The 72,089-nt window shown below is 38.8% G+C and overlaps 4 protein-coding genes across 5 annotated transcripts; 3 read left to right on the top strand and 1 right to left on the bottom strand.

Annotated features, from left to right (window-relative positions):
- Positions 1 to 2,298: 2,298 nt before the first annotated feature.
- LOC149842014 (putative clathrin assembly protein At5g35200) lies at positions 2,299 to 17,146 on the top strand. The gene is made up of 15 exons (XM_089998834.1): positions 2,299 to 2,562; positions 2,655 to 2,724; positions 2,842 to 2,939; positions 4,657 to 4,798; positions 4,879 to 4,979; positions 6,094 to 6,177; positions 6,314 to 6,364; positions 6,579 to 6,644; positions 6,718 to 6,783; positions 6,869 to 6,949; positions 7,083 to 7,163; positions 8,504 to 8,668; positions 8,768 to 8,843; positions 8,926 to 9,032; positions 16,455 to 17,146. Exons 1-15 carry the CDS (start codon positions 2,464 to 2,466, stop codon positions 16,860 to 16,862), a joined length of 1,695 nt encoding a protein of 564 aa, XP_089854960.1. The 5' UTR covers positions 2,299 to 2,463; the 3' UTR covers positions 16,863 to 17,146.
- A 10,180-nt stretch (positions 17,147 to 27,326) lies between these two features.
- LOC149842013 (uncharacterized) lies at positions 27,327 to 29,560 on the top strand. Its single transcript, XM_090000572.1, has 3 exons — positions 27,327 to 27,543; positions 28,621 to 28,805; positions 29,132 to 29,560. The coding sequence occupies exons 1-3, from the start codon at positions 27,327 to 27,329 to the stop codon at positions 29,558 to 29,560; spliced, it is 831 nt and encodes a 276-aa protein (XP_089856698.1).
- Positions 29,561 to 31,918: 2,358 nt separating this feature from the next.
- Positions 31,919 to 46,513, bottom strand: LOC149842012 (uncharacterized). 2 transcript variants are annotated; one of them, XM_089998833.1, is made up of 11 exons: positions 45,086 to 46,513; positions 44,090 to 44,563; positions 43,621 to 43,922; positions 42,714 to 43,445; positions 42,346 to 42,624; positions 42,051 to 42,212; positions 40,966 to 41,898; positions 40,654 to 40,869; positions 35,760 to 36,020; positions 32,292 to 32,644; positions 31,919 to 31,939 (listed from the first exon to the last, which is right to left on the bottom strand). In XM_089998833.1, exons 1-10 carry the CDS (start codon positions 46,365 to 46,367, stop codon positions 32,315 to 32,317), a joined length of 4,971 nt encoding a protein of 1,656 aa, XP_089854959.1. In that variant the 5' UTR covers positions 46,368 to 46,513; the 3' UTR covers positions 31,919 to 31,939; positions 32,292 to 32,314. The 2 variants fall into 2 exon arrangements, with proteins under 2 accessions (XP_089854959.1, XP_089854958.1); XM_089998832.1 differs by lacking the exon at positions 31,919 to 31,939 and having other exon boundaries at positions 32,072 to 32,644.
- Positions 46,514 to 67,439: 20,926 nt separating this feature from the next.
- Positions 67,440 to 67,941, top strand: LOC149842011 (arginine decarboxylase-like). Its single transcript, XM_090000571.1, has 2 exons — positions 67,440 to 67,532; positions 67,618 to 67,941. The coding sequence occupies exons 1-2, from the start codon at positions 67,440 to 67,442 to the stop codon at positions 67,939 to 67,941; spliced, it is 417 nt and encodes a 138-aa protein (XP_089856697.1).
- Positions 67,942 to 72,089: the final 4,148 nt, after the last annotated feature.

The raw sequence follows: 72,089 nt of genomic DNA, 5'->3' as shown, positions 1-72,089 counted from the left end.
AGGCACTGCTTTGGGTCAGACATCCAACAGACCCAAACCCATTCAATGGAGCTTGGTAAGGCCTTCTTGATCTGATTGGACTCTGTTTGAGAGCCTGAGATGAGACGGAGAAGGAAATGGAGTTGGGGGCGGAGACAATGCATTTAAGCCGCATCTGATTGTGTAGGATCCAGTAATGTTTACTTTGGACCTGGATCCAACTCATTTGCTTTCCTCTCTTGAACTTTACTTTCTTATTTTTTTGTAATTGAGCTCATAAAAGTTAGGGATGTCAATGAATCTGATTTTATGTTGTTCATTTAGTTACATTTGGTAAGCCAAAACCATCTCCCATTATAATCATATGTGGATATGGTCTTGAGTTTTTGCTACCGAATTTGATGGACATCCTAATCCATTTACTTGTAAAAAAGGGATCTGGTATAAGCTTGTCACCATCTGAATCTGAATATGAATTTGAATCCGTTTAGCAACATCATCATCCGATCCGAACCGTTTACATATGAGATGACTGATCGTCCATCACTTTTCCTTTTCTTTATATTTATTTTTTGTTCTTTTTTCTTTTCTTGGTCTTGTCCGGGCATATGTAAAATGTATGTGATGGTTGACCCGGTGGAAACTAAGTCTGGGAACCGATCCGAGTCCGGGGTCCACGAAGAATCCTCATCGTCAACTGTGCCCACCGTCTCTGACAATTTGCCAAGCTGAGCTGTCACACACCATGACAATTGACAAGAGCGTCGGCGCGCCAGCTCACCGTGGGGCCCACAATCTAATAATGCCTGTCGAGCCACGTGGACAGAAAATGGACACAATTCACAAAGGAAGAATTTGTGGGAAGTCTACAGTAAAACTCCAAAAATGCCCCTCCTGTTGTTCTCTGCTCATGCTCCATTAAGCTGACGCAATGACAAAAATGCCCCTCATGTCGGTGGATCCAGCTTCGGGTCGGTCTGATGAAATATCCGACCCGGTTGTGGGACGGGACTTGTACCGAGTCGGGCAGGTGGGTGTTTAGTGGAGCCCATTGGATCCAGGCTTTCTGATGTTTGGTTCATGAGAATTGATTGGGAGTCTCTGTTGCATTTCTATGTTCTTTTTTTTTTTACTTTCTTGCTAAATATGCGTTTATATCATTTCTGATGTTGTACCTATTTGGATCCAACTCCCTGTAAACGTTTATCAGATTATCTGTTTTAAGCTAATCGGATCCATATTTGGTTACATCTTTCTCAATCCAACTCCATATCTCGTTTTAAATTCCATTGGTTATACGCGATCACAAATTGGGTTCTGTAATACCTACATCCAAACCAACTCTGACTCATCTATATGAGAGTCTGCATTATTAGGTTCAGTGATGATGGTGGTAACTAATGAATATTACCCAATCCAGTTTCCAAATTAATCGGCAAGGCTAAGTTTGGGCCTGAACAAGATTAGAAACTCTTTCGGATCCGAATAAAATGGATCCTAGACCGATGCGGAGGACATGTAGGTCATTTAAGGCAAAAGACGCTGACCTTCTAGTGAACATGGCGACTTCCAAACCCTCGTACGCACTGCAAGGACATTTCCCGTCACGCAGAGAACGTCTACGTTTCGGTTTCTCATTTGATGATGAAGAAAAAGCCAACGGAGTGTGGGGGGACTGCACTGTACACCACGCCCGCAACCAAGGAAAAGGAGAAAACAAATGATACCGACACGGATACGATCCGGACACGAAACATGAATGAATACGTGATCTTTTTTTTTTATATGAGAAAACACATTTTTTGAATTTTAATACATAGAGATATAATTTCTGAATTATCAATAATCAATTATGTGTGTAATAAATATGATTGTTTATACAATCTAGAAGGAAACACTACATTTTACAAAAAAAAATTTTGATTTTTTTTTTGTGTGGATCTGACACTATAAATGTGGTTTACATGATTTGTTAACTAGAACACGAGTATTGGGTCATAAAATCACAATTTTAAAAATCAAAAGCTCACGAAGTATTAAAATTTTATAATTTAAAAAAATATAGTTTTAGGTGTGAAAAAATATTTTAAGGTATGCTTACACAGTCCGTTTGTTCAAGATATATATACGAGAATCAAATATAATATAAAAAATAAATAAATTAAAATAGAAAAAACTACTGAAAATGAGATTGGTGTTCTATTTCTACATCATGTCGTGTCGCGTCCCTTAGACACGAGACCCCCCTGCCCCAATTGTCGTCGTCCGTAGATTTTGAACGTTAATTTAATTGATTTGGACCAGCCAACCAACCACTCCACACCCCAAATCAACGCCACTAAAAGGGAGGAGGAGGCCGGCGTCGACCATCACCACTCTAACGAACAGTGGAACGCCGGAAGTTTGCCGGAGGAGTTTTCCGTCGAGTCGAGGGATCGTTCCGAGTGGTTTACGGCGGAAGGAGTCGACCAGAGGAGGGAAGGGATGTCGGTCGGCGGGACACAGCAGAGCCTGAGGAAGGCCCTCGGCGCCCTCAAGGACTCCACCACCGTCAACCTTGCCAAGGTCAACAGCGCCTTCGTGGTTAGGGTTTCTCTTTCTCAGTTGATTTCTATCACTGATTCCTTTTCTTTACTTCTTGTTTTTGGGATTTGATTTTGTGGTTTTGTTAAAAGGATCTGGACGTTGCGATCGTGAAGGCGACGAATCACGTGGAGCGGCCGGCCAAAGAGAAGCACATTCAGGGTTAGGAGATTCCCCTTTCTTTCTTTTTTTTAGTTTTAAGAATTGATTGTTAGGTTTTGGTTATGGGTTTCTTGTTTTTTGGAGTTTGATTGTGGATTTTGTTTCCGTTTCCGGCAGCTATATTCTCGGCGATCTCTGCTTCGAAACCTAGGGCGGACGTCGCTTACTGCATTCACGCTCTTGCACGGCGGCTCGCTAAGACGCATAATTGGGCGGTATGCTGTCATGCATTCTCAATCCCGCGTTAGTTCTGTTGAATTGTGCAGTAGTTATTTCTGCGTAGTGCTTTTCGTGTGGAGAACCGGTTGGTTGGCTGTTTATTTATTTCTCTACCTGCCAATTGTTGCCACTGATGGATAAAAATGGTGAACTGGACCTGAGATCTCCGATGCTAAGATCGATCAATTGAACCAAACAGTTGGCCGTCCTATCGGTAGATCTCTGACAGCTTATTTCAATTCAATTTTTGGTCACTGCATTTTTTTCTGAAAATGCTGTGTTAATCGACGACCAGACCTTTGGTCATCCTGTCAATGGATCTCGGACTGCTTAATTTAATTCAATTTTTGGTCACTGCATTTTGTTCAGAAAATGCAATTTGTTATGTTAATTCGCTAATTGACTGCTTTTTGCAAAACTGAATTCTACTTGGTGTTTCACTCACCGATAGTGATGAATTCTGTTCTGATATATATACGATTGGATCTACGTCTATCAAGGCCCAGATTTTGCAAAAGTAAGCAAGATATGACAGAGATGAGATGTGGTTTGTTGATTCCGTAGAAGTTGGGGATAATGGTGATGATAAAGTTGGTGCCTACGAAGATGTATACTTCAGACTTCGGAGAGCAATTGTGGAACATGTCCTTAAACAAAACTCCTGAAACTAGAATGCTTAGTAAAAAATGGGCCTCTACATTTTACATATAGAAAGATGATCTGGCACCCCAAATGTCTTTTTTGTTGGCATCCTATTTCTGATTGAATTGTAGGATTCAGATGACATGCATTTGAATGATATACTTTTTTGGCGATTGTGATCTTATCGTACCCTGCCAATATTGTCATTGTCATTTTATTGGTTCAACCACTTGCAGTTTTGGACAAGACAGCTAAATTGATAGATGTCCAATTCTTTTTTGATGGTTTAGTGTTGACATGAAATGGAACTCAGGATCCTAGTAACAAGCAGCAGAGGGTTCTTCAATGCTGCTGACGTGCTCCCCACTGTCAAACACGCTTATGGAAAAATGTTTCATCCATTGAGTTCCTTTTCTGGAAATAAGGGAACTTAAGAGGAAAGGATTCCTGTTAGCCTGAACGGTTTGGCCCAGATTTTACGAGTTTACACCATTTTTGTTATGCATGTTTAGAGCTTCTTAAATTAATTGTGGCTATTATTTTTCTCAAAGTAGACATCTGAACTCTGATGTAGCAGACTAATTGATCAACTGATTTAATGTCCAATATGTTTTTTGTGAAACATAACTGATCAACGGAGTTGCTTCTATCTGAAAAGGCCACTATTAATGTTGATCTCAAAATTGAATGAGAATCTACTCTCGTAAGAAAAAAAAAGTGTTTTATTCTGTTTCATAAGTTTGATCCCACGTGTTAAACCTGATTGCGTATCTGATGTCTTCACAAATTTTAGGAAAATTTTCAAATAACCTCTAAAGTTTTTGGTCTAATTGATTTTGCACAACAGTAGTTTAAAAAATTTTGCTTGGGTTAAGCAAATGACACCCAGGTCAATTACGTCTAAGAACTTCTGTAGAATGATCGTTTTACCCATACACCTTCCCTAAATTAAAGGACCTGGTTATTTCGAAACTTGCACTGCCCTTATCAGTACCTCTCTCTTTCTGGTCATGATTTTAAATTATCTGGGAACCAGCATCGCTATTGAAGTAATGTGTGTTTGTGCCTCAGGTTGCACTGAAGACCCTTATTGTAATTCATCGTGCTTTGAGGGAAGTAGATCCCACATTTCGTGAAGAGCTTATAAATTACAGCAGAAATAGGGGTCATATGCTCAATTTGTCTCATTTTAAGGATGATTCAAGTCCAAATGGTAATCTACGCTCTGAACAGTTCTCTGATTCCAATATTTAAGGCTTATTTTGACTTTTCCTTTTGTCATCTTATGATTAGCATGGGACTGCTCAGCATGGGTGAGGGTTTATGCATTGTTTCTAGAAGAGAGATTGGAATGCTTCCGTGTTCTCAAATATGACATTGAGACAGACCGACCGGTACACATTTTCATATAACTTTTTTCTTTCCAGTTTCTTCATGCCATATGGTCTTTTCAAACTGCCTTGTTTATGGAAACTAATACAGATAGCTGCAGCATAAAGAGCCATACGGTCTTTTCAAACTGCCTTGATTTTTCGGGCATAATTTCAATTAATGACAATTTTATATTTGGCATTCTTAGGCTATTTTTTGTACCTGATCTATTGATTTATATGTTGTGGGCATTCAAGTTTTGTCACTCATGTTGCATTATTTTTTTAATTTCATATGGTAATAATCAATATCTCCATATATTTTGCTTCATGTTCAAATCTCTATCTGATTCTCTTTATTAGGACTTATCTTGAGATGTGGATGCTCTTGGACCTTGGAGTAAATTGGGTTGCTTCTTGATAAAAGGACATTATTAGGCTAACTAACACAATTCGCCACTATGGTATTTTAAGAATCGTTAGGGGTAGAAAAACTTGGTGAACATCTCTCTCTCTCTCTCCACATGCACATATGCAGACACAGACGTGCATGCACACACACATTGCTTGACTGGTGTACTTGGCTCTCTATGCGCTTCGAGTCCCAGAATGCACTTCCCAGCTATATGTGACACACTTTTGGTCCCATCTCCACTCTATTAACAGCTGGCATTGCTGATCTTCTTAAGTGCTTAGTCTTTTCTCAGGAAAAGCAACCTTATGTGAATGCTTTATGAATTTATTCTATTTCTAGTCATTCATGTTATTAATGCTATTCTTTTGTTTAAGATTTCATTTCAATGGCATTCTGATCTCTTAATGAAACTAAATCTTTTGGCTGTCGATATCACATTTCTCTGTTTAAGGGAAATCGATCATTGATTAGGCAGAAAAGTGGGTTTAATTTATGAATTTTTCTTTTGTCAAATTTGTCCATTTCCACTCCAACTTCAGTCAATAAACTTGAAGTTACTTCTTGTACTGTTCAAATAATTTATGTTAAACATAGGAACCTGAAGGTTTGAGCTGCTGTTTATGTCTACATCCTTTTTGTTGCTTTGATTTATGTTGTTCAATGAAGCTTTGTTACATTAACCCAATAGACAACAATACATATGAACTGGAATTTTATTGGCAGAGAACAAGGGACTTGGACACAGTTGATTTACTTGATCAATTGCCTGCAATGCAACAGCTCCTTTTCCGACTTCTTGCTTGCCAGGTAAGAGTTTCACTAAATTTATTACTGCTTCACTTGGCTTTCTTACTCTGAGAACATGTTTCGATAAAGCAAATAGGATTAGTAGGCTTTGGTGTCGCTTTGACTGAAGAATGTTTTTTATTTGATGTTTCTGCAGCCACAAGGGTCAGCTGTATATAATTTTGTCATCCAGTTAACCCTTTCAATGGTAAATAACAGCTGAATTATTTGGTACCTTAATGCTGTCCTTTTGTTGTATATTATGTTACATCTGCAACCATGCATGTATTTTTATGAAATTGTGAAAAATAAAAAAGGATTTATGCCAAGGGCAATAGTGATTGATGATGGATCTCTTCCTTGGCGATACTATTTAATTATCTCATGTCTCCTCATGTTCTTGATGACATAATGTGGCTTAGGTTGCTCGAGAAAGCATAAAGATTTATAATGCCATTAGTGATGGCACTATCAATTTGGTTGATAAGGTAAATTTTGTGCCTGTAATTTACTTGTCTTGTGGTTACTTGAAGGATACCTTGACATCTGATACTCTTTCAGTTCTTTGAGATGCAACGCCATGATGCTGTCAGAGCTCTTGATATTTACCGAAGAGCAGGTCAGCAGGTACTCTTATCAGCATTATTTTTCTAAATCATTACTTGTGTGAATTCATAAATCTCTCTCTCAACCTTTGTTTTATTAATTTCAGGCTGAAGGTTTGTCAAAATTTTATGAAGTATGTAAGGCCCTTGATGTTGGACGTGGAGAAAAGTTTATCAAGATTGAACAGGTCCTTTGTGTTCTTCTCTAGCCCTTTCTTTTGATACATGAATTGTTGTTGTTAAGACAAATCCATCTTTTGGGCTTTCATTTGTTCAAGTCACAACCGATAGTTGACATTTAATTCCTGGTTATTAATGCAGCCACCTGCATCATTCCTCACGGCAATGGAGGAGTATGTGAAGGAAGCTCCACGCGCTTCATCAGTCCACCGCAGAGATCTGGTATAGACTTAATTTCTCTTGAATCTATATATGCATCTGCATTTCTGATGTGGGGATCATGATGCTGCATTATGCTTTCAAGTAGTGGATATTGATGCTTGCTTAGATGCAAGTATTTAATGAACTGCCTTTTGGTGGTAGGAAAACCAGTTGTATGGTTAGGTATCCAGCCTGGCCTAGGCCTGGCACAATTTGTTTGGGCATGGGTGCAAGCTTCTTTTCATTGTGGCCTGGCCTGATCTTGCCTAGTCTGATTTGCATGCTACTTATAACTGATTAGCACCAGCCATGGTCTTGAGCCAATAAAATCCACTCCTGTTCTAACATTGGGCTGTTTTTTCCCAAAGGTTGATAGTTGATACTCTCAAAATATTCCCACATAAAATTTCTTCTAGAGAAAGATTAAATAAAATAAGCAAGGGTATGAATAAGAGGTGCATTGAAGAATTTTTTAAAAAATGATAAACATTGTTAGCATGTATATTTTTCTAATCATTCAAAAAGCTTAAGGGCATTACTTTTTAGGCTTTTCCTCTATGGATAGACCCTTTAAGTCATAGTTGCATGACCATACAATCAACAATTCTGAATATGGGTTTGTTTCTTAGGCAGTTTCTTCTTGCTTGATCCACAGTGGAAAGAGAACCCTTGATAGCTGGAGAAAAACCTGGAAAACTTACCTAGTGTGGCTTTCTGATTTTCTTTTTTTATATAAGGATTTCTTTGTTTAGTACATTTTCTGAAGGAATGCCCCCTTAATTGGTCTGGTACTGATACCTAGTGCTGCTGTGTAAGATATAGCAGACTTAAAGCACTAAATGAGTAGTTACGTAAGTGTGATCCCAGCCTAACCATAATCTCATGAGAATAATACACTGAAAAAACAAGATACAGGTTAGAAGACATCCTGGAAACCAGCTTTCTGGCTTATTAAGGAATTATGTGCAGTCTTTTCCCAAAATCTGCAAATAAACTTTCGCTAGAATATCAAGTTTTCATGTCAAATTTGTGGACTCTCACAAAAACAATAACTAAAAAATGGTTTGTGATTGTGTTTATAATAACTGCACTGTAGATTTGTTAAATTTCAGAATTCACTGATTGCCATAAAGCTGGTTTCCTGGTTATGGTCATCTACTGCAATATCTCGTCATAATCTAGTACCAGGATATAAAGCTTATGCCTGTTGAGCTGCATTCTTCAACCATTTTCAGATTTGTGTGGAAAGCTTCATGAAGTGTTGAATTTGTTTTTAATGTTTCCTCATAGCCACTCATGTACCTCATGCTAAAGTCAGTTTAATCATGATGCAAGTCTTTTTCCCTTTTTTGGAATCACAGGCAAGTGATGGAAAGGATACTCCCAAAGTTGTTCTGGCTCTGGAGTATAAGAAGTTGCCAGAGGCAGAGGAGGTACAGGTGCAAGAGGCACCTGTTCCATCCCCACAACCAGTGCAAGAGCCAGTGAAAACAGAGACTCCTAAATCTGAACCAGTTGATTTGTTGGTAATGTTTCTTTTGTCAATGTAACATTGTAAGATTGATATTCACTTTTCTCTTTAGATGGAAGAATTCTAATCTCTCGTTTAATTAAATGGTTTCTAGGGATTGAATGACTCCAAACCTGACACATCAGCTCTTGATGAGAAAAATGCTTTAGCACTCGCAATTGTTCCTGCTGGTTAGTTATTCAGTGGACCTAGAGAAATTTATGATCGCTTTAAGCAAATAGGGGTTAACATGCTTTTGTTTCCTGTCAACAGACATGAAACCAACTGGTCCTGATTTGGCAACCACAACCACTGGCTGGGAGTTGGCACTTGTGACTACTCCAAGTTCCAATGATGGTGCTTTAGTAGAAAGCAAGCTGGTAATGATCCCTACTTTCTTCGCATTTGTGGCAATCTATAAAGGGCATAACAGAATATGCCGTTAATCATCCAAAATGAAGAAAGAAAAGAACTTAAAACAGTTTTTTTTAACAATTTTAATTTTAAAAGAAATTGGATTAGAGTTAGGCTGGTCTTTGCTTTAAGTTGATCCTAAACGGCCACACATCATCATTTCAATTGCTGGAGCACATTTTCAGTTGTTCATTCATTAGTTCTGGACGTACAAATGCCAATTTTTTTTCAGCGTATTGATTTGACTTTTTGAAAACTTTGATCAAATACACTGATAATTTCCAAGTAAATCTACAGTATCAATAATCCTATACAACAACAACAACAACGCCTTCATCCCAAACAATTGGGGTTGGCGATATGAACCAAAAAGAAAATCATTTTGGGTCCTCCACATGAATCCTTCTCCTCCAATCATTTCTATCCAATGTCATGTCCTCAGTGAGGTTCAAAGCATTCATATCCTTTCTTATCATCTCCATCCAAGTCTTCTTAGGCCTACCCCGACCTCTTTTAGCTAATAGATTTTCCCATTTCTCCATCCTTCTAACCGGAGCATCATTAGGCCTTCGCCGAATATGCCCAAACCATCGTAAACGATTCTCACTCATCTTATTTTCAATGGATGGAACGCCTACCTTCTTATGTATTTCCTCATTCCGAATCTTATCTTTTAGTGTATTTTCACACATCCATCGAAGCATACGCATCTCAGTTACACTCATTTTTTGCAAATGATGTCTCTTGGCAGCTCAACATTTCGTACCATATAGTAAAGCGGGTTTAATTGTCATCCTATAAAACTTTCCCTTCAACCGCAATGACATTCTACGATCGCACAACACTCCAGTTGCACTTTTCCATTTCATCCACCCAACCTTAATCCTATGATTTAAATTACCATCAATTTCTCCATTCTTTTGAATGATAGATCCCAAATATTTGAAACAATCATCCACCGCTATTTGTTGCTCACCAAGCTTCACTACACTCTCATCACTACTTCGTTGCTTACTAAACCGACATTTCATATATTCTGTCTTACTTTTACTCAACGTAAAACCTCTTGCTTCCAAAGTCTGTCTCCATAATTCTAACTTAGCATTAACCCCAGCTCTAGACTCATCAATCAAAACAATATCATCAGCAAACAACATACACCACGACACATTTTCTTGAATTGATCTTGTAAGTTCATCTATCACTATAGCAAAAAGGAAAGGGCTTAATGCAGATCCTTGATGTAACCCAACCATTATAGGAAAGTTGGTTGTCACCCTTCCACAAGTGCGGACATTGGTTATTACTCCTTGTCAAACAGTTTATATGGAATAATCATGTCAAACAGTTTAATCATGTCATAAAATAATCATGTCAAACTGTATCAATAATCCTATATCATAAAATAATCATGTCAAACAGTTTAATCTTGAGGTTAGAACTACTATGTGCATCCTAGTTGCCGTCACAATTCTGGAAAGTTCATAAGCATCAGTCCTCTCCAGTGTACTTAGGCTTAGTCTTTGTTGTGTTTGTAGTGGCTTCTTAATGTTATTTTTGGCATTGTGTAAAGCTTTAAGGGAATTATAGTGTTTTCAATTACCTAGGGTGTAACTTCTGTGATATCACAGAAGAATGAAGCGCACTTTGTTTGCTTTTGAATTGTGTGGGCTATCTTGATTGATTTAGGTGGTGGTTGGATGTATTTATTTTGAGCACTTGTTCATGTTCATTTTAAACAACCAAACATTATGTAAGCCACTGATATCCTTTTCTATAAAAACATTGTAGAACTGTAAAAGCAATGCTGGGAGATTGTTGCACCAAATGAAAGACAACATTAATATCACTAAAAGAGTTCAGTCACCTGTAATATTGTGGGGCTCTATGCAAAGATATTGTTTGATAAAAGCTCTATAAAAAGAGATTTGTTCAAATCTTTTAAATTGATTGTTCAATCCAGGAAACTTATATCCAGTGCTATAACTTCCTGATACTCTGCCAGTGTGTTTTAGAAAAGAAGATAATTTCTAAGTTACAAATAATTTTATATCCTTTCAAGTTCCTGTTTTATTTTAGCTTTTAGGAGTGAAAGTTCCTTGTGAAAATTTTCCATAGGATGTCAATGTACATTATAGGTATGTGTAGGAGAAAGATTGATATTTTATGTCTACAATAGACCAAATGGGTAGGTGAGAAAGCAAAAGTGATAGAACCTTGGGGATATAAGATTTGGTATACAGGAATAAATAGCAATAGGAATGGAGTAGGGATTGTTATGAGTCGTGAGTTTATAGATAATATTGTTGAGGTCCGTAGGAAGGGTGATAGGATTTTACTTATTAAATTAGTATTAGGTATGGATATTATTAATATTATTAATGTTTATGCACCTCAAGTAAGTTTAGATGATTTCATTAAGCGTCAATTTTGGTAAGATTTAGAGGGAGTAGTACAAGGAATATCTTATGGAGAAAAGCTTTTCATCAGTGACCTTAATGGACATGTAGGCATTAGTAGGGATGGATTTAAGAGTATCCATGGAGTCTATGGTATAGGAGAAAGAAACGAAAGTGGAGAAAGGATTTTAGATTTTGGTTTGTCCTATGATATGATCTTAGCAAACACTTGGTTTAGGAAGAGGGAGTCTCACCTAGTAACATTTAAAAATGGGGTTAATACGAGTCAAATAAATTCTTTCCTACTTAGAAAGAGAGATAGGGGTTGTTGCATCGATTGTAAGGTTATATCGGAAGAAAGTGTAGCTACACAACATAGAGTTTTAATTTTAGATCTTAGAATTAGACAATGCCGTAAAAGGGATAGACATAGGATAAATCCTAGAATTAAGTGGTGGGCACTGAAAGGAGCTAAACAAGAAATGTTTGTAAAGCAGGTAGTTAAGGAAATTGATTGGTGTCTTGAGAAGGATTCAGAATCAATGTAGAATAACATAGCGAGTGGCATGAGAAAGATGGCTAAGAAGGTATGGGGTGAGTCTAAAGGCGGTGCACCGCTAGGTAAGGATACATCATGGTGGAACGAGGATGTCAAATTAGAGTGTTATAGAAATCTAAGAGTCGTGATAATGAGAATTTGGAGAAGTATATTATAGCAAAGAAGGAAGCTAAAAAAGTAGTTCGAAACGCGAGGGATAAGGTATATAAGGAGGTTTATGACAAGTTGGATACCAAAGAGGGCGAGAAGGATATTTATAGGCTTGCAAAGATGAGATAGGAAATCGAGGGATCTGGGTATGGTTAGATGTATCAAAGATGAAACACAAAGGGTTTTAGTCAAAGATGAGGAGATTAAGGAGAGATGGAAAGATTATTTTGATAAGCTATTTAATGAAAGTCATGCTCAGGATCTTGGAGACTTCTCAATTCCTTTTCATGAGATGAATCGTGACTTCATGCTCAAGATTCAAAAGAAAGAAATTGCAGAGTCTTTGAAGAAAATGAAATCAAGAAGGGCAGTTGGCCCAGATGGTATACCTATCGAGGCTTGAAAATGCTTGGGAGAGAAAGGTTTAGAATGGTTGACAAATTTTTTTAACGGCGGACAAATACGATGCCTAATGAGTGGAGGAAGAGTACTTTGGTGCCTCTATATAAGAATAAGGGTGATATACAAGATTGCACAAACTATCGTGATATAAAACTCATGAGTCATACTATGAAACTTTGGGAGAGCGTGATTGAGTCTAGGTTGAGGAAGGTTGTCATGATATCGGAGAATCAATTTGGTTTTATGCCTGGAAGATCAACTATGGAAGTTATATATCTTCTTAGACAACTTATTGAGAGATATAGAGAGAGGAACAAAGATTTGCATATGGTTTTTATTGATTTGAGGAAGGCATACGATAAAATACCTAGGGACGTTCTCTGGTAGACAATGATGAAGAAAGGTGTTTCTCTCAAGTATATTAGTATAATTAAAGATATGTATGAAGGAGCAGTAACCAATGTCCGCACTTGTGGAGGGGTGACAACCAATTTTCCTATAACGGTTGGGTTACATCAAGGATCTGCATTAAGCCCTTTCCTTTTTGCTATAGTGATGGATGAGTTTACGAGATCAATTCAAGAAAATGTGTCGTGATGTATGTTGTTTGCTGATGATATTGTTTTGATTGATGAGTCTAGAGCTGGGGTTAATGCTAAGTTAGAATTATGGAGACAGACATTGGAAGCAAGAGGTTTTAAGTTGAGTAAGAGTAAGACAAAATATATGGAATGTCGGTTTAGTAAGCAACGAAGTAGTGATGGGAGTGTAGTGAAGCTTGGTGAGCAACAAATAGCGGTGGATGATTGTTTCAAATATTTGGGATCTATCATTCAAAAGAATGGAGAAATTGATGGTAATTTAAATCATAGGATTAAGGTTGGGTGGATGAAATGGAAAAGTGCAACTGGAGTGTTGTGCGATCGTAGAATGTCATTGCGGTTGAAGGAAATGTTTTATAGGACGACTATTAGGCCCGCTTTACTATATGGTACGGAATGTTGGGCTGACAAGAGACATCATATTCAAAAAATGAGTGTAGCTGAGATGCGTATGCTTAGATGGATGTGTGGAAATACAATAAAAGATAAGATTCAGAATGAGGAGATACGTAAGAAGGGCGTTGCACCCATTGAAAATAAGATGAGAGAGAATCGTTTACAGTGGTTTGGACATATCGGCGAAGGCCTAATGATGCTCCAGTTAGAAGGATGAAGAAATGGGAAAATATATTAGTTAAAAGAGGTCGGGGTAGGACTAGGAAGACTTGGATGGAGATGATAGGAAAGGATATGAATGCTTTGAACCTCACCGAGGACATGGCATTGGATAGAAATGATTGGAGGAGAAGGATTCATGTGGAAGACCTAGAGTGATTTTCTTTTTTGGTTCATATCGCCGACCCCAATTGTTTTGGGATGAAGGCGTAGTTGTTGCTGTATGGGTATAGGTGACGGTTCATGAATTTGGAGATATTTATTAAATCTAGATGAGTTTGATCTATAGATCTTGCCACTGTGTTTTTTTTTTTTTTGATAAGATGCTATTGAAAATTAGAGTGCCTAAACTTCGTCAGAATGTGTGCTTATATTTCTCTATGAATCTGCGCCAAAACTGGTAAAAATTTTGGTGCAGGTTTCCTTACACATTTATTTGTGCATACATGTTTGATAGATGGCAAAGAATTTGTTTAGCTAGTGGTGAAATTTACATGTTTTAACATGGGCACAGAAGCTAAAATGTAGTGTCCTGTTAGCAGAAGTGTCAACCTTAGATTTGTTGCATGTGCACTTGCGAAAATCATTTTAGCTTTAAATCTTTAAAAACAAATATATGACAGATTTTGGGATGTCCAAACACCTTAGGTAACAGCGCTGCAACATCTAGCTATGAAACTGTTGCCTTTGGTGTTCCAGAGACCTCTTGTAGAAAATGAAGGTGCAAAACATGGTATGTAAGGGACTGAATAAATCTAGTGAAATATGTTGTTACAACCAAGGTTATAAGTATCGTATCGTTACGGGCCCAAAGTAATACCATATCATAAAATATTGTAAATTTTTAATAAAAAATTTTCAAAATATCCAAAAAAATTAAAAAAAAATCGGAAAAATTAGGGGAAAATATAAAAAAAAAAATCATAACACATGAAACAATGATGAATTGCACAAAAGACAACCATAAAATCACATATGAAGCATTTGATTTATGTCTCCATGATCTACTATGAATGGCATGCATATCTCATAAGAAAAAAGTGAATTGTAAAATAATAAACAACAACACTAAGCTAACAAGTCATAAGAATTATAACAGTGCATGTTTACATGAACAAAAACAAAATTCCCAAGTGTTTCTCAATACTTAAAAATTTTACATAACTAATTTTTTTTAAGTTCAAACAAAAATGGGGACTTCCTCTTCTTGCAAGAAATCAAGCCCTAAATCACTCTCAAGTTCTTTAGGAGTTAACACAAACTCACCTTAACTTCTTATATATTTCAAAAACAAGAAGAAAGAAAAAATGAATTGAGTGCAACATAAAATGCACTAATTGTGTATCGTAAGATACACCTTGTATCATGGTGTATCGTGAGGGGGTGTATCGTATCGATTAGGCCCAAAGTAACGATTATATATATATATATATATATATATATATATATATATATATATATATATATATATATATATATATATATATATATATATATATATATATATATATATATATATATATCGGCTATAATACTTACGACACTGTTAACAACTATGATCACTTCCTCATGTCATGGGGTGGCATGCTTTCAAGGACATGGGAATCATGTTTTTAAACATCAAAGACATAGTTTCATTAAAAGGCAATAGACTTGTATTACTGAAAAATTATGACTCCTATTGGAAGAAATCTGTAGTTATAGAATTCAACAATATTCTACTGAAAAGAATAACTCAGGCAAAAATGCTCAATTTTTTTTGCTTATTATAAGAACATTTCCCCCCTTGTGTACTTGTGCATATTATTCATAGACTTTTATGCTAAAATTTATATATTCTTTGCTACTTATTATTGTATTAGCCACTTGATTTTTTTGTATTTAAGACATTAATACCAGTTTTCTTGTTTGTATTCAATGAATGTATAGTAGTCTAATTTTTTAATCACATATTTGAAAATAAGAAAATTATTTTAGATATCATGAATTTTTTAATATTAAAAATTTAGTTAACCTTGGATAATGGCAATACCATATGACATGATAAATTTGGCCTTGTTTACTTTTGAACGCACAAAAACTTTCTAATTCACCTTTCAAATGCTTAGCTTTCCACTTTGCATGGACCTATAAAAGTCCTTCCTTCTCACTTCCTCTCCCGTGTCTATCAACTTCTATGTAAACTTGGATTACTTCTGAAAGGCTGCCACAAAGGTACTGGTACTGGTATTGGTACTTCAGTGGGTACGAGTCAAACAAGTTTTGGGTTTGACCCAATCCAGACCTGAATCTTTTACTTGTTTTCGTCCATATTGAGGTGCATAAAGGCTTAACATCAAAATCGAGTTTAGTGGTTGCTGTTAGCTTAAATTACCCTGAGAGTAATGGAAAAAAAGGTGTTGCATAGAGAAATATAAAACGATAAACAAGTCTCTCCAACAAAACCTCTGCATGTTCCACACACTGACACACATCCACACTTGTTCTGTGCCTCTTTTTGTACCAGTTCTTTTTACTAACTTCCCTGAAAAGTTCCACACTGGAGATATATTTTTACTTCAGCAGCCCCATTTTTTTTTCCTGCTTTTGGTCTTTAAATTCATCATCCACTTCTAGACCAATTCCTGTGGCATGATCATAATGCTCTTTACTTGCAAGTAGGCTGGAGGATTGGACAAGCTTACGTTGGATAGCTTATATGATGATGCCATTACCAGAAGAGTAAACCAAAATGGGAGCTACCAGCCATGGCAGGAGGCTTCAAATCCCTTTGAGATGCAGCGTACTGCTCATGATCCATTTTATCCATCGAACATGGTTGCTCCACCTCAAGCTGTTCAGATGGCAGCTTTGGCGCAGCAGCAGCAGGCCCTCATGTTTCAGCAGCAGCAGCAGACGATGCTTGGCCAACAGCAGCAGGCCCTCATGTTTCAGCAGCAGCAGACGATGCTTGGCCAACAGCAGCAGCCTCTCAATCCATTTGGTAATCCATATGGTGGCATTTCTGTTCACCCCTATGGCTCAGCCATGCATGTTCCAGCTTATAATTCATATGGTACCCTGATTTAGTCGACTCAGGGAGATTTAGAGAGAGAAATAGCAGGATTACAGGATGCAATTACAAGATGGGGATAATGTGGTTCTGAGAGAGAGAGAGAGGTGTATAATATCATTGTCAGTTGTACGAACGCCTGTAGTGAGAGGGCATTGATTTGTTGTGGAGAGAACTCTTTGAATTTGAATGAACGTGTGAATAGGGGGATGCCCGTTACCAATTGTATTCATCCCCAATGGTAATATTTGTACTCTATGTTCCTTCCGTTGGGTAAATTATATGCCATCTGTATTTGATTTCTCTTACTTTATATATATATATATATATAATAGAAAATGCCTAGTTCACACTCCAGTTCTTATTTTTCAACTAGTTCCAAGGCTACTAGAATATGTTAATTAAAAATATGTGAACTGGACTGCAAGATTTTTATGGTTTGTTTTTGGTTTGTTACTTAAATTTTACTGCACGGATGTGTTCTGTATGCTTGGATTTATAGAAACAGGTTATTGGTTTACAAGCAATAATCTCTAAGGATTGAAAATCAACTTAGAATTTTTGTAAATATTAAATCATTCAAAAATGTTTTTTTTTTTAAACAAGATTTAAGTCTTCCTAAAAATGGACCACGTCAAACACAACTGCAGGGTCGGATTTGCAAAAAATGTATCAGAAATACTTAGTTGACACTCCAGTTCACATATTTCCAAATCCCATTTTCTTATATATATATATATATATATATATATATATATATATATATATATATATATATATATATATTTGATTGTATTTACAATTGACTTTTTTTTGGGATCACATCTAATATTATAGATATGATGTACATGTTTTTCTAGTAGGGGCTGGTTTTGGATTGTTGAAATCTGACTGTGTATAGGTTTTTCCAGCGATACAAAATTGACAGCTACAAATCCATCGATTTTTTCTGACTAAAAATAACATTTTTCATGAAAAAATATTATCCGGGTCGATGCCAATTAATTAGACCATGCTGAATGCATGTATGAGGTTAGATTGAGTCAAAACAACTTGCATCATGAGATTCCAATTAGGTTTAGGTACCTTAATATTGCTAGTTGTAAGCCTGGATAAAAGAGGGCTGATGTTACTGGCAACTCTAGCTACATCCCATGATCACGAGTCTTAGCAAAGAAGGAATGAAGAAATTGCACTTGTAAAAACCGGCCCTATTTTGTTAGAAAAAGGATTAATTATGACGATGATATATAAATATGTGTCATCGAGTACCTAATCCACAATAGGCTCAGCCCCGACCCGACCCAAACAGTTAATCAAGTTGGGCTCCACGCTGTTAGTGCATGTCACCATGTGTTGGGATGTTGCAAGTTCAAAACCCAATGGTATGTTGTGTAACTGGTGGGGTCTGCCTAACCCCTGATTGCCTGTAAAAAAAAGTGTGGATTGCACCCTAACATAATTTAGAAGGGTTTTAGCATGCAAATTATTGGATGTAGTATAAGATTTGTAATAAATGGACTATGATAAACTGTTATAAACACAGCCGTATCTACTGAAAAATGCATGAATAGGTTAAGGTTGGTCTTTTTAAAAGGCTACTTAAGCCAAACCTACCCAGCCTAGTTTTATTAGTTAGGCCGACTCAAACTTGGGTTCTCTAGTGCACACCCAACTCAAACTTAAGCTCGTCCCAGTCGGCTAACTGGAAACTCATAGGGTACTTGATATTTATTTGTATTTACAGAGAAACCACTCTCTTGAATAGAGACCTAATGGTGTTGACACAGCTTGCCTTACGGTCAATGTCCTGGAAGCGTAAAACAAGCGCGGATCATATCAAACAGTGGGTGACATTAGCAATGACAATCGCAGCTAGAATGCAACACGCGTTCTAGTTGACCCTACCAAAAACCCAGAGGTTAACCATGCCCTCCTCGTTTTCTCTTTTTTTTTTTTTCATTGCTAATGTCACCCACCATTTGATTTGATCCCCTCTCGCGTAAAACTCCACTTGCCCTTAGAAATACTTGACATAATATCTACTTGTATTGAAAAAGTTACAATTGTGTGTTGCCATAATCAACCTCAAAAGCTCCTCAGATTGCTCCGGCTACTTTGCCACTTAAACACCCTTGGGTCAACCGATTGGTGGCTGCGCGTGGGGAGAAAGTTGCTGCCTCTTTTGTCCCAAGTTCGACTCCCATTGGGTGTGTGTATGCCTTTCCTTGGTAGGCTCCTTGAGAGCTTGGTTATGGGTGACCTCACCCTTAAGGGTGAAGAATTTGGTCATCACACAAAAAGAAATGTGTGTTGCCACATCAATTTTGTTTTTGATAGTCAAGACAGATAAACTTTTTGGAATGTGAACCGTTTGTGGTGTGAGTATGACCCCGTCCAACTCACCAAAGTTTAACTATAGCCTCAAAAAGTTTTGTATTCACATGATTTAGATTGAAAGTTTAGTGGGTATTTGAAAATTTATCTTATTATAAGATAATATGTGAAATATGTTTAAAAAGGCAGCTAATTGCAATAACTGAAAACTTGAACGGTTTTTTGTAATTTAATCTTTAAAATAGATTTTCAATTGAAACTTTGTACTTAACAACATAAGTAAATCCCATTAGAAGTCTAACCCACAACAAAAACTAAAACGAAAAAAAAAAAGCCAGTCGAAACTCGAAAGAAGCAAAAAGCAGAGAACCGAACAAAAAGAAAAGAAGTTGCATCACAGTACAACTCTACCACATGGTGGGTGGGAGCTTCACGTAACGTACTTGTAATGTTATCAACTCCCGTCAACAAAGCAACAGATGTTGGCATTTTCTGTAAAACAAACACGAAAAGCGTACCTGTATTCGTCATAGAGCACGTGCAGGGAATTCGGTATTCTCCTCAGTCGATCGATGCCCACAATGAGCCCAGGCCTTAGGTCGACGGTGAGCAAGACCCTATACCACGTAAACTGGATGTGGATTTGGGTAGGATTACAGCTACGAATCTCTCATCATCTTCGTAGCATCCTACCCCCTTATATAATGGGAGAAATAGGCAGTTACATGAATGTGGACTCTGCACATTCACGTAACTTTCACCCACTAACCCCATTATGTGGCCACTAATGTGACCCACTAATGGCTGTCAAACCGGGTCACCCTGTGGGTTGAACCCAGACTCATTATGTCCAACATTCTCTCACTTGACCCATTGACACCAAAAGTGTACTAAATCGAGGTGTATACCGTTATCTCAATTTAATTCTTTATGTGAGTTCGCATGTCATTCTTTATCACAAGGATGAATCATATGAGTCATGGATATGGACACTCCTTTATGAAATGTCATATTCTTATGTACTACACTATAATTCACCTTCAGTGCTTAGGCATGTAGAAAATTACATTTATGAATAGGTTGGTCTCTCACCTATTCTATTGGTCTTTTAATATTGTTATTATGTTATTATCTCTAACCCATATGAGAGATCCTTTATATAAAATCAACAATATACAAAGCCATAGAGAATCAAATTCATATACACAAATGTGATCATTTAATGTATTGTCATATATCAGAAGGAATAAAAAAAAGACTCATCCCCTTTACATGTTGGGAATACAATCCCGGTGCTAACCCTTTAGTAAGGGGATCCGCAATCATTTCCTTTGTCCCAATTGTATCAATACATACCAGATGATTCTCAGTCCTTTCTTTAACAACAAAATATTTTAACTCTATGTGTTGATACGTTGTTGAGCTCTTGTTGTTATTTGAAAAGGACATAACTGCTTCATTATCACAAAGGATCTGTAGTGGTCTCTCAATAGAGTCCACAATACCAAGACCTATAATGAAGTTTCTTATCCAAGTGATCTGTGACAAAGTCTCGTATAGAGCAATAAATTCAGCCTCTATGGTATGAGCAGCAGTGGTAGACTGTTTTTCACTTCTCCATGAGACAACAACACCCGCTAGTAGGAAAATGTATCCAGTAGTTAATTTTCTACTGTCAATACACCCACCTAAGTCTGCATCAGAGTATCCAACGACCTCTAGGTGGTCAACTTTCTTGTAGGTCAACATAAAGTCTTTTGTTCATTGTAAATAGTGCATGACCTTCTTCGTTGCCTTCCAGTGCGCAATGCCTGGATTTGACTGATATCTACCAAGCATTCTCACAACAAATGCTATATCAGGTCGAGTGCAGGTCTGTGCGTACTGCAAACTTCCAACTGCTGAAGCATATAGAACAACATCCATCTGAGCCTTCGCTATATCATCTTGAGGACAGTTCTTTAAGCTCAATTTATCCCCTTTCACTATAGGTGCCGAACTAGGAGAACCATTCTCCATCACATATTTTTTAAGAACCTTAATGATATAGGATTTCTGAGAGAGACCAAGGACACCCTTAGTTTTGTTGCGACGGATATCGATTCCAAGGATATAAGTGGCCTCACCCATGTCCTTCATATCAAAATGAGAGAAAAGGAAATCTTTTGTTTCATGTAATAGACTCAAATCATTAGTTGCAAGAAGAATGTCGTCAACATATAAAACCAAAATTATGAACTTACTCCCACTAGTCTTAATGTAAATACATTGATCAACAATGTTTTCAGTGAATCCAAAGTTCATAATTACTTGATTGAACTTCTTACACCACTAACGGGAGACCTGTTTAAGTCCATAAATTGACTTATTAAATTTACAAACTAACTTATTCAAGTCATCTATACTGAAACTAGGAGGTTGTTGCATATATACCTCCTCATCCAGATCCCTATTCAGGAAGGCAGTTTTCGCATCCATCTGATGTAGCTCTAAATCAAAATAAGCTACGAGGACCATGATTATCCTCAATGATTCCTTAGTTGAGACAAGAGAAAAAGTCTCATTATAATCAATGCACTCTATCTGTGTGAAACCTTTTGGAACAAGCCTAGCCTTGTACCTCTCCACATGACCTTTAGAGTCAATTTTGGTCTTATAAGCTCATTTACAACTAACAGGTTTAACTCCATCAGGTCGAGGTACAAGATCTCACACTTAGTTCTTTGTCATAGAGTCAAGCTCTTCTTTCATGACATTGATCCAATGCGTTGATCTTTCACTTTTAATGGCTTCTACAAATGTGAAGGGATCTTCATCAATGTTTATGAAATCATTTGACTCTTATAAATACACCACATAGTCAGGATGAATAGCAGATTTCTAGATTCTGGTGGACCTCCATACAGGTGCTATAGGTGGTTCAAAATGAGCCTTTGTATCCTTTTGTTGTTGTTGTTGTTTCTTCATCAACAACCGGATCTAGTTGGGATTGATGTTCATTGATGGGACTTTCTCTTACATTACCCGAAGGGACAATGATAGAAAAAATCAGGTCTTTATCCTTAGCAGGTGTGAAACCTGAATCCTGCATTTTCTCAAAATCATTATTTTGAGACGCATTTATCCCAATAGAACCATTTTTAAGAAATCTTGCTTTAGTTGTTTCTACTATCTATGGTGTATGAGATGGACAATAAAACCTAAAGTCTTTTGACCTTTCTGGATAACCAATGAAGAAACCACTAGTTGTCCTAGGATAAAAAACTTTTATATGTGAGTTATACAATTTAGCTTCTGTTGGACATCCCCACATGCACATATATGACAAAGAAGGTTTTCTACATGTCCATAACTCATAAGGAGTCTTTTGAACAGCCTTCGTAAGAACCTTATTCAAAATATGCATTGTTGTCATAAGAGCTTCACCCCACAAGGTCAAAGGAAGATTTGAGTGATTCAACATCGCTCAAACCATTTCTTTAAGCATACGGTTTCTCCTTTCAGCTACACCATTCTAATAAGCACTATCAGGCATGGTATAGTGAGGTACAATGCCTTCATCTTTTAGAAACTGCGCTAATGGACCTTCATTTTGTCTCATCTCAGTGAAACGACCATAATATTCATCACCTTTATCAGACCTGACAACCTTAATAACTTCACCGGTTTGTTTTTATACTTCTTTCTTGAAGTCCTTAAAAACCTGAAAGACCTCTGATTTTTCAGATAATAAGTAGAGATACATATATCATGAGTAATCGTTTATAAAGGTGACAAAATACTTTTCACCCGTATAACACGGTGAAAAAGGGTCACACACATTCGTATGCACTATCTTCAACCTTTCATTATTGCATTTGGCATCTTTCTTATACGTGTTAGACTGCTTAGCCTTTATGCAGTCAACACATGACTCTATATTCGTAAAATCAAGGGATCCGATGATTCCCTCTTTCACGAGTCTTTGGACTCTCTCTTTTGAGATATGTCCTAACCTCTGATGCCAAAGGAGATAGGATTGATCATCCTTTAGGCCACGTTTATTGTCAATCATTGTGTTCTCAATGGAGTGAGATTCTTAAATTTGGAATTTGGTTTTTAATCGATACAAATCATCACACATATATGCATAACCTATATTCATTGAATTTTTCATAATAATAAGTTTGGAATTTTCAAATTTAAATACAAAGCCAAACTTATCAAGTTTTGAAATTGAAATCAAGTTTCGACTATAGGATGAAACATATAACCTATCGATCAAATCCAATATGAATCCTGACTCCAACATAATTTTGCAGGTCCCAACATTCTTGACATGCGAACACATCATATTTCTAAAAAAGATGCTTTTTTCATGCTCTATTGGTTTCCTCTTGTTCAGAAATGCCTACAAAGAGTTGGTAATGTGTATCGTGGCACCAGAATCAATCCACCAACTATGCAATGAAACATGAATTAAATTGCACTCATAAGAAACAAATGACTTATTACCTTTATTTTTGAGCCACTTCTTGTACTTCAAACAGTCCACCTTCTTATGCCTCTTCTTCTTGTAGAAGAAATACTTTATAGAAGATCCTCTTGAGTGGGATTTAGCTTTCGCAGGAGAGTTTAAACTCTCCCCAGTGGCTTTCTTGTGATTCATCTTTTTGAAGAAGCTTTTCTTTGGCCTCGACCTCTGTTTATTCTTATGAGAGACCATATGTGCACTTGTCACCCTTTCACCCTTCAATCTCTCATTTTCTTCAACACACTTGGCCAAGAGGTCAGTAAAAAACCACTCATCATTATGTGTGTTGTAGGAGATTTTGAAGGGTCCATACTTAATAGGTAATGAGATTAAGATCAGATGGACCAAGGAGTCAGATATGACGAACTTCATGTCATTCAATTGAGTCGCAATATTCCTCATTTTCAAAATGTGTTGTTGGATGTGACTGTCACCAGCATATTTCATAGACACCAATTTGGACATGAGTGTATTGGTCTTTACCTTATTAGAAGTGACAAATTGAGCCTCAATGGCTCCCAGAAATTCCTTCACTGTCCTGCAGTGAGAAATGGCACCTCGAATATTCTTAGCCACCCGAGATTGCAAAAGCAACAAGCTAAGTCTGTTCGAGCGCTCTCACTTCTCAGAGGCAGTCTTCTAATCAGTTGTACTCTGTTCTGTAAGAGTGGGAGGTTCGTCAATTCTAAGGGTCAGATGTAAATCCATATAACCCAAAGTGAATAACATGATTTTTTTCCAATTCGAAAAGTTAGATCTGTCTAAAAAGAGAATATTACTAGAACCATCGATAAGAAAAGAACCTGATAAAACAAGGAACAAAAATGGAAAGACATCACTATTATTGCTCAGACGAGACTCATGTTGAAAAGGTAAAAGTGAGACCCTTTATTTTCACCTTTTCTGAGACAAGCATAGTTGAGCCATTATCGTTCCACTTTGGTGAAAACGACAATACTCATAGTTGCTCCGTCTCTTCAATTCTCAAGGAATTGACTTCAGTTGGTGAAACTAGCAGATTATGTATCCAGAGACAATTCAGCATTGTACCTTTGGGTACGAACATACTTTATGGGCTGGAATACACATCTACTATCACATCCTGTGTAAATTTGGAATACAACGACCTACCTTTGAGTAGAATCGATGTTTTATAAATTCACACACAATCATAATAACAAATCTTAATACGATCCAAAGAATCTTTAATCAACACGACTCGGATCACTTTGGTAATTACATGAATTGGTCAATCAAGATCTTTTACCGAAAACCTATTCGTATTATGGAGCACACATTTTAATGCATATATATTCATGACATAATACAAGTTCATGCTTCAACTAATATACATAAACTAACTGTCATGAATTTAGTTATAATTCATACTCAAAATCATCATGCACAACTTAACCAATACAAAATACATGAATTAACATACATAAGTCATGCATTATTTAAAATAAATACTTTATAAAGCATGAAAAATAACAAAAGCATGCTCATATGGGTAAAACCCAGGGTTCTCAAGTAGGAACTGGTCTGAAAATACTCTGAACCGGTCTGAAACGGTCCTAAACCGGTCATCTAAGGGTCTGAACCTTAGGAATCGGTACCAAATATGAACAAAAGTTCATAAAACCCTATAATCGTATGCCAAAATTCTTGTACTTCCTTATATTCATGCAGGGTCTTAGCATCTCGAAACCAGTGAAAAATGGGAAGAAACTGATCAAAAATGGCTCTGAATCGGTCCCGAAAAGGGCCGAATCAGTACATGATCCCGTTCAGGCCAAATAGTTCCTAGATCCTGCAAAAGTATAGATCCAATCTTGTCCAAATAGGGTCCGGGTCTAACTCGGTCCGAACAAGGACCCAGGTTGGACCCAGTGGACCCGATCCAAAATAGACCCGGTCCAAAGTGAACCCGGGTTGGACCCGATTCAAAAATGGGCACGGGTCTGACCTGATCCGAAAAGGAACCCAGGTCAAACAGGGACCCAGGTCTGACCCGGTGGACCCGGGTCGAACAGGAACCTGGGTCTGCCCTGGTCCAAAGTGGACCCGGGTTGGACTCGGTCCGAACAAGGACCCAGGTCCGGCCTGGATCAGACCCAGACCCGACCCGACCCGACCCTAACATTATTAAAACGAAAATAGAAACCCTAGGTTTCTGTTTGCGTTTTACTGAGAAACCGAAGGGTTTCTCCTCTTCGTCGTCCCACAGCGACCCACGTTGTCGTACAACGACCGACGTCGGTGCCCAGCCGGCGATGGTCACCTCCCCCGGTGATGCATCTACGACGATGCAACCTCGGCGACACCCCGACGACAGGTAAGGGTTATAGTTTTGATCTATAGTCGGAACAGTCGATAAATCGGCGATGTCGTCGGGCTGCCAGCGACACCGACAAGGCCGCCACTGCCCCAGCACATCCCTGGCAAAAAAAAAACACCGACCGAAGTCCCCAACCTGACGGCTGAAGGGTTTGAGAAAGAGAGTTTTGGTGAAAAGGGGGTCCCTGCTTTTTTCTGACGAGCGACACAACAGGTAAGGAGTTTGCCGCACTCCATCGGCAATCCAGCGGTCCGGCAAAAACCCCCTCGCCTAGAGACATCCCTCGACGATCCCAACGCCGACAGACTACCCTGTTACCCAACGGTGCAGGGTAAGCCCTCGACCCTCTGCATTATATATATATATATATATATATATATATATATATATATATATATATATATATATATAGAGAGAGAGAGAGAGAGAGAGAGAGAGAGAGAGAGGGTCGCCTGGGCCAATAACTGTCGGGAATGGCTGTCGCCCCACGGCGACAGTTGTCGTCGTCTGGCAACCAATGTTGCCCCATGACGATGGGCGGTCACCTACTAGAATGACACTGTCGTCGGTGAAGGTTGTCGCCCCAAGAGGACAGTGGCAGCAAAACATTAGAAGGCCCTACAGGCACCCACGCGCAGGGGAAGCGTGGAATGCCCATAACCCAATGTTGGCATTTTTTGTAAAACAAACACAGAAAGTGTACCTGTATTCGTCATAGAGCGTGTGCAGAGAATTTGGAGTTTTTCTCAGCCGATCGACACCCGCAATGAGCCCAGGCCTTAGGTCGACGGTGAGCAAGACCCTATACCACCTAAACTGGATGTGGATTTGGGTAGGATTACAGCTACGAATCTTTCATCATCTCAGTAACATCCTATCCCCTTATATAATGAGAGAAATAAGCAGTTTAGTGAATGTGGTCTGTGGTCTTTGCACATTCACGTAACTTTCACCGCACTAACCCAACCGGGTTACCCCGTGGGACCTAGACTCATTACGTCCAACAGCAGAGGACAGAGGATTCTCCCTTCTTCTGCTGCACCAACTCTTCCACAGTGATCACCTGAACCACCCTCTTCCCACAATGGCCTGGCTTCTGAAATCCTAAGCCGACTCTGTCACACTCAATCTTCAGGAGGAAGAACAAGAAGAAAAGGAAGATGGGTATGAGAAAAATCTTTCATAGAGCAGTGATTGCGTGGCAAGGGTGTGAAAGAAGACCTCAGAGACTTCACTGGCAACAAACTATGGGGCGTCGCTCGCTTCTTAGAATCGGAGGAGGATGGAAATCAGATGGCGGGTGTTCGTGAAAATCTCTCGGAACTTGGGGAGAAGCTCTTCTCCGGCATCTCCTGGTTGGCGTCGAGCCTTTCGACGACGCCAGAAGCCCGCGAGGAAGAGGGAGAAGCAGAGAGGGAGGATTTAATCTCAGAGGAGGTTTTGGAGTTTACCCGCATTGTTTCTGTGCACCCCGAGGCATGGTTGGAGTCCCCATTGCTGCCCAAAGAAAGTGAATTCTGAAGGCAAGTTGGTTTCTTCACCGCCCTTTTGTCTGTCTTTTTAGTCATAGAGTGAATTGCAGATACACCAATTGTGAGGTGTTCTATTGTTGGTAAATTGTAGATGGGCATAATATTAATGTTCGAGCGCCCAACGTGGTAGAATATGGGACTCTTTGCACGTTTACCCTTCCGAAACTCTTGCTTGTTGTTAGTTACTTAAGATGTGAAGACTATTATAGCTTTTAGTAATTGTTTGATGGGACTCTGCAATTCCTTTGACATAAATTTTGTATGTGCAAATAGTTAACCATGATGATCAGATTCTCTTATTCATCCTATATATGGCATGTTGGTATGTTGGTATTAAGTGAACAGCTCGTTATGGGCACCTCTGTCTGTTTCTTTGTGAGTCAGGGACTGTCAGTAGAATGTTTAATTTATGAAATTGATCATGGGTCCATAATAGTAACTATATGATTTATGCATCTTCAGCTGTAACTGGATTGTTGGACTAGCACTATGCCTTGATCTAGGGGTCTCATGTTCGAATTCTATCAAGTAAAAGTTCACAGATCTTCCAAGAAGGCATATATATTACTGTTAAAAGGAAGAATTCATAAATCTCGGAAGTTTTAATTTCGTTCAGTCTCTGGACTTTTACAGAATCAACATATCATTGTGGGAATTAAATTAAACATCTAATTTTTAAGAAAACGACCTATATCATCATTATCTTTGACCTAAGAAGTCTTGATGTGTAGACAGGTTAAAGGAATCTAAAAAGCAACAGCCTACTATGCACCAAATTTTTACAACAGAAAAAAAAAACAAATTCTGCATAAAAAACCATTAATCGAAGGCATGCTTCTTACTAAACAAACCACGGTAAGCACATCTACATGGTCTGATTAGTAAATAATACCTGCAACCCTGACTTTCTACTTGCGAGTGCATTATCCTTAAGAAATATAAACTCCGAGGAGAATATTGAAACATCAACTTTGAATATATGTTTCTGCAGTGACTATTTACTGTTGGGTATTTGACATAATTTCTCGCCTAATGTTAATAAACTACCTTGGCAGAATTCATAATGACAGTTGCACATCAGAAGCATGTTGCCTCTATTGAACGGTTTGTTCCAAAGCTATTAGCTATGAGGCTGGAGTTATGTCCGCAGCATATGAATGAGGCATGCTTTTGGAAAATATATTTTGTCCTGCATTCTAGATTGGATAATCATGCAGCTGAAGTTCTATCAACATCACAGGTGAGCTTCTTCACATCTTTATAATTGGTTTGTTGTCTTGATTTACCACTTATATAGTCATCCTGTAAAGGATTGGTCTACTTGATGCACTACATTATCTACCTAGTTGCAAGTAATAGTTGCATGATATAAGATGTTACCTGTGTGTGTGTGTGTGTGTGTTCATACACTGTGCTGGATATTGCACCATGACCATATAGTCCTATATAATGTCAACTTGCCTGATTCAAAGGGTGAATTTTGGCACTGTTATTCTATGCCTGAAACACAATGCAGTGCCTTCATTAGTTCACTATTTAGAGTAAGGTTAAATTTTCCATTTGCAGATACTGGAAGTTAGAGGCCTGTTACAACAGTTGCAAAAGAACGAGACTGGCTCACAAGTTTCAGGCAGTCGGCTGTTAAATGTGGAAGGAATCAATAAATGCAGTAGCACCGATGAGCGGCCAACTGAAGTTCATGAAAAGGAGGTTTGGAACAGCACCGTTGTGGTTACCTCAAATTGGGAGAATGAAGATGAATCAAGCCAAAAGTCCGAGGAAGATGAACCAACTTCTCAGTGTGTTAGTTTGCAGAATGAAATGGGATCTGATGTTTCCTTCAGTGATCTTGAGGACTTTGATCATGATAGTTTAAAGGAGATTTTCCTTAACCTATTTAATTCATATGATCCACGGCGGGAACTAGTCCACCTTGCTGGATTCGCTGCTGTTGATGCTCAAAGAGGTACAAACCTGAGCTGGGAAGATATTTAGAGAAATTCAGTCATCGAAGGGTTAGATGACTGGGTTTGTATTGATGACTTTGATTGGCACACTATACACTCGTAGGCTACCACTTATTTCAGGATATGTAAATTCACTTGCCATCTTTTCTTTCTTGCCTTGTAAATTTTCTCTAGTCTAGTTAGTTTCTACTGCCACAAGCATGGTGAAGTAGACTGAATCTAATTTATATTGATCTTTCATATTATGGCATGTGATTCCCAAGCTTTTCTTCATGCTAGATTATTGGACACAACAACAATATTGAGATGCTAATTTTAACTTGAAGACTTGACAAAAAGCCTTTGCAAATGTTTTTGCCCATCTCCTTTTCCTTTTTGGATGTTGATAAGGCTGAAATGGGCATGGTTTCCACCCAAGATTCACATAAACTTCAACACAACGAGGAAAACACCACATTCATGCATTCTCAGAAGGATTGGACATGTAGATCCTTTTGGTATTATTCAATTTTCGCAAACTTGTTTCTGATTGGATGATTTTGATGTCAAAACAGCTTCCCATGGAATTTTTTGGTGTAAATTGCACGATGTAATGTCAAGAAATAGATTTTTAAGTGCTTGATCCAAAAGAATATGCAGGCTAATTGGCTCAACCCCTTACAATTTGTACATCTCACAGACAAATTATCTGGATCTTAATTGGACCTACTGGTTCATAAACGCCTAACAGGTAGGGGTGGCAATTTCTGACACGACCCGCCAACCCCCAACCCGCCTCTTAGGCGGGTTCGGGTTGGGCTTAATCCAACCCGTTTAATAAACGGGTCGACCCGCGTAACCCGTTTATTAAACAGGTCGGGTTCGGGTTGGGGGTATGCCAACCCGGCTGACCCGTTTAATAAACGGGTTAGGCGGGTGGGTCAACCCGCCAACCCGTCTGCCCGACCCGTCAACCCGCCAACCCGACCCGTCAACCCGACCCGCCAACCTGCCTACCTGCCAACCCGATCCGTCAACCAGCCAACCCGACCCGCCAACCTGAAAACCCGTTTACCCGACCCAACCCATTTATTAAATGGGTTGGCGGGTCGTGTCGGGTTACCCGTTTATTAAATGGGTCGGGTTCGTGTTTGCCACAGCCGACCCGTCGGGTTGAGGTATGCTGACACGCCAACCCGACCCGATTGCCACCCCTACTAACAGGTTGCACATGATCCGTTAGCTTCTTGGATCTACTTTACAGGTTCATGCCTGATTGTGTATTAAGATGATCACAGGATTTCCCAGAGCTATTATTGGATCTATATCCAACATCAGATGAGCCATGGCAAACACATCCACACATTCTGAGTGCTCAAGCAACCAAGGCTACACGTATAGTTGCCTACTATGGCCTGTCTTTAAAGGTTAGGTTCATATTTTTGGCTGCACAATCCCACGGTGAATGGCAGTTCATACAACTATTCTTCTTGCAGGCAATTGGTGCACGCTGCATGGCTTGGCAATGTTGCGGGGTCTGGATCTACCTTGGAGCAGCCCACTACCAAGATGACTTAAAGCGACCAACCAGGACTTATCACTGAGATCTTGGTCGTGCAGAACGAGCTCAGGTGCTACATGGTTGACGTGTATGTGTAGATTCACAATACCCTGTTGGCCTGCATTGTCAATGTGGTTGATGCGTCATTTTGTTGATGTCATTTTAACTGTGATTCTGAATCAGATTTTTCTTCTTTCCTTTTCTTTGAATCAGCAAAAACAGTATATCTGTCAAATTGATTCTCAAAAAGCGCCTTTACCGCCTCGGGATAAATGGAAATAGGTGGATCCAATGTCCAACCAGGTTTGATTCATTGACATTCCAGTTTCATAGGTGCCCGTTTGGTTCAGAGATGGGAAAATAAATGGTTTCATACAAAAGGCCCGAACCTGCGCACTTTAGAAAAAAATAGAAAAGGGGGTAATGAAGAACAGGTTTTCACAGGAAACCCATAAATCACAGAGTACCAAGGTGAGCGAGCCACCAGAGTGATCAGTTTGAATCTTTGCCAACTTGCTGAATCTTCACTGTATGACATTTTGTCGGAAGGGTAATAGGCACGAACCATGTGCCCACAGCTGAGTCAGCCTGCTCTTGGAAGCCACCCAGCTGTTCCTGGAAAACAATCTCTGTCTGAGCTGATGGTTCGCGCATGGAGGGAAATACACGAATTAAATCTACAAGGAATCGGATGAGGCTGTCAGAAATGAAGGTGATGAACGGACCAATGGTCCAATTCCCTGGAGACTCCCACGTACTTTGGGCAGACGCACACCCTAGAACACCAAGTCATTTTCAACTTACCAGCTTGGTCAATCCAAAAGCATCTGAACCACACACATCTCTGACCACCTTTCCCAATCTCAACTAGCGACATACAGAAAGAAGACAGGACAACCATCTTGTTTAGTGATAAACATTACGGCACTGTTGTTTTAACTTGAAAAATGCACACAAGGATGATCCGTTAGCTCAATGGGAAAAGCAGCACTGAATTTCTTTCCTTTCAATCATTTATACTTAAATGTTTCCTTTCCTTTATTTATTTGACAGCCCTCAACTGTATGATAGTCAAAGCTGGGACCAACAGTTCTACCAGATATCAATAATCCCATAACACGATCAATTATATGAATCTGGTAGGGGTCTGTTTAACCACAGCTTGCCTTTCAAAAAAAAAAACAGAGGCCAGACAAATGAGAAAAAAGCAGCCACTTACATGGAGATGCACAACAATGCTGTTTACGTGGAGGGAAACCATGGGCTTACACCATTTACATGCCCGTTGCTGTGGATTCCAGCTCCATTGGGTAGTAGTGAAGGTGGTCCAACAGCCATGGGTGGAGCAGTTCCATATAGACCTAGGGGAGGAGGGAGAGAATGGCTGGTTGCGAGAGGACTGATGCCTCCCTTACGCTGGTGAATCGCATGTACCTGCCGGAGTCCTTCCTCATGGATGCGTGATAATGTCTCCAGCTCTTGCATTGAAAGAGCTTCCAAGCCAGCACCATAAAGAGGGGCATGGCGAGACATTTCTTCCTGCAATGAGGCTTCAAGAGTATGGATATATTGCTGCAGGGAGCAAATCAGGCAGTTAACACAGCAGTCACGACAGAAAACGGTAAAGAAAATAGAAGACTTCCAGAGAGGCCTCATTTTTCTTTACAATTAAATGACGCTTTCTTAAACTATTTCATAAATGGATCTTCCCCTCCACGGTTATATCCAGAATCATATACTATCAAGACCCAATGGAAGTTCATGATATGGCAACCAAACAATTAAGATGACAAAGACAGTATCAAATAAAAATAACACTACCAGTAAGTTATTGATCGAACCATCTTTGCAAGTTGCAATGAGTAAGGTGAAAAGCAACATCACAAAATTATCCACACCATATATCAGAGAAACATTCAAATAACTTTGGTTTAATGAATACTAAAAAAAAATCAAAAAATGAATGAGGCAATGTTACAATTTTCCATTCAGTCCATATCCCAAAACTTTCTCTTCACCTCTAGCATATGCTGGCGTGCTTGGCTAGTTACCATACAACCATTTCCTAGTCTCCAACATGGATGTCTGTACAATAAAATCTCGTACCCTACAACAACCTTATCTTCACCTGTCGCATAAGCTGGCATGATTAGCTTGTCACCATACAACCATTTCCTATAGTCTCCAACATGGATATCTGCTATGATCAAATCCTATATCCTTGCCAATGTCTAGACCATACCTTCTCAATCCTCAAAAATAATAATGACATAAAATGGTAGTGGGCATTCTAAAATACATAGTTACCAATCTTCAATATATGACCTTCATAAAGCTGAAATCACCAGTTCTGCTAATGAAGACCGTCAAGTTTTGCATGATCCAAGGAGAAAATATATTGAAGCCACAAAAAGATTCTTCAATACATCAAGGGGAACATTTTCTTTTTCCTTTCTAAATGTGGTTTGGGATTGGAGATCCTACCAAGATGATCCACCACCTAATCTTAGCTCTTGGCATATGAGGGACAGGACCTTTCAATTTTGAGGTCAAACATAGAACTATGCAGCCAGCAAAGTTGAATGCTACATGGATTAGGAATATGTTTTCATGACAAAAAATGTGCAACTTACAAGAGTTTGTTGAATGACTATAGTATAGCCCTCGATAATATGAGAAAGCATGACGCAAATAGATCATTGCCTCATTCATGGGAAACATGAACATCGAGAAATTGAAGTTTGTTGAAAAAGTCAAGCTGCCAATATTTTGACCAGCCTCATTCATGGGAAAGGATTAATATAGGTGGCTCAGAAGTGAGATGCCAACCTGTAAGGGGCTATCAAGAAAGAGAAATCAGCCAATAGAACTTTGACAAATCAGCACAGAAATATCCTTGTGACACCAATTCACTATCATTACCCGTGTCATCATCACAGGTTCCAAAAGTGGTCATTCATGTGTTATTGTCTTGAACTGTATTTCTTACTTTTTATCGGTCTCTGTAAACTCAAATATCTATCTGATGTTGTAAATGTTCCCCTTGAATGAAAACTATTGCAACTTTCTCTTATCTTTTTCCCATTTCATTCCTCTCAATTGAAAGATTTAGTGTCATCCTCTATTAGAGCCATCCACAGAGAGAGAGAGAGAGAGGCTTGCATGTGTTGAGAAGTGTAATAAGTTAATGTATCATTTTAATTTGTATTACTACTTGTATGTGGTTATTTGTGCTACCTTCTCAATGTTGTACATGTATTATTTAATGAGGGGTATTTTTGTATTTGTGTAGGAGGTTAGAGGGTCAACAGATTTTGTCTTGTAATGTAACCAAAAAGGGGGTTGTCCCTTTTATGTAGAAGAGCTCTTTGTTCTCAAAACAATGAAGTTTCTTTGTTCTCTCCTATTCTTCTCTAAGTTCTCTTCTTTCATGGTGTATGCCCCATCATATTGAATTTGTATAGCATGAACTGGCCTAGCCTATATAAACAAGGGTAGAAAATTAGAAATCATAGCCACAAATCTCATTCTATGGATAATATCAGTGACAGAAAATCTCGTGATATTGTGAAAAGATAAGTTTTTACTTGGGAAAATCTTTGAGAAAATCTTTGAGAAAATCAGTATATGCATAAATAGAATATATAATATATAAAATTAAAACTAAAAACATAAATAAAAGAACTAGGCAAAAGGTGCTTTCAACATGTTAAAATCAATTTAAAAATGCAATAGTTTTAAAATTAGGCGATATTTTGAAAATATCCCTTTTGTTTGGAATAATATTGTCCCTTGAAAATCATAATATTCAAAATATCAATGATAGCTGTGATTATGGCACAAATCATTGTTCTTATATGGCACATTGAAGAAGGCACTGAAAATGCAATAGTTTTCATATCAACCATATTGTGCCATTATGCAATACAGCTAATGGATTTTGAGGATCAAGTACAAAAAGACTGAACTCAAGTGCACATCAAATAATACACCGTAGATAGTAAGAAGTGGCCCTTTGGAGCATGCTAATAGTAAAAATCTATTTGGAGTTACATAAATTATTATTTTTTGGAGCACTACGTTAATCTTAAAAATGTTGATGCTGGCAGTATGCAAAACACACAAGTTATTAAATCATGGTCATAGAAAAAGGTTTAAAAGATGTACGATATTATGAAACTTATTACACACTAAATGCTTATAATAATGGAACATTAAGTAGTTTGTGCAAGAAGCAACTTAGATCCTTTAAAAACGGCTTGCTGTTTCCTCTATCATAAGAACGCAAATATTGATGACACACCACAACCACAACAATATTTTTCTTCCACAGATATTAACTAACTGTTATTACCAGTTTGACCTGGCTGTAAAATCTCAAGCTAAGTTATACTACTAACTACTTCTAGCCTTTGCAAGAGATGGGCGCTATATAGAAGAAAGACAAAAAGAACTAACTTGATCCTTATTTTAGGTCAAAAGCTGGAAACTGTTCTGATACCATACTGCAAGAAGGATTAACCAAGATATTTAAATTTTTAATCAACAAAAGCCTTGCACCAATGAGGATTCCCCCTACCCTAACTCAGAAACCAAGACCATCTATGAAATTATAATAGTTACCTTAGATAATATAGTCAATCAATTATATTGTCACCTGAGAGAAAGAGAGAGAGAGAGAGCAAACCTGGCAGGCATTCAATTGTGATTCCAGTCCATCAATGTAGGCTTCACATCTGGCAACCTGCTCTTCCTTTTCCCTCTTTTCGCCCTCAGTTTGTCCAACAGTTTGTGTCAACCTCCGGACTTCATCTTCAAGTGACCGCCTTACTTCCTCACGTGTGATTGTCTCTGTAGCAAAGCGCTTCAACTCCTCATCAAACCTTTTTCGTGCCGCTTCTGCAATATTCAGTCGTTCGGCCAGTGCATTCTTTTCCTTCACTACTCTCTGAATCATAAAACTCAGTTTTAGTGAAAACTAAAACATTAACTAATCATGCAAGACGGAAGATGTGATTAATAACAAAGATTAAATACTATGTCACATGGGTGCAGGTGCAGGTGCAGGTGCAGGTGCGGGTGTGGCACTTTCAAAAAACTTGGGTGTGGGGGTGCGGCAAATATATATATATATATATATATATATATATATATATATATATATATATATATATATTATAATTTTTAAGTTTTAACAGTTAACAACATTAACACTAATGAATGTTCATCTTGGGCATGACCGAGTCGAGCTAGGTTAATTCAGGTTGGGTCAGGTCTACCCAACCCCACTTTCATCCCTTCACTGCAGGGCGTAAAACATAAATGGACATGATATTTTACCAGTCAAAGCAATTAACTTTTCTAATGCATTTATTGATTACTTATATATATATATATAGAGAGAGAGAGAGTAATTAATGGGAACTGAGCAGTCTGTTCCTTTGTTAAATCCCCACCCCTCGGCTGTTACGTCTTTGCTAGCCTCTAAGAAGTTTCTTCCCAAGATAAAAGTAACTAAAAATCATGTAAATTAATTCTTCTTTCATTTTCCATGAAACCCCTTTAAGTAACCATTAGTGGTAACGTCCTTATTTTTTCCATCATGCCTAGGAACATGTATCGGCTAGTATTTACCAACCAAACACAAGTTACAAGAAGCAAACAAATACTCCATCAATCAGCCATTTTTTGGTCCAAAAATTGGATACAAATGACCCTGGGTGCGTTGACCACACCCAGGGTCCGGTTGACCGCACCGGGTGCCGCACCCGCATCGTGTTGAGGCGGGTGCGGCACCCGGTTGGCCGAATCCCTGTGACATAGATTAAATATGTGGAGCCCCAAACAGTGGTTAAATGAACAAGCACCATAAAAGCACAACTAAGAAATTTGAAGAAAAAGGGTTAGATTTTTTTTATGAGATTATAAATTTAACTTACTAAGAGCTACAAATCTAGCCAACAACATAGAAAAAATCATGCAAGACGGAAGATGTGATTAAGAACAAAGATTAAATATGTGGAGCCCCAAACGATGGTTACATGAACAAGCACCATAAAAGCACAACTTAGAAATTTGAAGAAAAAAGGGGTTATATTTTTTTATGAGATAATAAACTTTTAACTTACTAAGAGCTACAAATCTAGCCAAAACATAGAAAAAATCCATCTCAGTTTGAACAAGGCTACAAATGGCAAGCTCTCAAGTTTCATCCATCAAATTTCACTAATTTTGAACTGGATAACAAATCAGCTTCCATGATTGCTAAGACAGAGCAGTCTTCGCTTCAACAATCTTAGGAATATGTTTACATCACTAAAAGATTAGGACTTCAGCAAACACACAACCATGAAGGAATTGTTTTCATGCTCCCTTCCAAAGGCCAAGCAACATCAATACCACTCTTCTGCAGTAATATACATAGAATGCTTAGTTAATGATGAAGGAAACCAGATCTATAACCCTGTTGACATGGATAAAACCAGAGGAAATGCACTTGTCCTCAAAGGAACTGAGAACAATAGCCTCGGCTGACCCTTCAACGAGATTCCCTTTAATGGACACTGGACAGTCAAAAACCAAAATTTCCCGCAAAAATGGAAATTTTAAGTCCAATAGAATCTCCAAGAATAAGATATATCCGTTTCGCATAAAAGGCAGGATAATTTTTGCCCCGAGGTATCAAAATGCACAAAGCTATAAAACAAATAAAAGCACTCAAAGAGTGATAAAATGAAAATTTTGTAAAATTAAAACTTCAGAATAACAAGTCCAAAAAGAAAATAGCAACAAAATGTTACAATACAAGGACTGGTTATTTATGAAAAATATGAAAACAGATTATTTTACAAAAAATATACAAAGTTTTTATTTATGAAAAGATTAAAAAGAAGAAAATTCTGAAGTGTAACCAAGTCTTTGATCACAGCATTCAGGATTACTTTTTAACACCTTACTGAAGTTTCAATACCGATATTAACCAAAAATAATTTTGTTATGTCAACAGTTATTTGTCAAAGAATACATACTTTTGCAAGTTTTTTCACATTAAGCTTCATGGTCTTCTAGTGTTATTAGCCCCAAATGGTGCATATGCATATTTGTAAGGAATTACAAAATTTCCATACCAAAAATAATAAAATTGTAATCTGCATTTCATACATTTTTATGTAAAGGTGATGCAATTGAATTTAACATATATAACTTGGGAAAATTGCAACTTCTCAATAATTTGCATAACCCCAGACCATTCCCATTTTCAGCAGCCTAGCGTATACAATTTCAGGAATTTATTGAGTTCCAATCGTCTTCAATTTTCATCATCTTCACTTTGTTGCCCAGTTCTGAAACTTATCGAAAGTTTTTCATAAGTGTCAAAAAGGAAGAGAACCCTTGTTCTTTCAGATGATCTAGCAAAGTTATTGCAAATGCCCAGGCATGCAAACAAAAAAAAATCTTATAAATAAATGAAATTAGATGAAATAGCAGTCAAGAAAGACAAAATAGGAAAGGTTGCTTCTAGCATCCTCCACTTCCAAGCTAATGTGATCAATTCTGCTGCATCACATCTGGAGATAAAGGAAAACATGGCCTTTTTCTGAATCCATTTATGAATGATCGTAGCAGCTATTAAGACTACACAATTACACAGAGCTCACACAATGAATAATAATCCGACCTTACTGAAAATAAACCATTCCATGCATAAATCCATTTAACGTTGTCAGGTTCTTCCCTAGTGCAATATCTTTCAAGAGTACTCAGCAACCTACTCAATTTAGCAAACTTAAAATCTGCAAAATTTCTTCTAAACTTGATGTCTTAGATACCGAATACTTAAGTAGCAATCTGAGATCATCATATTCTCATATTGGAGAAATGTTGAACAATGAAGAAAAAGTTGCCGAAAAAGGAATATGGGCTAACCAGGAGTCCATCCAGAATTTGACAATAAAGCCTTTACCCACCACAATCTGAACGCTTTCTTTAAACCTATCGAGATCATCTAACCACTCTTCCAAAGTCCAGAACCATTTCTCCAGGCACAAAGTTCCAATTGCGCAGAAGACCATTAATTCATACTTTGCCTTATTGCAGTCCACCAAGTGTATAGCTGCCACCAGCACTTAAAGAGAAAAGTCTCATTTATCAATTTCAATATATTATGCCTAGTTCTCTAAACTCTAAAGGCACTGAGGACCGTGGCCAAAAATACAAGATATAACCATGTGTACCAGATGAACACTCCATGGCAATTTGCTGAAATTTTGGGTTAATCTTTTCTCTACCTTCACTTCAATTTCAAGATATAAGCCATCTCTTCATCTCAAAAATGAATGCTGAAATCTCGAATAAATAAATGAATCTATTTCAAGCCTATCATTCTTGGTTGTCAAAGGTGGCACCTACGTGACCTAGGCGCATCCCTATGCCTGGACGATAGGGTTTAAGCGGTAGGACCCTATTTTAGCGCCTGGGCATCGCCTAACCTGCCTAGGCGTGGACAGACTAGGCTGAAAAGCCTATTTTGGTCTTTTTTTAAGTACGTTGACCGCAGGGTTATAAAAAGGGAAAGGGCACGCCCCTTCCCCTTTTCGTTGTCTCCCTCTCTCGCCCATTTTCCCCTCTAGCCTATTTCCCTCTCTCGGCGGTGAACAAGAAGAAGACAAAAGGTCTCTCTCTCTCTCTCTCTCTCTCTCTCTCTCTCTCTCTCTCTCTCTCTCTCTCTCTCTCTCTCTCTCTCTCTCTCTCTCTCTCTCGGGCGACCCGAGTTGGGTCTCTCTCCCTCTCTCGGTTCTGTCCTTCTACCTCTAATCTGTTTTTGTGTGTGTGTGTGTGTGTAATTTATACACACATACACATTCTATATGTGTATGCATGTATAATTTGTTTGACTGTTTCTGGGTTATGTACTTATGTTTCTAAGTTATATTTCAGGTTGACACTGTTTAAGAGTTATTTAATTGTTCATTTATTTTTAATTTTTTTGAGCAGGTTATCAGTTGCATGGTTTGTTTATTCAATTGTTCATTTCTTCTTCTAATTTGTCTATTGCTTATATTATGTCTATTGTTGTTAATTTTTTTTGTATACATGATTTTATTTTTTGTATGTTGTTCATTCACATTGTTAGTTGTATGGTTTGTTTATTCAATTGTTCATTTATTGTTAAGTTTTTTCAGCAGGTTATTTAATATAATTGCTTTATATTGTTCGACGACATGTGTTTTGTCTATTGCTTATTGTTGATTGATTTTATGTTGTATGGATGTTTGTTATTAATTTTAGCAGTTTGTTTACATATTTTGTGTATTTAAAAAAAATTATTTGGGGTACCAACTAGTCTGCCTAGGGCCCTGCCTAGTCTTTTTAGGGGCTCACCGCCTAGCACCTTTGACAACTAAGCTATCATTTTGAGAACCAACATGTTATTTTTTTTGCTCATTCATAGTAATAAGGATTATCTGATTTGGAAAAGATAGAACTAATAATATAAAAAGAAATATGCATAGAAGTGAAACATGCACCAAACTTTTAAGCCAACATCCAAATGTTTTAAACAATTACGATAGATAAAGTACCTTTAACTCATCCCGCTTACGAGATTTCAACTGTGAAAGTTGTGTCTCTGCATCATGTAGACGGTCTTGGAGAACCTTCTTGTCAGCAGAGAGCTTTGCAATTTCATCATCTCGTTCTGATCTGATCCATTCTAGTTGGTTTTCTACTTCCTGAATTTGCTCAGACATTTCCTTCCTTTCTCGAGCAAAGCGATCCATTTCAGCTCTCATTTCAGACTGCAATGATCAAGAAGAATTAACGTGGTATTAAAAGAATTAGTCAATCTTAGAACATGTAGTATAACATCCATATCAACAACTCAAACATGATACCTTGAGACGATGGTTTACTGCAGCAGATTCACTTAACCTTTGAGATACAATATTTTTCTCTCTAACAAGATTAGAAATCTCAGCTTGCCTCTCTTCACGTGTGCGGATGTTTTCCTCTTCACTTGCACATAATTGATGCCACAGTGCTGCACGATCAACATTTGCAAGTTCAGCAACCTCACGCATCATGCCTAGAACAGGTCTTGCAATTCCTTCTTCATGCACAAGGAATGCCAGAATTTCCAGATCTAGATCAACTTCACGACAACTATCGGCAGTACTGGTGGCACGCTCAACAAGCCCTTTTAGCATTCTTCCACGACAAACCTCGTCATCATATATTTTGAACATGATAGCATATAGCATCCTCACAAATTCTTGCACTCTAGAATTCCTAGAGGGCACCAAAGCTTCAGCTAGGCTAAGAACTGGGGCAAAATCGTCATCCTCTTCAGGCAATGGTTGGTTCACTTTGGCAGACACAAATATATCCTTATCCTGACAACTGACCACCGGATGGGAGTTTTCTATTAACCTCTGAGAGTGTCGTCTTTCCAGGACTAAAACCATTGCTTGCTCTCCAATTGCCCCTTGAGCAACGGCCCTCTCAAATACCTGTGATGCTTCTATAGCAAGGGTAGGCATAGATAGCATTTCAAACAAGATAAAAACATCAGGCATTTGATGGCATGCAGCAACGACCTGCTCTTCTGCAATGTGCAACTGCTGAGCAGTAAGCCCATGTTGACCACAAGAAAAAATTCCCTGTGGCTCTGTTATGCAATTATTGACCAGAAAAGGGTCAGAATCAATATCCCTCAACATAGTTTCAGCAACATCTGGCCAATCAACAATAGTCTTTCTTACAACATCCAAGACACAGGGTGACACCTCAGCACCTAAGCTTTTCAATCTAACACGGATTGCTCTAACCTACAACAGAGACAATCAAACATATCAGCAGCAGCAGCAGGAAGATGAAGAAGAAGAGGAGGAGGCAATGAAAAGAGACTAAAGGAATAATCCACACACACAAACAGACGTGTGTGTGTGTAGAATAATCAAATGTCCATGATTGTGCATACAGCTTGAGGCAGATGTTGGCATTGGCAGGCAGCTTTAAAAACAAAACTAATAGCCGCGGCAAGTGGCTCATCATTCGAATCTGGTAACAGTTCAAGTGCTTGGGATAACACTCTCTCCCACACCTCGCCACCAAACTCCAGCTGGCTAAGAGCACCTAAAACCTGAATACCCAAGAATACAGTCTCGGGAGTTAGGATCAGATTTTCCATCAGGGTGTTTAGCAAATGTTCTCATCAAAAGAAAATAAGTAGCTTCTTAGCAGGAGAAAATCTTTGACATATGCACATATCTTACAGGCATCCGTAGTGCAGGCTCAGCATCTGGTTTCTGAATGCGATCTAGCAGGGCACAAGCAGCAAGTGGATGTTCTGAATAATCAACCAACTTAGGAACCAGGGCAACTAGGTCCGGCTGAAGATGCTTTGGTGCCTTATCAAGAACAAGAGCAATTTTTTGAGCAGATTGTGGTCTTCGCCTAGGCTCTGGACAACCTTGAGGAACAGCACCATCTAGCGCTCTTAGTGAATTCACAATCAACCCCAAAAGCTCCTCAGATTGCTCCGGCCACTTTGTCTGAATATATGTGCTACAGCAGGTTAATGCCTTCATGCCAAAAGGCATAGACAACAATTTATAGAAGCACTTGAACTTTATGCCATTACCTTTGCATTTTTATTTGACACGTCATCAGCCAAAGAATCATCCGCAGACGTTTCTGGGGGAGAGATAGAATGCCCAGAAATGGTTCCATGTGAATCCGTTCTTTTCATGTCAGAGCTCTGCACAGCTTGTGCATTGCTAATTTCATCTAGTCCAGCATCCAAGCGTTGCTGAACAGGATAATGCATAGACTCTATCACCTCATTTATTACATTAGACTCTACAGGACATGCGACTGAGATGCTATCACCAACAGATTTTGACCTCTCATCAGAAGCATCGTCACCTTTGATTCCTTCTGAAGGCTGACAACATTCAACCATTATATCTAAGAGCAAGTCAATAATTGCTTGCTGCAGTACTTTAACCCCCATCAACAAGTTCATGAGGCTGGGTGAACTTGAATCATTTTTGCCAGCATCTTTCTTGCCACCAGCATTACCTGGTAGCTTGGTAGGAAGAAGTAAGCGCTTTACTTTCACTGGGTCACCAAGGTAAACACGAAGACCAGTCAAAAAACCAGCTATGGCACCAGCATCCATAAGAAGCTTCTCTCTCAATGTGACTTGAGGCTGTGAAGGGTTATCTCCATAAGTGAGGTGGACACCAGCCCTTGCAAGCAGATTTCTAAAAATGTCTTCTTCATCTCCACTAATTCCCTCACTGTCTTCTGAGTCAATAAGTTCATCAGGGTCAGTCGATAAGGCATCTTGGTCATCATCAGAAGCCAAAACCTGACAAGAGAAATACTAAGCACTTGAGCATCAAACCAGTTTACCTGATAATACTTTATCAAAGCATGTTCATAGTAGTCAACCACCTTAAATCCCATCCAACAAAAAAGTGGGAAACCACCAATCATAATAAATGGCAGGAAGAAGAATAAATAGGTAAAATTTGTGGTCATACCTCCAAATCTGCAAACTCAAACCAAGGGCAGCAATCCAAAATTTCACAGACAAAGACAACAGTGTCACGTACAAGAAACCCAGCTTCGGCCTCCAACAAATCAGAGACCTTCATGAATTGGAGCACGGAATTATTCCATGACTTTGTACAGATTGAGGACTCCTTCCATACTGTTTTTGATGACCTCCTTTGATTAACCACAGCCATCCGGTATCTGACCCAAAAGTTCTTATCAAAATCGCTCACCCCTGATTGATCACTTTCTAGATATATGCATATTGTATCAAAAGATTCATAAACACCTGCAACACCATCAAATATTGGAACGCAATGAACCCAGAGAAACTGCAGCCACATGACAATTTACCCAGATATAACAAACTTATGCTAAAAAGATTAGCGGGAAACAAATATACAGGTTTATCCTTTAAACCAATAAAATAACAGCCAACCAAGTGACATCACAAACCTATCCGCAGCTCACATCCACCAGCTTGAAAGAATTTGCTAAAGATCTTCCTGGTTTCCATGATCTCCTTGAAAGACAAGAAGTTCTCCACCTTCCATGTGAAAGTTCCTCTTCTTGTAACCACATCAGTCTGGGAGCCTCCATTATTGATATCGGTTTCCTGCTTAGGGAACTCTTGCATCATGGAAGTCTCTTTCAAGATAAGAACCTCAGCAGAGAATACAACAGTATCCTGCACAAGAAATCCCGAGTCCTGATCAAAGAGACTCGTGAGTGTCACGAATTCGCGCCATCCCCAGTCTTTGGCAGCCTTAGAATAACGATTTTGCGACTCTTTGGTAACAGATTTCTCTTCTGCTTTCTGATTAACAACTGATAAGCGGTGGCTCACAAAGCAACTCCAATCATTGGATGTATTACGAGGATCTGTAACTTCTAAAAACACTGAAAGGTGGCATGGTGGTTGAGACTGCCCTGGTGCCAAGCAAAAAGAGACAAGTTACAGATTCCCTCTAAGAAAAAGAAGCACAATCAGACTAACCAGATCATGTCCGTTAATGAGCAAAGCTTGAATAAGCATAAAACTCAAACAATGTAACAGGTTGGTCCTGATATGTAAAATTACCATGTATGTAAGATTCTACAGACAGAATCCCTACATGAATAAGTTAAGCCAAATTTTCAAAAGCACAAACCAAGAAAAGAAACCAGAAAGGTGCAATAACTACAAAGATTTCAATACACTTTAAGACCCACCACCTCCTCCATTTTTGGCTAATAAAAAATCCATTAATGCGATGACTACAAACATCAATATGAACAGATAGAATGTAGAATAGATCAGTAAAACTTCTGAAGAGGTCAAAGAAAGATTTTACGGATGCATAATGCAAGTATTGAACACAACAACTTGATCAATTTGCAAAATTCTCAGCTTCCAAGAAGAGCTCAAGCTCACATTTATCAGGCATTTCGAGAAAAAGAGAAAAATATTACCTCTTGGATAAACAATCAGACGACAGTCTCGATTGCCAATCTGAAACCTCCTGCTCTTCACACACAACCCTGTAATTTTTCTCTTCTTCAGAAGATCCTTCAATCTTGTAAAATTTTCTATCCTCCACGTGAACTTCCCCAGATGCCCATCAGATTTTCTTGCATTACCCCGACCACCAAGCTGCCCTGTGTTCTTCGAGAAGCTATTTGATTCTTTGATGACATGAAATGAGGCACTAAAGACTGCATTATCGTCCATAAGATAACCCATGTCTGGAGAGATAAAATCAGACATTTTCATATAATCATTCCATCCCAGGCTAGTATTATCTCCACTCTTGTTATCTGCTGCAAACCGACCATAAGAATCCCGATGCATGTGGTTCAGACCAGCTTTCTGGTTCAAAACAGACATCCTAAAAAGGCACCAACAACTCCTCTCTTGGATGACCGACTTCTCGGTATCTTTACTCTCCAAGCACATCGAAAGATGATCGACTCCATTCACCGACGATTGATAGACGCTAATCCTTAGATTGCACTCTCCAGCCGGGAAAACTGGGCTCATAATTTTCTGGGCCTTGATCATCTCCTTAAACAGAGAGAAGTTGTGAACCTTCCAGGTGAATTTGCCACTAAGAACATCAGGAACTGGACCAGCCACTCCCTGGAAATCAATATCCCGCGAGAACGACACCGACTCGTGCAACACCAAGATATCGGCGGTAATGACGACAGAGTCATTCAATATAAGACCAGATTTGGGGTCCAAGATTGTGGAAGAGGGGGTGAAATCACACCAACCATGAGATTTTTTCTTGCTTGAGAATCTATGCCAAGAATCCCTCATGATTGACTTGGAATCGTCGTGTTGATTAACAATACACAATCTGTAGCTAGCAAAACAATCCCATTTTGACGAAGACGATCCCCGGGGATCAGTAATCTGCAGATAGATGGAGAAATAACCAGGGAGAGCCTGAGAATCACCTTTCGGGTAGACGAGCAATCGGCAATCGTAGCCGCCCACCTCAAAATAGCGGCTCCATAAAGTCCTCGCCTTCGTCTTCGTAAACTGGCCGATGGTCCAGCGGCACACGGCGGCGTAGTCGCCGCGTTTCTCCACCACCACCGATTCTTGCCCGCCCTCCCTCGGCTCCTCCGCATTCTCCCCGCCCCTAGCGACGGATTTCTCGGTACGTCCGGAGACCGACTGCTCCGAAATCCCACCCGAGGAAGAAGCCATCGCTTCCGTGACCTCTTTCAATCCGCACTTGATCATCCCCTCGTTTATCTTCGTCTCGATGTCGTTTCCCTCTCCTGATCGATACCCACTAGTCCAAACTTCATAGTTCCACCTCTTCGGCTATTCCTTCATCGTTCTGAAGTTGAAACGTGACGATGGTACACGGATTGAAGGATGCCCAAAATGAGGGAAACATCTCTGGTCTCCAGAAGAAGGGGATTGATTTGTTATAGAGAGAGAGAGAGAGAGAAAGAGACGATTAGGCACCCGGCTCGATGGGGTGGGGTTCTAGCAGTGTGCAGAGAGTGTGTGTGTGTGTGTGTGTATGTTTGGGTTTGGGTTGCTTTGGGTTTGCGTTTGGGTGGTGAGACGGCAAAGTTAGATGAATGGTTTTTTAATTTTTGTGGAAAATAAAAAATTATGGTATTAAAATATGGATGGCTCTTCTCTTTTTTCTTAAAATATGAGCCTCCCTAACATCCCAAGATGATGAGTTCTAATCTGCTCCAAAATGTAAATTCTAGAGAGAGAGAAACCCTAGTGAGTTTGGGCTATCTTTTTTTATGGCGGACTTTGACTGTGGTGGAGGTGATAATATTACACATGATGATGTCAAAGGAAAGATGGATCTTGGAGACGTATGATTGTTTTCTGGATTTTAGCAAGCAAAGGGATGAGGTAACAGAGGCCCAATTCGGTATTATTATCGCCTGTTTATTGTACGTGTCATTAGTTCTAACCTCTTCATTGAGATTCTTGAGTGGCCGTGCATTTCTGCTGCATGAAGTGCCCTCCAATAGGATTCTTTGGTGGGCATGCAACTTGCTGCATGAAGTGCTGCAGGGAATGGCTGATGCAAACTATTTAACAGAGTATTTTCATCATTCCATGGATGCCCCTCTTTAGATAGCAAACATAACATGCTTTAAACACGAATAGATCAACTTCACAAATCTTCTATGCAATCCTTTTTGCATGACATTAATATCTCATACTATAGGTTGGCCTTTACATTCAAACGTTCATGTGTCGCAAGCTCCTCAAATTGTTGCAATATGATTTGCAACATCAAACGAATGCTACCAATTTGAATGCCCAAGGACTCACTGTGGCAACTTATCAGTCATTTTCATGAGTAAGTTGCAACTTATATAACAACTATTCTTATATTTATTAACATAATGTCTTTCACTGCACCATCGACCCTCTATTAATGAGAAAAGAATTATAATATGCAGTCCAATTGATCAGATATTTGGACTTCTAACCAGACTTTCTCTTGGCTATATGATGAAATGTTTTTCCAATAAGACATCATAGAAGCTATGAAATATACTGGGAAACTGCTAATGTTCATTCAATTTTCATCTGTTTTATGCTATTATGTAGCAGTCATAGAAATGATTTGTAGTTAGGTATTACACAATGTGGAATCATAAACTGTCCACACTGCACATGATAAAAAAACTACCCATAATGATGATACCGTAAACCCATAATTATGGCTCTAAGAATGGTATAACAGATCCCGGTTCGACCAACCCTTAACCAGTCTAGAATAAGTGTCATTTTGTGGCTTTTTGCGGTTAATCAAATGGCAATTGTTGTTTACTCTAACATGCTAAAACTGTTTATTCCAATGTTGTCCGTATCGGCAGAAAATCAATATGATACTAACCTGAATAGGCTATTTTTTAATAAATGTAAAAAAAATGCTTAAAATTAATTTTTAATATTATTTTAATAGTTTTAACACGTGTCACATTCGGATTGATATGAAATATTTTTTAATTATTTTTTAGCCAATTCAGAAAGATTCACTTGAGAATTGGTATCGGCCGATTCACCTGAATCATTGGCCAAATGATTCAGGGCCGATACTGACAACATTGGTTTATTCAATCATTAGAGGAAATACCTATCCCCAATGTTGTACGCTATCTAAGTTTAAGCAAATTTCAATCTAACTAAACTTGTATCATGCTATAGCTTTGTTTATAGCAGTTAAATGCATTTATTAAGTACTATAATAAACTACATATTAGTTAGTCCTTAGCATCAACTGCATGCTATAGACTAATTTTTCTTATGGATCCAAATTACAAAACAAAACTTTTTTTTGGTTGGAGGATCACTGATTCAAGTTGATTTTGTTCATGTTATCATTTGCATAACATAGTATAATTTTACTAAGTCAGCAACCATTACCTATAAAAGAAGACTCTAATCAAATAACGGGCAAATTTATTTTTGTTGTCATACATTAATATGTTTATCCAACTAAGATTTGTATAAATTCTAATTCATCTGATTAAGGTTAACACAACCTCAAGTGTATTTGAACACAAAGTTTGTAAGCTTTGTATGTGTGTAGGCAAGAAATCAAATTTTGTATTTAGTCCTTAGTCCAATACGAGAAATGAAACTGTTGTCTGTATTAATTTTTTTTTATATTTACATAGAAAAAACACCCCCAGGATCAGAGACCTAGCCGCGCTGGCTTTGCCTACCATACTTACTGTCTATCCTTGCAGTAATTTTTATTTATATATTCTAACAGTGGAAAGGATCTCATGTAATAACATATATAATACAAATAGTAAACTAAGTTAAAAAAGATTTTTCCTTTAATGTAAAAATCCCCATAAAACACTCGAACAAATTGTTCATGCTTCCATATGATAATAGAAAATAAATTTTAAGTGCTTCACTAAGATCTTTTCACATTGTCAACAAAATATGAAGCCACACAAGTTGGAAACTTTTCCAAATAGTGAATTGTGGATCTTTAATATAGTATTTCTAACAATGCGCAGAATAATTGCAAAGTTGTATAACAAGTGAGCTTAGTGTAAGCAATATAAAATCTTAGCTTAAGCAATTTTTTAATAGGTCAGTTTATACAGAATTGTAAGATATAAAATATTAACTCGGTTACTTACCAAACTGCCTTATTGTGGCCGACATGTACCCAATGATAGAAAACCATTAAAATAAATGGCAATTGTCTATGTTTTTAATAATTAATGATTTTTCAAGAAAAAAGTTGTCAACAATAATTTTCTTTAACAAAAGTAATTTATGATGACACAAATAAATAAAAAGAAATGCAATAGGTTTGTTTCCTTCATTGTTTGACGCACGTAACAATGGAGTTTGCAGAACACACTTTGTGTGGGCCCCACATGTGTCCTTGCACCCACGCAAAAGCAGGATGCAAAAATGGTGATGAGATTTGGGACTGGTGGTGTGTGCAGTGACGGTGAGACTCTAGGTCGATCGAGGAGAAGAGGATGGTAGATTTTGATTAATCGGCCTGCTTCGGGGGATTTTTTGGATTCACATCCATATTTTGTGCAGGGGCTGAGTTAAGTAGCCTCCCTTGGGTAGCCGGTTCCTAGCCTTAGCAGTTTCCTTGGATTCCCATAATCCAATGAGTTGTGGGTTCACTACTATCTTAGTGGCTCATAACTCAAGGGCCAACTTATGTAAGTGGGTCCTAGGATTCTTGGCCCACTACTCTGAGTCATTGGATTCTTTTTTGAGAATTAAATGATACATTCTGGATTCAATTTTGGATTCGATATCTGGATTTCATGTATGAGACTCAATCACTATACTGAATTTATATCAGGATCCAATATCTCTCACTTTGCCATATGGGTGAACATCCACATTATATCATAATTAGTGCATTATATATCACATATAATATTTCATGCATGATAAAGCATAAATCAAATAAAAAATGCATAATTTCTTGGGTTATATCAATGATGTTTTTCTCACATATTATAGGTTATCCCCACATAATCATATGAATTTTTCATCATTTAATTTCAAGTATAAGGTTTTCTCACATGATATGGGTTATTTTGCACATACTCATGTGGATTTTTTTCATCACTATATTCAAGTATAAGCATGAGGTTTTCACATATGATATGGGTTATTTTTCACATAATCATATGGATATTTTCTTTATTTTAAAGTATGATATTTCTTACGCATGCTATAAGTTATTTTTCACATAGTCATATAGTTTTTCATCATTATATGAACCATAATTCTTTTTCACATATAGTATGGGTTTTGGCATGACATTATGAGGTTTTACATACACTAGCTGGACTTTCTCTTTATGATATATCACTGATATTCACAGGCTATGTTGATTTTTCATTATGATCCTTTTATGCACTCATTTCACATATCTATATGGGTTTCTCATCATGTTGTAATTTAAATTTTAACCCTTAAAGTGCAATACCACATTCAAATAAATAATCACATTGTGGGTCTCACTTTCTTAGTAAGTCATGGAGTTCTTATGGCTTTCCATAATCATATCATCGAACATCATCATGTCTATATGCACACTAGTAAAGTCCTATGAATTTTATCAACTCATGGATCCATGATAAAATATGATTTATCAAACATACCAAATACTCCTACTTTTCAAATTTTTACCATACTCTATACTCCCATTATCCATATGTATCATTATCACATACAACATGCTTAAATTTTCATGAGGTTAATCACTACATGATTATTTTGGATCGATATATATATATCCAGATTCATATCACATGACAGTTATCTTGGTACCATTTGAATAAGCCAAACATGATAAGCCAATTCTAAGGTTTTAATCAAATAAAAAACTTGTGGACATATAGGTTCAAATCCATTATCAGATCTACTCAAAAAAATTAGATCCAAATCTATTGGATTTGTATGAGTCTATGTTCAAATTCAACTTGAGAAGTTATTCATCAAGTCCAACACGATCCATATTAATATTCAAATGGATTCACACCACACATCCAATGTTATACATATATGGATTTATTTGGGTCAAACCATGACCCATATAGTATATATGTTATTGTTAAATTCAAATAATTGACTTGATATGATCCTGATCCACCATAAAATGTGGATCAAATCTGGATCCATATTCCATATTCAAGAAATTTAATATATGTATCCAACATAAAATCCAGATCAAATTTGGATTCATATCCCATATCTGGGCATTATACATTTCCTTTTCCAACACTAGATTCGTTCAATAAGAAACTATACATTCATCAAACCATAATTGGATTTGTATCTTACTATGAGCTTTGAGTCAAAACCAATTTCAAATTGGATCGTAATACTTGATCCAAGTTAAGTTATTTGTTCAACATCTAAATAACATCAAAACACTCGTAAAATGACTCATTCAGGTGTAATAATAGTTCAAGTAGGTTCAATGATATTTTATGGATCCAAAACTTATTAATTAGATATATTTAGATCCATTCAAGATCAACATGATCTAATAGCATTGTCTGGATCCAAACCAATACAACTAGATCTAAACTTGTTCAATTGGATCTATTCAAATCCATACTAGTCCAACCGGATCCAATATTGTTTTACTGGGTAAAACAATATCTATATCACCTTACTAGATCCAAGCATCTGATCCAATACTGATCAGATCCAATCTTGATCTCAAATATCATATTTAATATATCATATTTCAATTAAAGTAGATCAATTATAAAAATCGAATCAATACAAACTATATTAGATCCATATTTATATATAACAGGATCCAAACATGAACAAAAGTATATAATATACCAAAAATATTATGCAATTACATACAATATTTCATGATCTAAAAATATATGTATGCTAAAAATTTCTCATTCATTCTAAGGTAGAGATTCAAAACAGACCATAAATGGTTTAAAAGAAATTTATCAAATCTAGCCACGTTTATAAAAAATCGTGTGTACCAACTTGATCCAATCCAGATCCAAACATGTTTGAATAAAGCTATGAGACATATTCCTCTAACTAGAAACACTTTTTTTGCAAAATAAAAAAAGTTAGATGGTAGTTATGGGTAAAAACAATAAACCCGAACTCTGAAACAAAATATTCAGAGATTTTTTTAGTTAAACAAAAAAGATTCAGGTAGTTTTCTATAATTTTAAAAAAGTTTGAGCTAAACAAAAATAGAAAATATAACCCTATCTTAGGTATTTTCCGGTCTGTTTCTAAATTGTTTTTTAGAAACAGAGGCCCATGTTATGAAAATAACAGAGGATACAAATATAATAAATAAAAAAAGGGCAACAAATAATCTTACTTTAAGAGGATATAACCCGAATTAATAAAAAAGAAAGTGAGCAGAATGGTAAATACACTTTAAAGTGTGTATAAACCATAAAAATTCGAAGCAAGTTATATGTTCCCCCCCCCCGAACAGGGCAGTTAGCTACATCTCATGATCGGGGGTCCCAAAGAGCACCACGTATGTAAGCATGTGTGTCTCGTATCCCCATGTTTGTCAGCATTAATTAGCGTTGGAGTTTGATGCGATTGCAAAGACTTAAGTACCCTCTCCTCTATTGGTGCAAAAAAAATGACGGCTCTTGAAAAGGAGTGTTTGTAAAGACTTAAGTGCCCCGAAGATGATTATTTAAGACCCAGTCTCTGCACTGCAGGATTATCCGAGAAAGAAATCTCCCCTGGAGGAGGCCATGAACATCAACCCTCTTACTCTCTCTCTCTCCCTTCTATTTCTGCTTCTGTGCACATCCATTAGAAGATCATACATTGCTCCATGAAGCACCGACTGACCTGCACATTTACTGTTGTGGAGCCTGATTCAGAGTTTTTACCCTTACAGGAGGAGGGTCTGGGGGCTCCTCTCAGTGTGGGTAGCATCATTCAACTTGAAGAGTTATGGAGTCTGATTCAGAGCTTTTACCCTTACAGAAGGGGGGTCTGAGGGCTCCTCCCAGCGTGTTCATGGCATTTTGTCCTTACAGGAGGGGGGTCCGGGGGCTCATCAACCCTCTCTCGCTCTCTCTCCCTTCTATTTCTGCTTCTCTGCACATCCATCACAAGATCCTATATTGCTCCATCAAGCACCGACTGACCTGCACATTGACTGTTGTGGGTCCTTACTGATGAGCTGCCTCTAAATTTATTCGACTCTGGGTCCTTACTGCACTTGAAGTTGAGTCGTTGTATTTTTTGTTATTCGGTGGGTGGTGAGGCCCTCCTCTACTCTCTCAAGACTCTTAGCTTGGGCAATCTTTCTTTTGATGATTGTGGTTGTAATGTATCGTTGAAGTTAAAATGAGGAATGAAATGACAATAGAAATCGCTGAAAATTTACAGAAATAAATGCCCTCCTTCTAGAAAACTAAATCGTCGGTTCATCTTCCTCGGACGAACATAAATGTCCTCCTTCTAGAAAACTGAATCGTCGGTTCGTGAAAATGACAAAACTGCCCTCCATCGATATCGCGGGAAAACGTTCTGCAGAGTTTGCGTATGTAGCAAGCGTTATGTTGTATGATACAAATAGTTCAAAAAAATCCTTTCTCGCTCTAAGCACTCTACCGGAGATTCTTTGCTTTCATCTCGAGTTGACGGAGCATCCTTTCCTTTTTACCAGAGCATCTGTTTCTGTCTTACGCGCAGTCGTAGCATCGTTGCCACCTTCTGTTGCGTATTAGTTGTTATTGTTGCTTACTCTACAGTTGGAATATCCAAATTTCCATCGTTTCAGTGAGTTTCGTGTAAGTTTTCTTTCTTCAATCTGAAGATTGGTTCTTATACAAAGATTTGTATTATGAACCCAAATATTCCGACGATTTCTAATGATGATGATCGTGTATTGTGTTGTGCAGGTTAGCAATGTCTGCGCCTCATCAGATTAGAGATACTCCGTCGTTCTATGGGTTGTCTATTAGAGAAGTGATCCGCTAGTCCCATCTATCTAAAGTTTTTGAAAGATACCAAAATATACTTAAGATTGAGAACGATGAAGACAGGGAAAAAGCCTTGGAATCGTATTATGCGGAGAATTATCCATCAGATATCGAGGCTGCGGACCAAAGGAAGAACTCTGAAGAACGAAAGATGCAGAACAAGGATGACGAAGAGAAGGCAAAGGCCAGAAATATTGATGAGAATATAAATAGAAGGCGGAGGATTAACGCACAACAGATGGAAAAGAGAAAGAAGAAGGCGGAGGAGTGGGAAAGGGATGTTAGCAATATGCTGGCGGAGGCTCATAGGAGAAACTTGGAGAGTAGAGCAATGCGACACAAGGCAAGGCTACTGAAGGAGGCGGAGGAGAGGCGAAGGCAAATGAATAAGGAGGAGGAAGAGAAGGAACAGAATATTCCTCAGTTTGAGGAAGAAAAGGAAAGGCGAAGGAGGGAGTTAGAGTTCGAGGAAGCTAAGGAAATGCAAAGGCAGCAGAAGGAGAATGAGGAAAAGAAGGAAAGGCAACGGAAGAAGAAGGAGGAGAAGGTAGAGAAGGAAAGAGAAAGGAAGAAGCAGGAGGAAGAATTGCAGGAAAGAAGGAAACAACAACTGCAAGAGAAAGAAAGGCGGCGGAAGGAGAAGGAGGAAGAAAAGGAAAGGGAAAGGAAGAAGCAGGTGGAAGAACTGCGGCAAAGAAGGAAACAAGAAATCGAAGAGAAAGAAAGGCGGTTGAAGGAGAATGAAGAGGAAGAAAAGGAAAGGGAAAGGAAGAAGCAGGAGGAAGAGGCGAAAAGGGAGAGACAAAGGAAGCAGAAGGAGGAGGAGATAAAGGAGAGAGAAAGGAAGGAGAAGGAGGAGGATTCGAAAAAGGAGAGAAATGATGCAGAAGGAGAAAATGGAGAGAGAAAGGAAGGAGGAGGAGGAGGAGAAAAGGTAGAGAGAAAGGAAGCAGAAGGAGGAGGAGGAAAAAATGGAGAGAGAAAGGAAGGAGGAGGAGGAGAAAAGGCAGAGAGAAAGGAAGCAGAAGGAGGAGGAGGAGAAAAGGGAGAGAGAAAGGAAGGAGAAGGAGGAGGAGAAACGAGAGAGAGAAAGGAATCAGAAGGAGCAGGCGAAAAAGGAGAGAGAAAGGAAGCAGAAGGAGGAGGAGGAGGAGAATAGGGACAGAGAAAGGAAGCAGAAGGAGGATGAGAAAAGGAAGGCGAGAGAAAGGAAGGCGAGAGAAAGGCATGCGACGGTGGAGCCAGTAGAGATGGAGATTGAAAGGCAGTTGGAGGCAGTGGACCCACCAGAAAGTCCCAGGTTGGAGGGAGAACAGCAGAAAATAGCGACCAAGGTAAATATATTTGTCCTGTCTGCGAAGATTTAATAATATGTTTAGCGATTTTGGTATAGCGATTACTGTGTTAGGTATTAATATTTATAGCGATTACTGCGATAGTATGTCTGCAACCGATATTATTTATAGCGGTTAGTAGAATAGTATTTATAAGTACAAATGGAAGTAATTTATAATTTGTAGGAATAATATATTATTTTGTGTTACAAGGAGGTCACAGGAGAAGTAGAGCACCAGGTGAAAAGCTCGGAGGTCGCTGTCAATGGCCTGTAGTTCTGTCTTGGTATGGTCAACTGAGTGCATATCAGAAGGACCGACTACGAAATATGCACTTCGGTGGCCTTTTGGACCAGCAATATTTTGAAACTTGCTGGAATACCATGACTCACCTAGTAAATAAGTGGAATGATAAGACTAACACATTCCAGTTTGATTCTTTTGAGATCACCATGACTCTAGAAGATGTGGCGAGGATCACTGGCCTTAAGTGCGATGGCAGTGCTGTCCTATTACGGCATTCAAACTATAACGCAAGGGAAAACTGCACTGCTCTTCTAGGGATGTCGATGGACGAATGAAGTCAATGTATTTCTGGTGGAAGCAATTCCATATCAATGAAGGTCTCATTTTTTCGTAATAAATGGGAAGGCCACTCCGCTACTTGTGCATCTGAAACAGCTGACCAAGAGTTGCGCGGCTTCCTTCTATATTTTTTTGCTCTTACATTATTTTCTGATTGTTCTGGTTCGAGAATAAGTTCCATGTGGCTGCAGTACCTGGCAGACTTAGACGAAGTCGACAACTATGCCTGGGGTGCCGCTATGCTCGCACACCTGTACAGTCAACTCCACCGTGCAAGTAATGGTACGAAAACAGTTGGTGGATTTTGGCCATTTGTTCAGGTATTTGTTGATTACATACTTAGTATTTGTAGACAAATCGCATTGCAGTCTGTGGTGTTGCTAATAATATTTTTTTTGTTAGGCCTGGGCGTTGGAACATATTATCCCATTGCGTCCACGGTGTGGCCCTCCGATTTGTGGTTTTCCAAAGATCGGTCGCTGGGCCAGAATAAACGTCGCAGTTTATAATGCTAAGTCCATTTTAGATGGGTTGCAATTAAACGAGGTAAACGTTCTAAAATTGTTTACAATCGCGTCAGCATTTACCATTGAGTATTATAAATTGTTGTAATGTTCAGCATTCTTAAGTATACATCGCTGCAGGATTGTCTTTCGTAGTGCATATCGTTGTTGCCATATCATGCGTAAATAAATTTTAATATATTTGTCATTCGTTATTAAAAAGAATTACCAATGTACAGGTTTTGTGGAGACCTTATGGAGATGGGGGCGATGATGAAGACGTTGTTGCGGAGGCTGCCAGATTGTCTGACCGCGATTTGTGACTATTCTGCAATTTTGAAGCTGAGTTGCAGCAAGGTAGTCGAGTTCTCCTACAATATGGCTTGGGGCAGTCTATCCCAAATAAGCCTTTGGAGGTGAGAAGGAAGATGAATATTGGTGGGGGCAAGCACGTGAATTGGAGCGATCGCTACAGGGACGAATTATTAAATTGGAACTCAGGTGGTTTCCCTGCCGTATCGTATGATCATGAAGAACGACAATTTGATCCCTTCTATTTCGAAAGCTATTGGGAACCAATGCGGCGAAATCGGAAGATTGAGAAAATTGTCAACCCATGCCTCCCAACTATCCCTTCTCATGTTGTAGCCTAGCCTCTACAACCAAAACGTCGTCTCGCTCTGGTTAATACGACTAGTCCCTCAGTAACAAATCACAAGGAAGACCGAACACTTGCTCCAAAAGAGAAGACTGTCTCTGCCGCAAGGTTTGAACTTATTGAGAGGGAGAATAATAAATTAAGGACAGAAGTAAGCACTATGGGCAGTCAATTGAATGCAGTGGTGGACATGATGACCAATCTTCTTAGGCAAGGTTTCGCAACGAAGAGGCCACCCAGGATAGACAGTCCACCAATAAAAAGTGAGAGACAAGTCTATGAAATTTCATCAGATTCGTCCAGTGACTCAGAATAAATCCTAGATTTTCATTTTTATCACGCTATACATTTGTTGTAATTGTATAATGAGTTGCGGTAACGTGAAATTCTTTTACTGTTTAATTCTTTATTATTACATCTTTCCGACTTTGGGTCTCGGTAATAAATAAACTTTAAACGAGAATAGATGTTTCTTCAGAAATCGTGGCATTGCCTAACCTCTTTGGCATCGCTAAGATATAGCATTTCTGTTTAGCAATCGTTGTATTTGTCTTCGCCTCGAAAGAATATCGCACAAAATATTGGCGATCTAAGCCATGAACAATAATTTAACGAGTTCTGACGGCACAAAGGTTTGTATCCATATACGATAATCGTGAAAAGGTATTTGTGTTAAATAATCAATAGATAATGAAAGGATTTGTTGCCATCGCTGGATACTTCGTGCTTTGAGTCGGAGAGCGATCTGTGGCATCGCAGCATAGTGATTTGTGGGTATTGTTCGAATGTCAAATCACACGTGGAAAACGTATTTTTGAATATTTAAAACTTAATGAGCGACATGGAAAGACGTATTTTTGAATACTTCGAACGCAAGCATTTAATTTGGCGGCGGTTATCAAAAAAAGGCGGCATGCGAAAAGTCGTATTTATATTTTTTTTAAACGCAATCAATTAATTAGTGGGCTGTTTTCAAAAAATGGCTGCACGTTAAAGGACTTTACCTTTGTAGGTGAGGACGGCGTTTCAGTATCTGCGTTGCAAAGGTGCCATCGATATCTCCGTCCAGGGATGGCGCCGAAGAAGGGGACAATCGGAGCAGTACGACCAGCCATGGCGGATAAGAAGAGGACAAGTGGAGCAATACGACCCGACACGACGCCAAAGACGATGGGAGCACTACGACCGGGCACGGCGGCAACGGAGAGGACGATGGTAGCAAAACGACCAGGCACGGCGCCAGAGGAGTGGACGAGGGGAGAAAAACGACCACGCACGGAGCAAACAGATAGGAGGATGGGAGCTAAACGACCAGGCACGGCGCCAATGGAGTGGATGATGGGAGCAAAACGGCCACGCACGACCCTGAACAAGAAGACAACCACATCCACAGTACCAGGACTAGCGCTTAAGAGGTATATTTTTTTAAACGCCTGAGCGGTTTAGTGAACATTTGCCTTTTCATGTCGTATTTGGACTAGTGTTGTTTACTGTAGACAATAATTTCAATGTCCAATCCTGAATACCACGCTCATGGTGCACTCAGTGCAACATCCACAGTCTCGGGTGGGCGGCAACGCCCTGACGAGTTCGTAGATGACATCGAGTAGATGCAAGATGAATTTGCAGATGGAAACACTATCAGTAATTTTGTAAGTATTTGTCCACTATCAATTTCTAGGTCATCGGTTTGCATGTTCTGAAGTTCGTAACTTTGTGCAACCAGACAATGTATGATTTTGTCAATTACATTCAGAACAACCCAACGAGCAATACAGTACGCATCATCAGCCCGTATTTCATGGTATGTCTGGGCCGCTGTTGTTCTGTTTGCTTTCATGACGTACTCACGTTTCTTGGTGGTTAAACCTTGCTATTTCGTGCAACAGATGTACGTCCGGCGAAAGCCATACGGCATAGGATTCGAAGATGCACTACCTTGTTTGAACAACGATGATGAGTGCATAGACATTTCGAAATTTGGAAAGGTAAGTGAACAAACCTCTTATCCAAGGTTTATTCGTAACATCCCCATCACGATAAGTCTCTGGAACGAAAAATGATTTTATCGATTCACAGATTTTACTTCCTACACTCTGGCAACATCTAGACCATTGGGTCTTATACGAGATGAATTTTCAGCTAAAACAACTATGGTGCTACAACTCATTAGACTGCCACAGTGGCGTAGAACGCGATGCTATGCATTTGGTAAGCTTGTACCCAAAGGTGAAGTAGCTATTCGAGGTGGACCAGACTGTAATATATTATCCCTTTTTCACAGGCGGGATTCCTTAACGGGCAAATGGGTGTCGACATTGGTGAGTGGATGTTGCTCTGTGCTGACGATGCTCCGTTATAAAGTAATGGGGTTGATTGTGGCATATTCGTAATGAAGCATATTGAAGCAATATACAATGGAGAAGAACCTTGTTTCCACGCTGTATGAGCTTCGTATCCGATGTTATTGGGTATTCCTGTTATATATTGGTTTCACATTACCTGTTTTGTTGCAGGAACATATGCTGGTAATACGCGACGAAATATGCGGAAAATTGATTGAGTTTAAAACGAACGGCAAACAGAATAGTATAAAGTGAAACCTATCGATTGCTCTGTCTGTACAACCTAACGAGCCCCTCCATCACCGTTCTCGCCGTCCTCCTCGACAGCAACCCAGTCGGTGCAGTCGCGCTGAGGGTGGCCAGCAGGAGCTCCACCAAGTCCTCTTCCTCTCCCTAGCGAGGTCTAAGCGGATTTGTCGTTCCGGTGACGGGTGTTCATCTCGTTCCGGTGACGGGTGTTCTATGAAAAGTAAATTGTATTCAGAAATAGTTTTGTGTTGTATACGCATAACCAATGCTGGTAAAGTTGTTCTTAAGCAATGAAGAATACTGTACGGCGAAAGATATTTCTAAATATCGCAAGATTTGTTGTATACGCATAACCAATGCTGGTAAAGCTTTTTTATTTAAGATTTGCTTTTGGTTTAATGAAACTGACATATATACTCGAAAACTGACGGAGGGTGATAGGACGTTTCATTAATATTTGAATGACACAACACACAGTTCCACTTTGCTTCGCGAATAAGGAACCGACATAATCGACAATTCCTGCATAAATGACTTATTCTTGAATCAAGTGCATAGGCGGCTTCGACGCAGTTGTCGTATCCGTCTATACCTTTTTCATAGGTCTGCAAGATCATAATTGAAGAAACCGTCGTTTAAAATTCAAGCAATTTTCAAATGCTGGCACAGGTTTTCATGGTCGTAGCAGTGTAGTTTGATGTTAGACCACCAAGCGTATCGCTTTGTACTATTCGTAAAATACGAACGCGACATTAAAGCGATGTTTAAGCATACAACATTTCATAGCGATGTTGAATATTATCATTTCGAACATTAGAAGTCTTTGTTCATTGCACACATCGCAGTCTCACCCTGCAACTGTCAATCACGCGGGTTGAGCGCACATCTTTTATCAATTACAAGCCTTTTAGATCCTCGCCTCCGTTAGTTTCTCCTCCGAAATTAGAAAGGACGTCAACTTTTTGCAGAGTTCTTCGCGGAATCCGGGTATATCAACCTGCAAAAACAGATTGTAAACTAGAAGCAATAGACATGCCCTTAATTCCCAATAACAGAGGCCAAGGAATAGCATACAACGTCGAAACAAGGTTCTGCACCATTGTATATCGCTTCAATGTACTTCATTACAAATACGCCGCAATCAACGCCATTATCTTGTAAAGGAGCATGGTATGCCGTGCGATAGATCCACTCGCTGACATAGACTCCCAAAATGGCTATGAGGAAACCGATCTAAGAATAATGCGATCGAAAGTAAATTCATGACCCCAGTACACTACACGATACTCATATAGATGGAATCTTACGAGATGGGAAATGTCTAGCCGTAAACCATTGTCAACTTCCAACGAATTGTAACACCATAGTTGTTTTTTGCGTAAATCCATCACGTATAAGACCCAATGCTTTTCAGACTGCCAGAGTGTAGGAATCAATATCTGTAAATAGATCGAAAAAATGTTGTTACCACTATCACGCTGTAATATTGCACTGTAGGTTTGTTTGCTTACCTTTTCACTTGTCATAAGGTCTCTGCAGTGATTACCGTTAACCCAATAAGGTTTGCCGTCTTGAAATCCACTGGAGTATGGCAAACATCGTAATATAGTCTGCAAACCGAAAGAAACATTGCTAACACCAACGTTAACATACGAATCAATTGGACTAAATCAATAATGAAAGGCAACATAAAATACAACCGATATACCATGAAATATGGGCTGACGACGCTCACAGTCTGGCTTGGTGCGTTGCTTTTAATATAATTTACGAAATCAGATATAGTCTGTTTGCAGCAAATATGGTGTTGTATTAATCATACGTACACATGGCTTACGCTTATAGACAACTACTACTAGTTTCATACTAACAAAATTACTGATCATGTTACATTGTGCGAATTCACTGCGCATTCGGTTGATGTCCTCCAGGAGTGATTGACTAAGTTTTTGCCCAACTTCGTCGGTGGATGTTTGACTGAAATGAATGCGGACATTGCAACGACCGATATTTAAATTACATTATATAGTACACAAAAACAAATCGCAAAAAACGCATAAAAGAGACGAATTTTGCTGAACATGTAGACTATGTGTAGACAATATACCCATGATTCGCCATTGTTGGTCGTGTAGCTGTCTTCGTCTGCCTCACCGACTACAATTTCTATGTTCGAGGGCGGATCTCCAGGTTTATGAAGGAACCGTCGGTTTGGTTGTTGCTGGTTCACGAAGTAGAAGACAAACACACCTTCCAGTGCTTGTGCGACTATTTATGACCTAAAAGATGTACTGCTCAACCAACATGATCAATGAATATTGTACGACAACTCAAACATTTATGGGTATCCGTTGAAAAATACACATTGAGTAGCCTTTTATTTATAATATATGGATACAACTTTAAACAAGATAATAATAATGACTTCAAAAGGCAAGTGGAGGTGTCGGGAACGCGAAAGATTTGCTGGAGAAGAAGTTGACTGGAGGTGTATGGCGATTTGTGGTTATCGTTGAATAGCGATCTGTGGCATCACAGCACAGTGATTGACAGTCCTACGCTGCGATGCCACACATCGCAGCACACTTGAACAATCCTTCGCATCACGCTAAGATTGACAGACCAACAATAATCAACAACGTTCTACGCTGCGATGCCACATATCGCTATTCAACGATAACCACAAATCGCCATACAGTGATGTCATCATTCGCCTTCCTGCATAAGCAAAACCCCGCTATCTATCGATTTAAACAAATTCAACCACGAACCGCAAGTGGTCAATGACAAACGACTATAAACTCTCAAAAACTCCGGCATTGTGGAGATCGGGTCATGCAAAGAGGCATGACAACTAAGTTAATAGCCCACACGAGATTCTTGTGTCCCAAACCTATCTGTCGACTGCATCATAGCCTGTCATGAAAGAGAAAATATTAGACACTGAATTAAGTTTCACAAGAAATGCATACCTCCTCGCAACATCGTTATATACCAAAAGCCTTGTAAAACTGTAGCGATCGTTGTCGGAAATCTGGTCGGGAGGAATGTAGGTTTGAACGTTTGTCGGTACTTCTGCAGGGTATTGCTGCATGATAGACATTACACGAGTTAGCTATTTGACAAGCTTCACGCAATGGGAAGCAATATAATGTTTTACATACTTGTTCATTCGAAGGGCTTTGTTGTTTTTTATTACGGGTTGGTTGTTTCTTAGTCCTTTTCTTGCCAACCAATTCTAGTGCACCCTTTGCCCTCCGACGACTGCGATCAGAGGCAGGTTTTCTTTTGATACCCTGCGCTTCATGAATATGTTCATCATAATCAACAACGTTCACTACTGACTTGTTGAAGATAATGTTTACGCTTCGGCGCAACTTCTCGGGAGTGTCAAGCGAGACATGATTTTGACCTACGTTGTTCGATCCCATTATCTTCGACTGGTATTCATTCGCTGCAACAGACTTAATGTGAATTAACTCCACGTTTTCAAGTAACTCCGTTGCAGCTTTTCTCACACATGCATAGCCTTCTTCGCTTCTCGATGCCAAATCAGCAACATGCATGAATGACCTACACAGTTGTTGATAACGGGAGGCTATGTGGCACTTCTCGTCAACACCAGATTTACTCGCATTGTCCATAACGAGCATTTCAATCTTCGCGCGTCTCGTCCATCTTCGCATTATGTAAGACTCAGGTATTTCTTGTATCTTCTCTTGATTGAGTGCCTTTAATGCATGACAGCATAGGATACCTTTGAATTCATACATTTTGCACGAACATTCTACCCTTCCGTTGTCGACATTGTACGTGACATGCGCTTCTTGCCTTTCCTGATGCTTTTCGCCCTGACAAAAAATATGATATTTGTGCATATTCTCGGTTTGCACCAGTTCTTCTATTTTGCAATTCATGACATGCAACACCTCTTTCTTGATCCATTCAAATACAGTTAGTGTATACAGAGCTGCAGGTCGCATCAATATTTTCATGCCAAAAGTTAGAGGTCGTGTATTGAAGCATTTCACGTCTTGTTCAAGCTCATTCTGTCTTAGACCGTCTACAAATAATTCATATTGTTCCATGAAACGAAACATTGTTAAACATGAATACAGGTTTTTCTTCAGCGTGGCATGCATAGATTCGGCTCTTTGTGTGCTTATCATACCTGCACAAAAGTATTGTCTTCCATATGCCAATGCACACTTCTCTTTTTCTGCATATAAATTTTGTAACCACAGACAGTCAGCAAGGTCGTATGTCTTAATCATTTTGTCCCAATCTGACTTAAAGGTGACCTCGTCTACGCTATGAAGTACACACCTTGTAAAATGTTTGTCAAACCCTGTATTCTGATTAAATATGTGTCCTATGTTCTTTGCTGCATTTTGAAAGATATGCCACAAACACAGGCGATGATGTGCATCTGGCCACACATGAAGCACTACAGCCGCAATTGCGTGATCACCATCTGTAAGTACAGTTTCAGGATGCTTCTCGTTCATTGCCTGTGTAAATACTCTGAACAACCACTCAAAGGTTTCCTTGGTCTGGTCATACACAAAAGCACCGCCTAATATACAACTCTGTGCGTGATGGTTCACTCCCACAAACTGCGCAAATGGCCACTGTTCAGTGTTAATCTTTACTGTAGTATCAAACACAAGAACATCATTGAAGCATTCATAATCTAATCTAGACCTTGAATCTGACCAAAACATATTCACGGCATATCCATCTGCGTCCACTTGCATTGCACTAAAGAAACCATGTTCATTGCTTGATTTATTCTGTAAGTAACGAACCAAACAACATATTTCTCCGTTCTTCATGTTATCTGTCCTCTTTCTGCTCAAGTGGTTTCTAAGATCCAAAGGTGTGAATGGCACATTTTGGCGACCACCATCTATGCGGGTAAACAAATTGTATGTCTTCCTTGGTGCAATGCCGGCGCTATCGGCTATTTCAGCCATTGCAGCATGAGCTACAGTTACTTTACGATGTGACCTTAGCATAGGAGTCATAAATGATGCAGATAAATCATGATTATGATCATTGATTAAAGTACGCACGACAAATTTCCCATTCGGATGTCTTCTCAAAACCAATCTCGCCTGACATCCACATTTTGATTCTGGCGTGCTCCTAGTTGGATTTCCCATTGATTTCTTCCAACCTTGCTTAGAACAGACATATGTCTTTCTAACCAAGACACCCTGTGCATTTTTTGACCAAGAAAACCTTCTCACACTGAAGCCAACTTTTAAGGCATAATCATTGTAAAATTTATATGCATCTTCTTCATTATTAAAATGCATTCCTTCTACAGGAACATAGTCAAGTGCAATTCCATGTACATTCTCAGTTCCTACGGTTTTATTAAGTGTACTGACATCAAAATCAGGATCATTATTGAATTGCATTTCTTCTCCTGGAACATTGAAGTCAGGTGTACTTCCGTGTACATTCCTGGTGCATACACTTTTATTATGTGCGCTGTCATGGTAGTCTACCTCATCATTGAATTGCATTTCTTCCACTGGAACATTCAAGTCAATAGTGGGTCTAATGCCTGCACCATTCTTTTCATGTGCATCGTTAGTGCATATGTTCAATTCTTCAGTTGGGTCATAAGTATAGATATTCAATTCTCCAGATCTTTCTATTGATTGAGCTACATCGTCTTTATTACAACCTGATGATAAGCTCAATAATGTTTTAAGCAATATATCAATTTGTGTTTACAGCAACATGGCAAACAAGTCGATATTATCTCACAAAAATGAGAGTCTGTTACTAATACAGCGGTTTGAGATACAATGCATATGATGAGTGAATGTAGGATACTTGATGGGGTAGAGGCCCTTCCTAGCATCTGCAAACAAGCATTCCTGTCAACAGGTCCCAGCGTCTTACAAATATCGATAAGTTTTCAACCTTCGTAAGAACAAGATCTACCTGCAATAACCAAACAAAGCCTTAATGACACACAAGACGACATGCCTTCTTCATCGATAGCATGATGCTGGGAAGCTACTCACGCCGCCTTGATGGAACTGGTTGGAATGTTTGTGCATCATTGCTTTCTTCCTTAATGCCTAACAACAACGACAAATAAAAGAAGACAGTGGAATGTTTTGTAAGCAATATATCAATTTCCGTTAGCAAGCGGCATAGGTTTACTACGATTTAATCAGGATGCATATAAGAACGGATACCACTAGGGTTACGCAAGTCAAAGCAACGATTTAATGAATGAAAGTATCAAAGCAAGTGCGGTTTGATGTTTGCTTATGCTGAGCATCGACGTGTCGCTTACCATGCCAATAAAATAAACATGTCGTAAATGTGTGTTGACGATAACGCTCTCATATTATCCACGAGGCTCTAAAGCGAGTTCAATAGAAGTCGCTGAGAGAGCAACGATATGCATGCGAAAATCGCCCCGCCATGCGTGTCAAGATGTGTTTCTGCACCCAAACGTTTTCAAAGTCTGTGTACAAATATCTTAAAAATACATATTACAAAACATATAATATCTTACAAAACGATATGTATAGCGATTTGTCAGATATTGAAAATCGATACGGCAGTTCAGTATTTATAACTTATAACTCGACGATACAAAAACATACTATCTAAAAGGTCGATAAATATATCGCACAATAAATTACAAATCGATAAGGAAGAACTTGAACATAATAGCAAACAAATCAATATTAACTAAAAAAAATGTATCTCACAAAAACGAGAGTCTGTTACTAATACAACGGTTTGAGATACAATGCATATGATGAGTGACTGTAGGATACCTGATGGGGTAGAGGCCCTTCCTAGCATCTGCAAACAAGCGTTCTTGTCAACAGGTCCCAGCGTCTTACAAATATCGATAAGTTTTCAACCTTCGTAATAACAAGATCTACCTGCAATAACCAAACAATGCCTTAATGGCACACAAGACGACATGCCTTCTTCATCGATAGCATGATGAGATGAAAAGCTACTCACGGTGCCTTAATGGCACTGGTTGGAATGTTTGTGAATCATTGCTTTCTTCCATGATGCCTAACGACAGCAGAAATGAAGAGAAGACACTGGAATGTTTTGTAACACAAGGCAGGCACGAGAAGGCGACAGTGTGTTGTACAACAGGATAAAAAACAAGGCGGAAAGCTCGACTGGAGACGAAGGCAAAGTTTGCGTTGATAATGGGAGCAACTGTTACAGCAGATGGCGCAGGCGAACGTCTCCACTTTAAATGGTTAACATCAAACTTTCTGGATGAAGGACTTTTTTGTCCTTTTCCCCACCCGTCGTTTCACAACTTTTGAATGGAAGATATTTTTGTCATTTCCTCGAACCGTCATTTCAGGGCAAGAAAAGCAAGTAAGGGTGATTAAGTCTTTGCAACAGCACCAGAGTCCGATGCAAAGTTATGTCAACATACACGGGAATACGAGCCCCATGTGCATGAATACATGGCGCTCATTCGATCCCCCGAACACGGACGTGGGATTCAGTGAATCATCGGGGGCGAACATACACAACCCTCTGAGGGTTCTTAATTTTCTTTAAACCTTACTTTTAAAGCTTCTTGCCCCCACCCCTTTTTTCGCAGCTTCCATCGCGGTCGCCGCCATGGATTTTGGCAACCGTCCGATGGAGGAGACCACCACCACCTTTGCAGCTCTGCTGACTCCGCTGCTCATCAGTGCTCCGTTGTTCTCCTATGTGACCACTGCCGTCGATTTTGGCATAACAACCTAGTGGTTCCCACTGCTGCCTCCAGCTGCTCTGTTTCGATATTGGGTCGCAGATCCCGTCCATCAACCTTCAGAGCGACGACGTGGGCGAGGCCACGCAGATCTACTATGCACTTGTCAGCAACGGTGCATCGATGAAGGTGTTTAACATCGACGACGAGCTCAGGATCGACTACGATGGCTCGTTCTTGAAGACATCAAACATGTCCATCAGATACAACCTCGAGGAGTACACTACCACCGTGGTTTGTGTTATCCAATATGCCTCCGATCGAAAGTTCGTCGAGCACTTGGTGCTCTGCGGCGAGAGTGGGCACACCCTCGTCTCTAACCACTATGTTCTCATCTTCGAGGCTATGGTCTCCCTACTGATCTAGGGCGTGGATCCATACTAGGATCCAACAATTAGATGGGAAGTCACTACTCGCATAGCCACGAATCATGGAGTTCTAGGCGAACACATCAAGATTATGGATTTGATCAAAGACAGATTGTGCATAGCTCAGGCTTCCGAGGCAAGAGAAGAGAAGGATCCCTCTCATTATGAGTGTGTTGTGCTGCATCCCCAGTTTGATGACTTGGGAATGACTCATGGAGGTGCATTTTTGGAGGGCGTTGGATCAACTCAAGATGCCTAAAATTTGATGTTGTAAGTTGCTGACTGGTGGAGATGCAATGACAACTAAGCTTGTTGATGCAACAACAACTATGTTTGAATCTGCAGACAAAGAATGACATCCAAATGCTTGCAGGAATATTGAGACTCTTGGCATTCTTGGCCTTTGGTGATATCAAGCGTTCATGGAAAAGGTCTTGGCATATTGGCCATATCAAGTGTTTTTCTCAACCCCCTGAGCATTGGAGAAAACCAGATGGGACAATAAATTTTTTTTAACCATCAAGCTTCGGCTGCTCCATCGGTCTCAGCTGAATTTGACTCCAGCAACCACGACGATAGAGAAGGGGCTCCACTTCTTTCTTTTGATTTTTTTTTCTTTCCGCCGCCTTATACCGGCAATGTGAACCACCAACAGACAAGCCCTTCTGATGATGGGCTCCCCTCCATGACAATCTCTCTTCAGTTGCCATGTTATTACGTTGCAGCCTATTCTCTAAGGCACCACCGTCGACCGAACTCGACGATTCTTAGGCTTTTTGGTGATGACTTTTCACCACGTCAATCTTTGAGCAACTATTAGTCGATTTTCTATGCACACCAAAACTGAGCTCTGATACCATCATTGAGATTTGGGACTGGCGGTGTGTGAAGTGAGGGTCAACCGAGTAGAAGGGGATGGTAGATTTTGATTAACCGGCCTACTTCAGGGGAAATTTTATGGATTCCCATCCATATTTCCTGCAGAGGCAGGGGTTGGGTTAAGTAGTCTTTCTTGGGTAGGTCATTCCCAGCCTTAGCAATTTCATTGAATTCTCATAATCCAATGAGTTGTGGGTTCACCACTATTTTAGTGGCTCGTAACTCAAAGGCCAACTTATGTAAGTGGGTACTAGAATTCCTGACCCACTACTCTGACTCAGAATTCTCTTTTGAGAATCCAATGATATATTCTGGATTCAATTTTGGATCTGATACATGGATCCCAAATATAGATTTTATGTATAAGACCCAATAGTTACACTGGATCCCTACCAAGATCCAACAAATAAAGCATCCAATGGACACTTAAACAGTGTGTCGATGTCCCCCCACCCCCCAAAAAAACACACACACCCAACGGAGTCCCGACATTGTTCACCACTTGCAAAAAATATTTTGATGTGTGGACAAGGTGGGACGGTGCATCTGTGCATGCCCCTAACCAGTACAAGACAAGACAGGGCATCCCTATCTACGTGATTCAAAATAGTCAAAGGCTAAACTTGTATGGACCATGTATCATAAAATAACTATTTTAAGAAGCCAAAGCACTTATCTGAAATTTTAATTATTTATGGCTTTTAAATTAATCACAGATATTTTAAAATTGAAAATTTATAAAATAAAAACTTCAAATTTTATCAATACTTTTTTCATCATTCATGAACTAAAGTTTTGACTAATTGAAAATATTATTAATTATTTTCTTAAAATCACACACACATATATATATATATATATATATATATATATATATATATATATATATATATAGGAAAACTGGAATATGTAAACCAACAAAATATGCAAACTGGTATGAATTGGGTTTTTCATAGTTTTTATTGCAAATCAAACCCTGACAATGCATTTGGTATGGTCCATTTGCTTGGAAGAGTAGTTAATTTTCAAACTAAAAAGATCCTTATACATTGTAATTGGATTATCCAAGAATATGGTTTTATAATACCAGGCAACTAGATTGCATCTGTATGGTGAAATTTAAAAAAAAAACTATAAAAATCTCGGTGCATATCAATTTACATATTTTGCTAGTTTATATATTCCAGTTATCTTATATATACATATATATATATATATATATATATATATATATATATATAGAGAGAGAGAGAGAGAGAGAGAGAGAGAGCTCTTGGTGCCTCGTACTACTGCATAGTCTATGTCGTGTAACTTGTTATCGATCTCATGGCTGCAAATGAAGTTTCAATTGATTGACTAAAAGAAAAGTATAGGTGGAATGATTTTAGGGGTATGTTTGCTTGTGTTTTTCAAAAGTGAATAAATTACATGAGATTCACAATTATGTGATTCCAATTCTCATGTTTGGTTGGCATGATGAGAAAAAAGAGGTGCCGAAGCATGGGCATACCGGCACGAGCCCCTATTTCGGTTGATTTTTTCGGTGTTGGAGAGCTCCCCCCTTGGCTGCCCTTCTTCTTGATTGAAAGCACACAAAAAAATATGAACAAGGGGATGATCGAAACATAAGCTCGCCAACAACAGCCCCTGTTCGATCATATATGGGGCAGTGGAGCTCACCGGAACCGAGATTCTGGTGACTTTCATCATGCAACCAAGAAAAGAAAAAAGAGAAGAAGATGTGGTATTCTCGAGATGGTAAGGAAGTGGCTGCCGGAGACGACCCCCGACGGGGGTGGAGAAAGGGACATCGATTGGTTGTCAATGGTGGTTTCCAAGCTCCAAAATCGGTCTCCGGTGAGTCTGGCGAGTAGACGAAGTCGGGGCTGAGAGGGAGAGAGAGACGTTGGGGGCTTTGAGAGTCCCAAAGTTCACAATAAATTTTGATTTCGAATCATATGATTTAAAATCACACATTTGTATGAGATTTCAAATCTCACGAGTGGAGAGAAACCAAATCATATTTGATTCAGTTTCTCACATCAACCACCTTTTTTGTTTGGTTGGGCAAGGGATTTGTGGCCATATGAGAATCACTCTCATTCAAACGAGAGAGTGGTTCTCATGTGATCGAACCAAACATGTCCTAGGTTTCTTGTTTTCTTTTTTTAACTAAATATTAAAACCAGTAGTTAAATTACCTTACCAGAGCAACTTTGATGCGAGTGTCCAATAACCCAAGCATATTTTTATCCAACCCAAAATTTAAGAATGTACTGGACTTTGGATCCAACAAAAACGCACTTGGGTCCTTAGAGAAGCCAAAAAACACTTCAATTGGATTGATTCTGATCCTCTAATGTTGACTTACATGCATAGTGGCATGGTTCCTAAGTGGAGATTGTTAAATCAGAAGCCTTTGGCGTATTGTTGCTAGGAGTTTTTAGTGCACGTCATCTTGGGTTGGGACATTGCAAGTTCAAAACCCAATGATATAGATGTATAACTGGTGGGGGTCGGCCTAACCCCAGCTTGCCTATAAAAAAAAATTGATTGGGGAGACTTATGAACGTCACCAAGATGAAAAGATGTCATAAGTTCAAAACCGGTGCGTGCTCATCCCTTGTAACAAAGCCAAAGCTGGGTGTACTTCCTCGTGGCCAAAGGGGATGTGGGGTTTTACAGCAATAAGCCCCGAGGGCACGTTTGAAAGAGAGAGAAAAAAAAGTTTTGCCTATGAGGGTTTTTTGATATGAGAAGTTTTTTCTAAAGAAAGTTTTCATCTTGTTTGTGTAGCATGAGAAAAACAGAGTAGGAAAATGTGAAAAAATGAGAGAGAGGAGGAGGAGGGTGGTGGTGACAGTGAGATGTTGGATGGTGGTGAGATGGATTATGGTGGTGATGGTGAGATGGGTGGTGGAGAGTATAAAAATATTTTTTTCTTGGTAGGAAACATTTCACCACCCCCTCCATGGAGGAATGTTTTCTATAAAAGAGTACTTTTTAGGCATGTTTGAAAGAGAGAAAAACTCTTGTATGAAAAGAAAGTTTTGTCTATTAGAGTTTTTGATATGAAAAGTTTTCTAAAAGAAAGTTTTTTTGCTTATTTGTGTAGCATGAGAAAAACATAAAAAATGTGAAAAAATGAGAGAGAGGAAGAGGGTGGTGGTGATGGTGAGATGGGTGGTAGGAAGTGTAAAAATATATTTTGTCTTGATAGGAAACATTCCTACACCCCCTTCTCATGGAGGAATGTTTACTATCAAA

This window comes from Nuphar pumila, chromosome 3 (assembly GCF_984573655.1).
Source record: "Nuphar pumila chromosome 3, dmNupPumi1.hap1.1, whole genome shotgun sequence".
Lineage (NCBI taxonomy): Eukaryota > Viridiplantae > Streptophyta > Magnoliopsida > Nymphaeales > Nymphaeaceae > Nuphar > Nuphar pumila.
The sequence above is the reverse complement of the archived record's forward strand: the minus strand, read 5'-3'. Positions and strand labels throughout refer to the sequence as shown.

Excerpts from the sequence above, each read along its gene's own strand:
- LOC149842014 (XM_089998834.1), top strand. The coding sequence starts at position 2,464 with ATGTCGGTCGGCGGGACACAGCAGAGCCTGAGGAAGGCCCTCGGCGCC. Across the intron at positions 2,563-2,654 it reads AGGTCAACAGCGCCTTCGTG|GATCTGGACGTTGCGATCGT; the intron begins GTTAGGGTTTCT and ends TTTTGTTAAAAG. Across the intron at positions 6,365-6,578 it reads TCCAGTTAACCCTTTCAATG|GTTGCTCGAGAAAGCATAAA; the intron begins GTAAATAACAGC and ends AATGTGGCTTAG.
- LOC149842013 (XM_090000572.1), top strand. The coding sequence starts at position 27,327 with ATGGCGGGTGTTCGTGAAAATCTCTCGGAACTTGGGGAGAAGCTCTTC. Across the intron at positions 27,544-28,620 it reads CCCATTGCTGCCCAAAGAAA|AATTCATAATGACAGTTGCA; the intron begins GTGAATTCTGAA and ends CTACCTTGGCAG. Across the intron at positions 28,806-29,131 it reads AAGTTCTATCAACATCACAG|ATACTGGAAGTTAGAGGCCT; the intron begins GTGAGCTTCTTC and ends TTCCATTTGCAG.
- LOC149842012 (XM_089998833.1), bottom strand. The coding sequence starts at position 46,367 with ATGATCAAGTGCGGATTGAAAGAGGTCACGGAAGCGATGGCTTCTTCC. Across the intron at positions 43,923-44,089 it reads TGGATGTGAGCTGCGGATAG|GTGTTTATGAATCTTTTGAT; the intron begins GTTTGTGATGTC and ends ATGGTGTTGCAG. Across the intron at positions 43,446-43,620 it reads TTGAGTTTGCAGATTTGGAG|GTTTTGGCTTCTGATGATGA; the intron begins GTATGACCACAA and ends TTCTCTTGTCAG.
- LOC149842011 (XM_090000571.1), top strand. The coding sequence starts at position 67,440 with ATGGATTTTGGCAACCGTCCGATGGAGGAGACCACCACCACCTTTGCA. Across the intron at positions 67,533-67,617 it reads GTGCTCCGTTGTTCTCCTAT|ATCCCGTCCATCAACCTTCA; the intron begins GTGACCACTGCC and ends ATTGGGTCGCAG.